Below are 72089 nucleotides of genomic sequence, written 5' to 3'. Positions count from 1 at the left end.
TGTAGATTTATGTGTTGAAAAGGGACTGGTGATTGGGAATACCTGGTTTAAAAAGAGAGATATACCGAAGTATACATATGTAAGTAGGAGTGATGGCCGGAGAGCGTTATTGGATTACGTGTTAATTAATAGGCGCGCTAAAGAGAAATTTTTGTATGTTAATGCGCTGAGAGGTGCAACTGGAGGGATGTCTGAATATTATCTTGTTGAGGCGAAGGTGAAAATTTATAGAGATTTTGAGAAAAGAAGAGAGAATGGGTTGATGAGAGTGGTAAGAGTAAGTGAGCTTGGAAAGGAGACTTGTGTGAGGAAGTACTAGGAGAGACTGAGTACAAATGGAAAATATATATATATATATATATATATATATATATATATATATATATATATATATATATATATATATATATATATATATATATATATATATATATGTATACTTATATATATATATATATATATATATATATATATATATATATATATATATATATATATATATATATATATATATATATATATATATATATATATATATATATATGTATACTTATATATATATATATATATATATATATATATATATATATATATATATATATATATATATATATATTTTTTTTTTGCTTTGTCGCTGTCTCCCGCGTTTGCGAGGTAGCGCAAGGAAACAGACGAAAGAAATGGCCCAATCCACCCCCATACACATGTATATACATACGTCCACACACGCAAATATACATACCTACACAGCTTTCAATGGTTTACCCCAGACGCTTCACATGACTTGATTCAATCCACTGACAGCACGTCAACCCCGGTATACCACATCGATCCAATTCACTCTATTCTTGCCCTCCTTTCACCCTCCTGCATGTTCAGGCCCCGATCACACGAAATCTTTTTCACTCCATCTTTCCACCTCCAATTTGGTCTCCCTCTTCTCCTTGTTCCCTCCACCTCCGACACATATATCCTCTTGGTCAATCTTTCCTCACTCATTCACTCCATGTGACCAAACCATTTCAAAATACCCTCTTCTGCTCTCTCAACCACGTTCTTTTTATTTCCACACATCTCTCTTACCCTTACGTTACTTACTCGATCAAACCACCTCACACCACACATTGTCCTCAAACATCTCATTTCCAGCACATCCATCCTCCTGCGCACAACTCTATCCATAGCCCACGCCTCGCAAACATACAACATTGTTGGAACCACTATTCCTTCAAACATGCCCATTTTTGCTTTCCGAGATAATGTTCTCGACTTCCACACATTCTTCAAGGCTCCCAGAATTTTCGCCCCCTCCCCCACCCTATGATCCACTTCCGCTTCCATGGTTCCATCCGCTGACAGATCCACTCCCAGATATCTAAAACACTTCACTTCCTCCAGTTTTTCTCCATTCAAACTGACCTCCCAATTGACTTGACCCTCAACCCTACTGTACCTAATAACCTTGCTCTTATTCACATTTACTCTTAACTTTCTTCTTTCACACACTTTACCAAACTCAGTCACCAGCTTCTGCAGTTTCTCACATGAATCAGCCACCAGCGCTGTATCATCAGCGAACAACAACTGACTCACTTCCCAAGCTCTCTCATCCCCAACAGACTTCATACTTGCCCCTCTTTCCAAAACTCTTGCATTCACCTCCCTAACAACCCCATCCATAAACAAATTAAACAACCATGGAGACATCACACACCCCTGCCGCAAACCTACATTCACTGAGAACCAATCACTTTCCTCTCTTCCTACACGTACACATGCCTTACATCCTCGATAAAAACTTTTCACTGCTTCTAACAACTTGCCTCCCACACCATATATTATTAATATCTTCCGCAGAGCATCTCTATCAATTCTATCATATGCCTTCTCCAGATCCATAAATGCTACATACAAATCCATTTGCTTTTCTAAGTATTTCTCACATACATTCTTCAAAGCAAACACCTGATCCACACATCCTCTACCACTTCTGAAACCACACTGCTCTTCCCCAATCTGATGCTCTGTACATGCCTTCACCCTCTCAATCAATACCCTCCCATATAATTTACCAGGAATACTCAACAAACTTATACCTCTGTAATTTGAGCACTCACTCTTATCCCCTTTGCCTTTGTACAATGGCACTATGCACGCATTCCGCCAATCCTCAGGCACCTCACCATGAGTCATACGTACATCAAATAACCTTACCAACCAGTCAACAATACAGTCACCCCCTTTTTAAAAAAATTCCACTGCAATACCATCCAAACCTGCTGCCTTGCCGGCTTTCATCTTCCGCAAAGCTTTTACTACCTCTTCTCTGTTTACCAAATCATTTTCCCTAACCCTCTCACTTTGCACACCACCTCGACCAAAACACCCTATATCTGCCACTCTATCATCAAACACATTCAACAAACCTTCAAAATACTCACTCCATCTCCTTCTCACATCACCACTACTTGTTATCACCTCCCCATTTGCGCCCTTCACTGAAGTTCCCATTTGCTCCCTTGTCTTACGCACTTTATTTACCTCCTTCCAGAACATCTTTTTATTCTCCCTAAAATTTAATGATACTCTCTCACTCCATCTCTCATTTGCCCTTTTTTTCACCTCTTGCACCTTTCTCTTGACCTCCTGTCTCTTTCTTTTATACATCTCCCACTCAATTGCATTTTTTCCCTGCAAAAATCGTCCAAATGCCTCTCTCTTCTCTTTCACTAATACTCTTACTTCTTCATCCCACCACTCACTACCCTTTCTAATCAACCCACCTCCCACTCTTCTTATGCCACAAGCATCTTTTGCGCAATCCATCACTGATTCCCTAAATACATCCCATTCCTCCCCCACTCCACTTACTTCCATTGTTCTCACCATTTTCCATTCTATACTCAGTCTCTCCTGGTACTTCCTCACACAAGTCTCCTTCCCAAGCTCACTTACTCTCACCACCCTCTTTACCCCAACATTCACTCTTCTTTTCTGAAAACCCATACAAATCTTCACCTTAGCCTCCACAAGATAATGATCAGACATCCCTCCAGTTGCACCTCTCAGCACATTAACATCCAAAAGTCTCTCTTTCGCGCGCCTGTCAATTAACACGTAATCCAATAACGCTCTCTGGCCATCTCTCCTATTTACATAAGTATACTTATGTATATCTCGCTTTTTAAACCAGGTATTCCCAATCGTCAGTCCTTTTTAAGCACATAAATCGATAAGCTCTTCACCATTTCCATTTACAACACTGAACACCCTATGTATACCAATTATTCCCTCAACTGCCACATTACTCACCTTTGCATTCAAATCACCCATCACTATAACCCGGTCTCGTGCATCAAAACCACTAACACACTCATTCAGCTTCTCCCAAAACACTTGCCTCTCATGATCTTTCTTCTCATGCCCAGGTGCATATGCACCAATAATCACCCATCTCTCTCCATCAGCTTTCAGTCTTACCCATATTAATCGAGAATTTACTTTCTTACATTCTATCATATACTCCCACAACTCCTGTTTCAGGAGTACTGCTACTCCTTCCCTTGCTCTTGTCCTCTCAATAACCCCTGACTTTACTCCCAAGACATTCCGAAACCACTCTTCCCCTTTACCCTTGAGCTTCGTTTCACTCAGAGCCAAAACATCCAGGTTCCTTTCCTCAAACATACTACCTATCTCAACTTTTTTCACATCTTGGTTACATCCACACACATTTATATATATATATATATATATATATATATATATATATATATATATATATATATATATATATATATATATATATATATATATATATATATATATATATATATATATATATATATATATATATATATATATATATATATATTCCTATGAGTCCACGGGGAAAATGAAACACGAAAAGTTCCCAAGTGCACTTTCGTGTAATAATCACATCATCAGGGGAGACACAAGAGAAGAATATGACAGTCAGTTGATATACATCGAAGAGACGAAGCTAGGACGCCATTTGGTAAACATGTGATTGTCCAAAACATGTTTTGGACAATCACATGTTTACCAAATATATATGAATATATATAAATTATATATATATATGTAGCATTTATGGATCTGGAGAAGGCATATGATAGAGTTGATAGAGATGCTCTGTGGAAGGTATTAAGAATATATGGTGTGGGAGGCAAGTTGTTAGAAGCAGTGAAAAGTTTTTATCGAGGATGTAAGGCATGTGTACGTGTAGGAAGAGAGGAAAGTGATTGGTTCTCAGTGAATGTAGGTTTGCGGCAGGGGTGTGTGATGTCTCCATGGTTGTTTAATTTGTTTATGGATGGGGTTGTAAGGGAGGTAAATGCAAGAGTCCTGGAAAGAGGGGCAAGTATGAAGTCTGTTGGGGATGAGAGAGCTTGGGAAGTGAGTCAGTTGTTGTTCGCTGATGATACAGCGCTGGTGGCTGATTCATGTGAGAAACTGCAGAAGCTGGTGACTGAGTTTGGTAAAGTGTGTGGAAGAAGAAAGTTGAGAGTAAATGTGAATAAGAGCAAGGTTATTAGGTACAGTAGGGGTGAGGGTCAAGTCAATTGGGAGGTGAGTTTGAATGGAGAAAAACTGGAGGAAGTGAAGTGTTTTAGATATCTGGGAGTGGATCTGTCAGCGGATGGAACCATGGAAGCGGAAGTGGATCATAGGGTGGGGGAGGGGGCGAAAATTTTGGGAGCCTTGAAAAATGTGTGGAAGTCGAGAACACTATCTCGGAAAGCAAAAATGGGTATGTTTGAGGGAATAGTGGTTCCAACAATGTTGTATGGTTGCGAGGCGTGGGCTATGGATAGAGATGTGCGCAGGAGGATGGATGTGCTGGAAATGAGATGTTTGAGGACAATGTGTGGTGTGAGGTGGTTTGATCGAGTAAGTAACGTAAGGGTAAGAGAGATGTGTGGAAATAAAAAGAGCGTGGTTGAGAGAGCAGAAGAGGGTGTTTTGAAATGGTTTGGGCACATGGAGAGAATGAGTGAGGAGAGATTGACCAAGAGGATATATGTGTCGGAGGTGGAGGGAACGAGGAGAAGAGGGAGACCAAATTGGAGGTGGAAAGATGGAGTGAAAAAGATTTTGTGTGATCGGGGCCTGAACATGCAGGAGGGTGAAAGGAGGGCAAGAAATAGAGTGAATTGGAGTCATGTGGTATACAGGGGTTGACGTGCTGTCAGTGGATTGAAGCAAGGCATGTGAAGCGTCTGGGGTAAACCATGGAAAGCTGTGTAGGTATGTATATTTGCGTGTGTGGACGTGTGTATGTACATGTGTATGGGGGGGGGGGGGGGGTTGGGCCATTTCTTTCGTCTGTTTCCTTGCGCTACCTCGCAAACGCGGGAGACAGCGACAAAGTATAAAAAAAAAAAAAAAAAAAAAAAATAAAAAAATATATATATATATATATATATATATATATATATATATATATATATATATATATATATATATATATATATATATATATATATATATATATATATATATATATATATATATATATATATATATAAGTCAAGTCAATTGGGAGGTGAGTTTGAATGGAGAAAAACTGGAGGAAGTGAAGTGTTTTAGATATCTGGGAGTGGATCTGTCAGCGGATGGAACCATGGAAGCGGAAGTGGATCATAGGGTGGGGGAGGGGGCAAAAATTTTGGGAGCCTTGAAAAATGTGTGGAAGTCGAGAACATTATCTCGGAAAGCAAAAATGGGTATGTTTGAAGGAATAGTGGTTCCAACAATGTTGTATGGTTGCGAGGCGTGGGCTATGGATAGAGATGTGCGCAGGAGGATGGATGTGCTGGAAATGAGATGTTTGAGGAAAATGTGTGGTGTGAGGTGGTTTGATCGAGTAAGTAACGTAAGGGTAAGAGAGATGTGTGGAAATAAAAAGAGCGTGGTTGAGAAAGCAGAAGAGGGTGTTTTGAAATGGTTTGGGCACATGGAGAGAATGAGTGAGGAAAGATTGACCAAGAGGATATATGTGTCGGAGGTGGAGGGAACGAGGAGAAGAGGGAGACCAAATTGGAGGTGGAAAGATGGAGTGAAAAAGATTTTGTGTGATCGGGGCCTGAACATGCAGGAGGGTGAAAGGAGGGCAAGGAATAGAGTGAATTGGAGCGATGTGGTATACAGGGGTTGACGTGCTGTCAGTGGATTGAATCAAGGCATGTGAAGCGTCTGGGGTAAACCATGGAAAGCTGTGTAGGTATGTATATTTGCGTGTGTGGACGTGTGTATGTACATGTGTATGGGGGGGGGGGGTTGGGCCATTTCTTTCGTCTGTTTCCTTGCGCTACCTCGCAAACGCGGGAGACAGCGAAAAAGTATAAAAAAAAAAAAAAAAAAATATATAAATAAAATATATATATATATATATATATATATATATATATATATATATATATATATATATATATATATATATATATATATATATATATATATATATATATATATATATATATATATATGTATATATATATATATATATATATATATATATATATATATATATATATATATATATATATATATATATATATATATATTTATATATATATATATATATATATATATATATATATATATATATATATATATATACATATATATATATATATATATATATATATATATATATATATATATATATATATATATATATATATATATATATATATATATATATATATATATATATATATATATATATATATATATATATATATATGTATATATATATATATATATATGTTTTTTTTTTTTTCTTTTAAACTATTCGCCATTTCCCGCCTTAGCGAGGTAGCGCTAAGAACAGAGAACTGGGCCTTTTTTGGGATATCTTCACCTGGCCCCACTCTGTTCCTTCTTTTGGGAAATTAAAAATATATATATATATATATATATATATATATATATATATATATATATATATATATATATATATATATATGAATAAAGTACATATGAAGGCGCACCTTCATAGAACATACAAACCTCCAACAGCCAGGATCGAACCCGGGACCCCTGTGCAAGAGGCAGGCATGCTAACCGCTAGGCTATGGGAATGTATAATAGGAAACAACTATTCGAAATACTAAGTACTCGAATACCCTTCGTTTCACAATGGTGAGCAACGGGGTCTATACCGGTTGTTTCCGAACCGACGCACATAGCCAGCTGATAGCGTTTTACCGAACCTAACTGTACAATGCGGGGGTATATGAATACGAATAAAGTGCATATGAACGCGCACCTTCATAGAACATACAAACCTCCAACAGCCAGGATCGAACCCGGGACCCCTGTGCAAGAGGCAGGGTTCGATCCTGGCTGTTGGAGGTTTGTATGTTCTATGAAGGTGCGCGTTCATATGCACTTTATTCGTATTCATATACCTCCGCGTTATACAGTTAGGTTCGGTAAAACGCTATCATCTGGCTATGTGCGTCCGTTCGGAAACAACCGGTATAGACCCCGTTGCTCACCATTGTGAGACGAAGGGTATTCGAGTACTTAGTATTTCGAATAGTTGTTTCCTATTATACATTCCCATAGCCTAGCGGTTAGCATGCCTGCCTCTTGCACAGGGGTCCCGGGTTCGATCCTGGCTGTTGGAGGTTTGTATGTTATATATATATATATATATTTAAATCACCCATCACTATAACCCGGTCTCGTGCATCAAAACCACTAATCCACTCATTCAGCTGCTCCCAAAACACTTGCCTCTCATGATCTTTCTTCTCATGCCCAGGTGCATATGTTATAATGATGGGTGATTTGAATGTAAAGGTGAGTAATGTGGCAGTTGAGGGAATAATTGGTATACATGGGGTGTTCAGTGTTGTAAATGGAAATGGTTAAGAGCTTGTAGATTTATGTGCTGAAAAAGGACTGATGATTGGGAATACCTGGTTTAAAAAGCGAGATATACATAAGTATACTTATGTAAATAGGAGAGATGGCAAGAGAGCGTTATTGGATTACCTGTTAATTGACAGGCGCGCGAAAGAGAGACTTTTGGATGTTAATGTGATGAGAGTTGCAACTGGAGGGATGTCTGATCATTATCTTGTCGAGGCTAAGGTGAAGATTTGTATGGGTTTTCAGAAAAGAAGAGTGAATGTTGGGGTGAAGAGGGTGGTGAGAGTAAGTGAGCTTGGGAAGGAGACTTGTGTGAGGAAGTACCAGGAGAGACTGAGTACAGAATGGAAAAAGGTGAGAACAATGGAAGTAAGGGGAGTGGGGGAGGAATGGCATGTATTTAGGGAATCAGTGATGGATTGCGCTAAAGATGCTTGTGGCATGAGAAGAGTGGGAGGTGGGTTGATTAGAAAGGGTAGTGAGTGGTGGGATGAAGAAGTAAGAGTATTAGTGAAAGAGAAGAGAGAGGCATTTGGACGATTTTTGCAGGGAAAAAATGCAATTGAGTAGGAGATGTATAAAAGAAAGAGACAGGAGGTCAAGAGAAAGGTGCAAGAGGTGAAAAAAAGGGCAAATGAGAGTTGGGGTGAGAGAGTATCATTAAATTTTAGGGAGAATAAAAAGTTGTTCTGGAAGGAGGTAAATAAAGTGCGTAAGACAAGGGAGCAAATGGGAACTTCAGTGAAGGGCGCAAATGGGGAGGTGATAACAAGTAGTGGTGATGTGAGAAGGAGATGGAGTGAGTATTTTGAAGGTTTGTTGAATGTGTTTGATGATAGAGTGGCAGATATAGGGTGTTTTGGTCGAGGTGGTGTGCAAAGTGAGAGGGTTAGGGAAAATGATTTGGTAAACAGAGAAGAGGTAGTGAAAGCTTTGCGGAAGATGAAAGCCGGCAAGGCAGCAGGTTTGGATGATATTGCAGTGGAATTTATTAAAAAAGGGGGTGACTGTATTGTTGACTGGTTGGTAAGGTTATTTAATGTATGTATGACTCATGGTGAGGTGCCTGAGGATTGTCGGAATGCGTGCATAGTGCCATTGTACAAAGGCAAAGGGGATAAGAGTGAGTGCTCAAATTACAGAGGTATAAGTTTGTTGAGTATTCCTGGTAAATTATATGGGAGGGTATTGATTGAGAGGGTGAAGGCATGTACAGAGCATCAGATTGGGGAAGAGCAGGGTGGTTTCAGAAGTGGTAGAGGATGTGTGGATCAGGTGTTTGCTTTGAAGAATGTATGTGAGAAATACTTAGAAAAGCAAATGGATTTGTATGTAGCATTTATGGATATGGAGAAGGCATATGATAGAGTTGATAGAGATGCTCTGTGGAAGGTATTAAGAATATATGGTGTGGGAGGCAAGTTGTTAGAAGCAGTGAAAAGTTTTTATCGAGGAAGTAAGGCATGTGTACGTGTAGGAAGAGAGGAAAGTGATTGGTTCTCAGTGAATGTAGTTTTGCGGCAGGGATGTGTGATGTCTCCATGGTTGTTTAATTTGTTTATGGATGGGGTTGTTAGGGAGGTAAATGCAAGAGTTTTGGAAAGAGGGGCAAGTATGAAGTCTGTTGGGGATGAGAGAGCTTGGGAAGTGAGTCAGTTGTTGTTCGCTGATGATACAGCGCTGGTGGCTGATTCATGTGAGAAACTGCAGAAGCTGGTGTCTGACTTTGGTAAAGTGTGTGGAAGAAGAAAGTTAAGAGTAAATGTGAATAAGAGCAAGGTTATTAGGTACAGTAGGGTTGAGGGTCAAGTCAATTGGGAGGTGAGTTTGAATGGAGAAAAACTGGAGGAAGTGAAGTGTTTTAGATATCTGGGAGTGGATCTGGCAGCGGATGGAACCATGGAAGCGGAAGTGGATCATATGGTGGGGGAGGGGGCGAAAATTATGGGGGCCTTGAAGAATGTGTGGAAGTCGAGAACATTATCTCGGAAAGCAAAAATGGGTATGTTTGAAGGAATAGTGGTTCCAACAATGTTGTATGGTTGCGAGGCGTGGGCTATGGATAGAGTTGTGCGCAGGAGGATGGATGTGCTGGAAATGAGATGTTTGAGGACAATGTGTGGTGTGAGGTGGTTTGATCGAGTGAGTAACGTAAGGGTAAGAGAGATGTGTGGAAATAATAAAGCGTGGTTGAGAGAGCAGAAGAGGGTGTTTTGAAGTGGTTTGGGCACATGGAGAGAATGAGTGAGGAAAGAATGACCAAGAGGATATACGTGTCGGAGGTGGAGGGAACGAGGAGAAGAGGGAGACCAAATTGGAGGTGGAAAGATGGAGTGAAAAAGATTTTTTGTGATCGGGGCCTGAACATGCAGGAGGGTGAAAGGAGGGCAAGGAATAGAGTGAATTTGAGCGATGTGGTATACCGGGGTTGACGTGCTGTCGGTGGATTGAATCAAGGCATGTGAAGCGTCTGGGGTAAACCATGGAAAGCTGTGTAGGTATGTATATTTGCGTGTGTGGACGTATGTATATACATGTGTATGGGGGGGGGGGGTTGGGCCATTTCTTTCGTCTGTTTCCTTGCGCTACCTCGCAAACGCGGGAGACAGCAACAAAGTATAATAAATAAAGTATAATAATATATATATATACATAAATATATATATATATATATATATATATATATATATATATATATATATATATATATATATATATATATATATATATATATATATATATATATATATATATATATATATATATATATATATACATATATATATATATATATATACATATATATATATATATATATATATATATATATATATATATATATATATATATATATATATATTTCTGATTTTCTCGTGGCACAGGAGCTATAGTTAATAACTAAGATAGCATTAATCCAGTCAATATAATGATCATGATTTTCATCATGATTGAACAAGGCATTTGATTCTTGTCCTGTTCTTATACTATATTTATGTTGCTTATGTCTATCGGAAGCATTCGTACCAGTCTGCCATGCATAAAGCTTAACACAATTTGTACATGGTACTGCATAGATGCAGCCTGCAGACCTTTTTCGGAAGTTTCTGATATCATATTCTTTATAGTATTGTTGTTGCTGAAGGCAACATTTACATTGAAGGATTTAAGCAACATGGGAAGTAAAGCTGCATAAATCTTTTAATGCAAATCTTTTGGGGCAATTTGTAACAGCTAGTTGTGACAAATTGGCATACAGTATAACTTTAGATAATTCATAACTTTTCCAAATTTTAAAACGGTCTTGCAATATCGACACGACGTTTTTGAGCAAAGAAAGCTTATCATAACCTAGAGCACACAAAGTATCCTTGCCAAATTGTTCATTAGAAAGGTGCACCACAAAGGAAGGCCTTATGCTCTTAGTCCCATCATTGTTTTCAATAATGATGACTAATTTCCGGTTCAGTTTCCTTTGAAGACTATTCCGTTCACTTCTTAACTTGTTATAGCAACAGTCCAAATTACGGTTCTTCCACTGCGTATGTATAGCCATTTGAAAAGCGCGTTTTTTCTCTTGAAATGAGGAAGGTCTACTCCATCTCAGTCTTTGTTAGGGTAAAGTGTGTCTTCGAAATGATGCTTTGGAATTCATCAAACGGCCGACCAGACATCAACAACAATCGCTGCAACAAGATGGCTCCGGGAGGCACGTTTTCATCTCTTATGGAATTCCACTCCTAACTTCAGCTTGTTGGCGTTAATTAACGAACTGGAGAGAACAGTGACGAAGGGGAAAGTACCAGGTGATCTTGTGCTAAAGTAGTGGTAGAGGCATATGGTATCCATGTTACAGCAAGTGACAGTGGTGCACGTGATCTAGTATTTGCTGGTACCCATGAGGAAAATGAAACATAAGTTCCTAAATGCACTTTCATGTAATGATCACACAGTCATAGGAGATACAAGAATGACATAGAAGACTCTGAACGGTCAGCGTATATACAAACAGAGACAGAGCTTAGACCCCATTGGTAAATAAGTGTTTCCGGTAGGTGCTCCTTGGGTCTGGCACTATGCCTGTCAATGTTTTATTAAGTGGACGAAACTGGTAACCGTTTAAAAATTTTGCCTACAACTAAGCTATCCAGTAGGTATAGACCTTCACTATTATTCGTGTTACAAGTCTTTGTGTATTTGGTAAGGAAAGAATCAATGTTATTTCTCTTTGTGAAGGAGTTACAGTTGATAACTGAATTACTGTCACCAAAACCAATACAAAGGTCATAATTTCTAAATGATTAAACAGAGAATTTGATTTTCATCCTGTTCTTATTATGGGATATCTTACACCCTAAGGCATTCTCGTTTAGGTATATAGATGATGTTCACTATGTCTGGCCAAAAAGCAAAAAATTTACAAATATTTCTTCTTTAACTTAATTTAGTACCTTCTATCAGATTTACTGTGGAAGTGGAAAATGACAGTATGTTACCATATCTACACTGCATGATCAATAGGGTTGGAAACATGTTAAAGTTTAGCATATAGAGAAAAGTCACCAATGTTTGTTCATACATTCACTATTACTCAGCTCAATATGACAGTTAAACTGTAAGACTCACACACGCATGCCATTAATTTTTCTATTTGTTATTATACTGCGAGTTGCATATACTTAGTTGCATCACATAGAATGTCCTCATGGACCTAATGTTCTCACGGGTCACTGTCAACTAGAATGTTTGAATACGTAAGAGCTGATCTGTTGTATAGAATTCATAGTGCTGACATAAGGTGTTGACAGGCTTCCCACAGACTCATTGTTTTCAAGATGTTTGAACATGTTATCTGAATACATTATGGAATGAGAGTTGACGGACTCCAATATGAACTGTACCAGCGCTACCTAAGGGAACACACGACTCAACCTCGTCACATCATTCACTAGTGGGCCTCACAGTGTCATGAGACCATAAAGCCTAGAGTACTATAGATGTGCGTACCTATTTTTCTAATAAAACGGAAAAAGGTCACCTGATCTTCATCGAGTACCACGGAACGAAGAAAGACCCCGATCTTCTTACTAACTCAGTCTGACACGTAGTGACAACCTTACAAATGGTGGCCCTATTAGAAGTGATCGCCCCCTTAGAAAACAATCATTAATCCAGTCAATGCTCCTTAAGGCACTACATATATGCAGTTCAGTTATTAACCAACTCAATGATCAAAAGAAATATCATCGAATGTTCTCTTAATGAATACACAAAGAATTGTAACAAACATTAGTAAAGGTCTATAAAATCTGGAGAGCTTTGTCGTAGACAAATTTTGTAAGCGGTTCCCTGTTTCGTCCACATAATAAGATTTAATGACTAGCATGGCGCCAGACTCAAACACCACTAACCCAAAACACTTGTGTGCCAACAGCGTCTTAGCTCCGTGTCTATCTTGTGTATAAGCTGACTGTTCCAAGTCTTCTATGTCGTTCTTGTAGCTCCCCTGACGTTGTGAACATTACACGATAGTGCACTTGGGAGATTAACGCGTTTCGTTTTCCTCGTAGTTATCAGGAATACAAAATCACGCCCACCGCTGTGATCTACTGCAACATGGATACCACATGGCTCTTCAGTATTTTGTACAAGCTCACCTGGTCTTTCCCTATTCGTCACTGCTCACTCAAAATCACTAATGAACGCCAACAAGCTGAAGTTAAAAATTGAATTCCTTTTAAGATGCTTCAATGTTCAATGAACAAGTGCTTCCCAGATCAATATTGTCGCAACGGTCGGCCGTTTGATGAATTCTAAAGCATCACTTTAAAGAAACAATTTGAACTAGCAAAGATTGTGATGGTCTAGGCCTTTCACATTTCAAAAGAAAGAACAAGCCTTTCAAGTGGGTATACCTTCACAGTGGAAGAACCGTATGGTGGACTATTGCTGTAACAGGTTAAGAAGTGAACGGAATAGTCTTCAAAGGAAACTGAACGGGAAGTTAGCCCACTTTATTGAAAACAAAGATTGGATTAAGAACACAAACCTTTCCTTTGTGGTGAACCTTTCTAATTAACAACCTGACAAGGGTTCTTTGTGAGGTAGAGCTCACAAAAGAAGTTAAGTGTGCTAATATCGCTATGTCGTTTTACATTTCGAAAAGTAATGAATTATCTAACTATGAAGTGAACATTTGTAAAGTTGTAGTTTATGCCAATTTGTCAAAACCAGCTGTTCCAAATTGTCCCCAAAAATTCATCATTGACACTAACAGTTTGAAGAAAGATGGTGAGCTACATATAACTAAAGCAGATAAGGCTAACTGTTGTAATCATGGACAAAGTTGATTATTTGTCAAAAACGAATGAACTTTTGTGATAAAGCATTTCAAAGTAGACGTTCTTAATTCTCACTTTAATAAACAACTGTAGTTGTTCTTGAAAGGTGATGATTATGAACTTGTCATCGTCATTACCATATATGAATGGAGTTCTCAAAATACGAGCCAAACTGTCCATCAAAACCCAGAGCGAGTTCAATGGGATCAATCACTTATAAGTTATTAAAATGATTAGTTTCTGTATTAAGCCCACCAATTGGTAATAAAACAAATTCCAATATAAAGAACAATGTAAATCTAGTTAAGCTTGATAATATCCAGGTTGATTTTGATTTCAAATTGATAAGTTTTGATGCGTCATCCCTGTTCACAAAAGTTTCATTTGATGACCTCTTAGAACATCTGGTTGATGCATTGGCAAGGATAACTTAGAACGAATTATACGTGAGCAAGCCAACTCACATCACGAGATGAATATGTTTAAAGAAGTAAAAACCAATTGTATGAATTGTATGAGTTCAATAATGTTGGTTGTGCAAACTTAAGGACGAGACACTATGGTGATACGGCAATGAAAAACTATAAGGCCAGAGAATGGGAAGAGACACTACGATGTGTGAATGGGAATCTTACAGATTTAGCTTGCCTTCATCCATTTCTGTCGCTACCCCGTCCCACAGGAAACAGCCTCACTACTCCCTGCTTCAGCGTGGCAGCGACAGGAAAACAAACAAAAAAGGCCACATTCGTTCACACTCAGTCTCTAGCTGTCATGTGTAATGCGCCGAAAGCACAGCTCCCTATCCACATCCAGGCCGCACAGACCATTCCATGATTTACGCAAGATATCTCACATGCCCTGGTTTAGTACATTGACAACACGTCGACCCTGGTATACCACATCGTTCCAATTCACTATTCTTTGCACGCCTCTCAACCTTCAGTATGTTCAGGCCCCGTTCGCTCAAAATCATTTTTCACTTCATCCTGCCACCTCCAATTTCGTCTCTTACATTTCCTAGTTCCCTCCACCTCAGACATGTATCCTCTTTGTCAACCTTTCCTCACTCATTCTCTCCATATCTCCAAACCATTTCAACACAACTTCTTCTGCTCTTTTTATTTCCTCACTTCTCTCTTACCGTTTCATTACTCGATCAAACCTCCTCACACCACACCAAGTCCACAGACATTTCATTTCCATCACATCCACCCTCCTCCGTACAGCCCTATCCATAGCCCATGACTCGCAACCATATAACATTGTAGGAACTACTATTCCTTTAAACATACCAATTTTTGCTCTTCTAGATAACATTCTCACCTTCCAAAACTTCTTCATTGCTCCCAAAACATTTGCCCTTTCCCCCACCCTGTGATTCTTCCACTTCCATTCTCTGCTATATCCACTCCAAGTTAACTAAAACACTTCACTTCCTCCAATTTTTCTCTGTTCAGATTTATATCCCAATTCACTTGTCCCTCAACACTACTGAACCTAATAACCTTGCTCTTATTCACATTCAATATCAACTTTCTCCTTTTCCAAGCTCAGTCACAAACTTCTGCAGTTTCTTCCTCGAATCATTCCATCAGCGCTGTATCATCAGCGAACAACTAGTGTCTCTTCCTAAGTCCCCCTTTCCCCAGAACTCTTGCATTTACCTCCTTAGTCACTCTTTAATCACCCCAAAAACAAAGTAGACAACTATGGGGACATCACACACCCCTGCAGTAGACCGACCTTCACTGGGAACTGTCCTCTCTTCCTACTTCTACACATGCCTTGCAACCTTGAATAAAGAATTGCATTGCTCTAGCAGCTTACCTCCCACACCATATACTCTTAAGACCTTCTACAGAGCATCGTTATAAACCCTAACTTATGCCTTCTCCAGATCCATAAATGCTACATACAAATCCATCTGTTTTTCTAAGTATTTCTCAAACACATTCCTCGAAGGAAACAGCTGATCCACACATCCTCTACTACTTCTTAAACCATATTGCTCCTCCGCAATCTGATGCTCTGTACATGCCTTCACCCTATTAATCAATACCCTCCCATACAATTTCCATGGAATTCTCAATAAACTTATGTCTCTGTTGTTTGAACACACCTTTATCCCCTTTTTCTTTAGTACAGTGGCACTATGCAGGCATTCAGCCGGGCACTTCACCATGATCCAGACATACATTAGATATCCTTACCAACCAATCAACAACACAGTCATCCCCTTTCTTACGAAATTCAACTGCAATACCATCCAAACCTTCCGCCTTCCTGGATTTCATCTTCCGCAAAGCTTTCGATTATTACACGAAAGTGCACTTGGGAATTTTCGTGTTTCATTTTCCCCGTGGACTCATAGGAATATCTTGATCACGCGCAAAATTGTGATCCTTTCCAATATATATATGTATATATATATATATATATATATATATATATATATATATATATATATATATATATATATATATATATATATATATATATATATATATATATACATATATTTCTTTTTCTTTTTTTTTCCAAAAGAAGGAACAGAGGGGGCCAGGTGACGATATTCCAAAAAAGGCCCAGTCCTCTGTTCTTAACGCTACCTTATATATATATATATATATATATATATATATATATATATATATATATATATATATATATATATATATATATATATATATATATATATATATATATATATATATATGTATATATATATATATATATATATATATATATATATATATATATATATATATATATATATATATATATATATATATATATATATATATATATATATATATATATATATATATATATGTATATATATATATATATATATATATATATATATTTTTTTTTTTTTTTTTTTTTTTTTTTAGTTTGTCGCTGTCTCCCGCGTTTGCGAGGTAGCGCAAGGAAACAGACGAAAGAAATGGCCCAACCCCCCCCCATACACATGTACATACACACGTCCACACACGCAAATATACATACCTACACAGCTTTCCATGGTTTAACCCAGACGCTTCACATGCCTTGATTCAATCCACTGACAGCACGTCAACCCCTGTATACCACATGGCTCCAATTCACTCTATTCCTTGCCCTCCTTTCACCCTCCTGCATGTTCAGGCCCCGATCACACAAAATCTTTTTCACTCCATCTTTCCACCTCCAATTTGGTCTCCCTCTTCTCCTCGTTCCCTCCACCTCCGACACATATATCCTCTTGGTCAATCTTTCCTCACTCATTCTCTCCATGTGCCCCAAACCATTTCAAAACACCCTCTTCTGCTCTCTCAACCACGCTCTTTTTATTTCCACACATCTCTCTTACCCTTACGTTACTTACTCGATCAAACCACCTCACACCACACATTTTCCTCAAACATCTCATTTCCAGCACGTCCATCCTCCTGCGCACAACTCTATCCATAGCCCACGCCTCGCAACCATACAACATTGTTGGAACCACTATTCCTTCAAACATACCCATTTTTGCTTTCCGAGATAATGTTCTCGACTTCCACACATTTTTCAAGGCTCCCAAAATTTTCGCCCCCTCCCCACCCTATGATCCACTTCCGCTTCCATGGTTCCATCCGCTGACAAATCCACTCGCAGATATCTAAAACACTTCACTTCCTCCAGTTTTTCTCCATTCAAACTCACCTCCCAATTGACTTGACCCTCAACCCTACTGTACGTAATAACCTTGCTCTTATTCACATTTACTCTTAACTTTCTTCTTCCACACACTTTACCAAACTAAGTCACCAGCTTCTGCAGTTTCTCACATGAATCAGCCACCAGCGCTGTATCATCAGCGAACAACAACTGACTCACTTCCCAAGCTCTCTCATCCCCAACAGACTTCATACTTGCCCCTCTTTCCAGGACTCTTGCATTTACCTCCCTAACAACCCCATCCATAAACAAATTAAACAACCATGGAGACATCACACACCCCTGCCGCAAGCCTACATTCACTGAGAACCATATATATATATATATATATATATATATATATATATATATATATATATATATATATATATATATATATATATATATATATATATATATATATATATATATATATATATGTATATATATATATGGGAGTATGTGAGAGAATGTAAGAAAGTAAATTCTCGATTAATATGGGTAAAACTGAAAGTTGATGGAGAGAGGTGGGTGATTATTGGTGCATATGCACCTGGGCATGAGAAGAAAGATCATGAGAGGCAAGTGTTTTGGGAGCAGCTGAATGAGTGTGTTAGTGGTTTTGATGCACGAGAACGGGTTATAGTGATGGGTGATTTGAATGCAAAGGTGAGTAATGTGGCAGTTGAGGGAATAATTGGTATACATGGGGTGTTCAGTGTTGTAAATGGAAATGGTGAAGAGCTTGTAGATTTATGTGCTGAAAAAGGACTGATGATTGGGAATACCTGGTTTAAAAAGCGAGATATACATAAGTATACTTATGTAAGTAGGAGAGATTGCCAGAGAGCGTTATTGGATTACGTGTTAATTGACAGGCGTGCGAAAGAGAGACTTTTGGATGTTAATGTGCTGAGAGGTGCAACTGGAGGGATGTCTGATCATTATCTTGTGGAGGCTAAGGTGAAGATTTGTATGGGTTTTCAGAAAAGAAGAGTGAATGTTGGGGTGAAGAGGGTGGTGAGAGTAAGTGAGCTTGGGAAGGAGACCTGTGTGAGGAAGTACCAGGAGAGAGTGAGTACAGAATGGAAAAAGATGAGAACAATGGAAGTAAGAGGAGTGGGGGAGGAATGGGATGTATTTAGGGAATCAGTGATGGATTGCGCAAAAGATGCTTGTGGCATGAGAAGAGTGGGAGGTGGGTTGATTAGAAAGGGTAGTGAGTGGTGGGATGAAGAAGTAAGATTATTAGTGAAAGAGAAGAGAGAGGAATTTGGACGATTTTTGCAGGGAAAAAATGCAATTGAGTGGGAGATGTATAAAAAAAAAGAGACAGGAGGTCAAGAGAAAGGTGCAAGAGGTGAAAAAGAGGGCAAATGAGAGTTGGGGTGAGAGAGTATCATTAAATTTTAGGGAGAATAAAAAGATGTTCTGGAAGGAGGTAAATAAAGTGCGTAAGACAAGGGAGCAAATGGGAACTTCAGTGAAGGGCGCAAATGGGGAGGTGATAAAAAGTAGTGGTGATGTGAGAAGGAGATGGAGTGAGTATTTTGAAGGTTTGTTGAATGTGTTTGATGATAGAGTGGCAGATATAGGATGTTTTGGTCGAGGTTGTGTGCAAAGGGAGAGGGTTAGGGAAAATGATTTGGTAAACAGAGAAGAGGTAGTAAAAGCTTTGCGGAAGATGAAAGCCGGCAAGGCAGCAGGTTTGGATGGTATTGCAGTGGAATTTATTAAAAAAGGGGGTGACTGTATTATTGACTTGTTGGTAAGGTTATTCAATGTATGTATGACTCATGGTGAGGTGCCTGAGAATTGGCGGAATGCGTGCATAGTGCCATTGTACAAAGGCAAAGGGGATAAGAGTGAGTGCTCAAATTACAGAGGTATAAGTTTGTTGGGTATTCTTGGTAAATTATATGGGAGGGTATTGATTGAGAGGGTGAAGGCATGTACAGAGCATCAGATTGGGGAAGATCAGTGTGGTTTCAGAAGTGGTAGAGGATGTGTGGATCAGGTGTTTGCTTTGAAGAATGTATGTGAGAAATACTTAGAAAAGCAAATGGATTTGTATGTAGCATTTATGGATCTGGAGAAGGCATATGATAGAGTTGATAGAGATGCTCTGTGGAAGGTATTAAGAATATATAGTGTGGGAGGCAAGTTGTTAGAAGCAGTGAAAAGTTTTTATGGAAGATGTAAGGCATGTGTACGTGTAGGAAGAGAGGAAAGTGATTGGTTCTCAGTGAATGTAGGTTTACGGCAGGGGTGTGTGATGTCTCCATGGTTGTTTAATTTGTTTATCGATGGGGTTGTTAGGGAGGTGAATGCAAGAGTTTTGGAAAGAGGGGCAAGTATGAAGTCTGTTGGGGATGAGAGAGCTTGGGAAGTGAGTCAGTTGTTGTTCGCTGATGATACAGCGCTGGTGGCTGATTCATATGAGAAACTGCAGAAGCTGGTGACTGAGTTTGGTAAAGTGTGTGAAAGAAGAAAGTTAAGAGTACATGTGAATAAGAGCAAGGTTCTTAGGTACAGTAGGGTTGAGGATCAAGTCAATTGGGAGGTAAGTTTGAATGGAGAAAAACTGGAGGAAATAAAGTGTTTTAGATATCTGGGAGTGGATCTGGCAGCGGAATGGAACCATGGAGGCGGAAGTGAATCATAGGGTAGGGGAGGGGGCGAAAACTCTGGGAGCCTTGAAGAATGTGTCGAAGTCGAGAACATTATCTCGTAAATCAAAAATGGGTATGTTTGAAGGAATAGTGGTTCCAACAATGTTGTATGGTTGCGAGGCGTGGGCTATGGATAGAGTTGTGCGCAGGAGGATGGATGTGCTGGAAATGAGATGTTTGAGGACAATGTATGGTGTGAGGTGGTTTGATCGAGTAAGTAACGTAAGGGTAAGAGAGATGTGTGGAAATAAAAAGAGCGTGGTTGAGAGAGCAGAAGAGGGTGTTCTGAAACGCTTTGGGCACATGGAGAGAATGAGTGAGGAAAGATTGACCAAGAGGATATATGTGTCGGAGGTGGAGGGAACGAGGAGAAGTGGGAGACCAAATTGGAGGTGGAAAGATGGAGTGAAAAAGATTTTGTGTGATCGGGCCCTGAACATGCAGGAGGGTGAAAGGAGGGCAAGGAATAGAGTGAATTGGATCGATGTGGTATACCGGGGTTGACGTGCTGTCAGTGGATTGAATCAGGGCATGTGAAGCGTCTGGGGTAAACCATGGAAAGCTGTGTAGGTATGTATATTTGCGTGTGTGGACGTATGTATATACATGTGTATGGGTGTGAGTTGGGCCATTTCTTTCGTCTGTTTCCTTGCGCTACCTCGCAAACGCGCGAGACAGCGACAAAGCAAAAAAGAAAAAATATATATATATATATATATATATATTTATACATATATGTATATATATATATATATATATATATATATATATATATATATATATATATATATATATATATATATATATATATATATATATATATATATATACACAAGTATATATGTGCGAATCGTAAGATAAACCCTGACACAAGAACTTATATCGCACAATTCAGATTATCTGACGAATGATGAAAATATGTATGAAATTAGATTCTGTCCATGCTAAATGAAAGTAATGAATTCATGATGAAATGCAAAATTCAGCATGGAATTGAAATTCATATTAATAGTTTCTAAAGCTGTCACTTCAGTGAGAAACGAACTAGCACGGGGCTTAACATGGTAGAGGCATTCTTCAATAAATCTCAAATCTTATAGAACCATATTATTCCTTCTTTGCTGCGGACCTTTCCTTTTTGGTTTCTTTCTTGCCTTATGAATTTCTTTCCTTCCTTGGAATAGACGTGATGGATGTCAACGTCTATGGCTGTTGTTTTACCAAGTGTGCAGATGCACCACCTCTCCTCACGGAACAGTCCCGTCATAGCTCTTCTTAACTCAGATTTAAGCTGGAAGGTTTTCCTTTATTTCCTGATCAGAGGAAAGGTTTCTGAATGTATCTTTTACTCTTTGTGCGATGTGCATCCTGACCTCTAAACATATGATCCAGCTGCACTGCTTATACTAGATATGCATATAATCCTTTACACACCTTAAATGTAACATTTGTATCTATTTTCCATTTGGTGTTTATTCAACATAATATTTGCTGATATTTCATTTGTATTTCGTTGTGTCATTATTCCTTTGGCATGTGGTAGACGCCTATCATCAGACTGTAATCTGTCTCCGCCAGTCAGTGAATTCTGACTGGTTTACATTTCCTCCTTCCTGAGACAATTCTGCACCACAAAATATACACTTTTGTAATTGTTCGGTCCTTTCCTGAATCAACGATGTAGCTGCTTTCGGTTTGAATCAAGCAAATTTTCCATAACACGGTGATACAAGACACCGATTTTCCATACATTTCCCACACTCACTACACATCTTACCACAGTCTCCAAAAACAACCATGCACAGTTTCCACATATCCTCTTCTAAAGTAAGTTGTTCTTGAGACGCACTAGCATTGCTTTCTGACTCATGCATTGTCGTCATGATGTAGCCCATAGCAAGTCGCTCAGATTATCCAGTGCAGTCGCCCTGGCTATGGCGGGGGCGAAGCAACTCTAATGGGGGTCTGGGGACTTAAGTGTCGACGAGATGGTGCCTCTTGGCTGCAGCTAACAGTAGCCCACGCCGCACTGGGATAAGGGAAGAACAGGGTCCCAGCCGTCGTTTGACTTATGTGAAGGGATGTGTGAATACCATGGTATTCATGATGTCCTCTTCATTTCCATAGTCGTGCGGATGGATGGCAGACAGTGGCTGTTGGGTCGCGACAACTGTCGTTCGATTATTAACTCACTGATGCTGTCTATCTGGTGCGAACTGATACTTTTTATAGTCTGGTCCTATGAGTTGCGGTAGGAAACACTGGACTCTATGAAGCCATGATAAGATGGGCTGGAGAAGCAGAATACCACTTCCTCCCGCGTTCCTCTCCCAAATCCCACGAACCCGGCCTTTGAACCTCATATCTTCCTGATGAGGAACATCGTATATCTTTGGGTAGGCTGTAGATGCCAATACTCCGTCAAAGACTTCACCTTCAGGAGACGGGTGAGAGCGCGCCAGACGGTATGCTGGGATAGCGTGTTTTCTTGTTGCTGGTCTTTCTTTGACATTCAATGAATACGAAATATGGGACCTTGTTCATAGAGCATCAAATACTTTACATATTCCAGTTAAACCCTACCTAGATATTATAATATGTCATAGTGAAATAAACGGAAATCAGCGCTACAAAACTTTTCTTCATTGCTCAATTCGCGGATCTAGTCCCATTAATGGTTTGCACCATATGTGCTCACCTCGCTTGATTTATATTTGATAGAAAAAATCTACTATATCGAGCATTAGAAGGGCTTAGCCCAGATACAAGTGCATTCCTACTGCCTTACAACCTTTGTTTTGATAAAAAAACAGACTTTTTAAATAACCGAAGTATGATATCCAGCACACATGCGACTGAAAGTGAATTATCACGCTTTTAATAAGGTATATGTAAGACTGAAGAAAATGTTGCTGGATGAATTGTACAAAAATTTTAGGGGTATATAAATGTTGCTCTCATACTAAAACATCAAAACAAGAGATGTAAAGGGGAGGACTCATGTGTGGCTGCTGTGCTGGTGAGGAGTCTGCTCGGTCTAAGAGCTGTAGGCTATGAGTTGTGCGAGCTGGACCACTGCTGTGGCCCGTATGCTGCTCACACACCGATCACGACTTCCTTCACCAAGGCTGAATTGAGAGATGTCACCACCTGATAAAAAATTGTCGAGATTTACGCGGTTGCATAATTTTAGGGCTGGTGGTGTCTATAGGAACGTTGGTGAATAGGCTTTAGGCATGGGAAAATGCTACTAATTCATCTATTGGAGTAGAGCGAAGTATCTGGAAGAACTCACCTGTGGAGTTGACGCATTTTCTTAGAAGGTGCTTCATAGTGATCAGTTCTTTGGCCATGTTGTATGCTGGAGAGGTGATCCGAGAAATGATGGAGCGTAGGAACTTGTTTAGCTTGTGTGTCTTCACGTTGGGATATACGTCCTGCTATCATGGGTGTAAGTAGGTGCTCGGTCTTGACTGCGCTGACGGTCCTGGTAAGTTTGTTAAGCTTTGCACTGAATTGCTCAGTGAGATCGTGTGCTTTTCTTGAATTCTGCATCGTCGTCGAGAATGTTGTCCAGCTTGTGTTTAGTGGTTTTCTTCGTTGTGATGACGTAGATGGTTTATCTATCTGCCTTTCGTTTTACGATAAGTTTATAATACTTCACTTTCTTGGCTCCGGCACGCAGAATGTGGGGTCAAGATAGAACTCTTGTTATCACTACATTGCTTTGTTCTTTCTGCACACAGTTGCTTATAGTGTGTGCGGAAGGAACCGTGACGTAGTCTGCCGGTGATAATGATACAGAATGGTGATAAGTGATGTGATCTTGTGCTAACAGCAGTGATGCAGACTACCAGTTGCAACAGTTGCAACAGTTGCTGGTGTAAAAAGTACCAGGAATCAGAAACAACACTGGCGCACTATTGAGGTTCACGGCAGACTTTTAACCACCCACACTCCAGAGAAAACAAACTTGGGGGTTACGTTACTGAATTATCTAAAGCTTTATTTTTCTAACCCCCCCCCCACATACACACGCACACACACACACACACACACACACACACACACACACACACGGTAACTTCAGCGAACTAGCTATGATAAGATCAGGCGATTGTCGTTGATCATTGTGATCAGTTGGTACACTCTCCCCAAAAAAGTATCGGGCGTCTTTTCTCATCAAAACAATGTATCGCAATGGACAGAACTTTCTGAGCATTAAATGTGTAGCCTGCAGTATGCTGGTATTGTGAGTCACCGTGCTCCATCTTTAGTGGTACAATATATGTAGATGTAACGAAAATATATCAATGGCAATCAATTTTTCTTCTTGTTGGAAATACATGACCAACGCTAGTACCCGAAATTCATTGGAAAACACAGATTCCTATGTCATCCAGTGATGATAACTTGAATAATGATAGACACTGGCAATGCCTTTCAGGAAATGAAACCAATACTCAAGAGATATTTATTACTTGTTAGAGTATAGATTTTAGCTATTGATATTTAGTACACAACTCCCTGCATCTATGATACTATTCAGCCTGTGTTGACCACGGCTTTTCTGATATCCTGGATAACGTTGTGATGGGCGTATCTCTATGGGGTTGAAATCAGGTGACTTTTGGGGATTTGGCACCAGCGGAATCTCCAGATCGTCCTGGAACCAGAGTTTGACATTTGCTGTGTGTATGGGGTGTTGCTCTGCACAAGGTAAACCAGCATTGCATCAGGGAACGCCTGCACCCAGACCGAAGGGAGAAGCGCCTATTCCAATATCTCCACACACTTCACTCCTGTGATCCTTCCCACACCAACATCGTTTGGTTTCCCGATATCACCTGAGTAGATCCAACCAAATGATCCAGCAGGTATTCTGCTATTTCTGATATTAGCTCTCACATGCTCCATGTTATGTCTGTCGAGACACATTGAATGTCAACGTGATCAGCAAATGAAGCAAATTTTGCAATAAGAATAAATGTTTCTAAACACTACATAGCAACACCGGAGCAAATTGCGACATGTGGCACACTATGCTGAATGTAGAATTGCCAGTTACCTCAACCCGTATTGCACAAAAAACATTCTCATTTACTAATCAGATTACATCGATTCATATAAATGATAATACTTTGGAATGTACGGCGAACCTATACTTTAAACCGTTAATAGATATAGGAGTGTTTGTGTTGTATGGCACAGAAATAATGTAATGCGAAAAATGATAAACAGTAAAGTTTTAGTTTTTACGATGTTAGGGCAACATGGAATTACTTGATGTGTAAATATTCTCCGCACTGAATACATATTACGAACATACATAACGCCAAACCAGATGGGGATGGGGGAGGGGGGGGTGGAGATGGTGGAGGAGAAGGTGGAGGAAACGAGACAGAGGGAAGGAAAAAGATGTTTCCCTTGCGTTTATTCAGCGCCACAACCACGACACCCGAGCATCGTCTCTCGAAAAAGTCTTCCTGTCGCAGAGTATAAGACTATCCAAAGAGATAAAAGGTACATTGGTACCATCTACAACATACTTCATACGTCGGTTAATAAGGAGTTTCGTCCATTCTGGTTTGCATGCCGGTATACAGCCATGCAGGCCACTGGTGTGTCATCTGCTTCCGACTGTCCTCTACATCTGAAATCTTGCTGTGCACCTATGGTGGTTGTAGAGGTAAGAGGATCATGAGTGAGGGCAGGTTGTCTTGCTCAATCGTTGTGGCTAGTGCTCGGTAATGTCAGTACCAGCAGGCTTCCTAATGCACCGGGTACTGTGTGATGGGATATATAAAGCCGTCGTGCTGCCTCCTAGTTGCTTATATGTATGTCGGGCTGGTCGATGATACTGCCTCGTGTTGCTCCTTCTGACGTCTCATTAGGGATCATCAACCCCCCCTGACGACATCGTTTCCAAGTTTGTAACAGAGAGTGTTCCGTTTCCAGCATGAATCATGAGATGATAAGATACATTCATATTCTGTTACCTCATGAATTGAGGTAGAATCAACATCTCATTACAGTAAACCAAAATGTCATTGGATATGGCATTATATCACACCTACTTATTTGCAAATGAATGTAATACTGGATTATTGTGATTCATTTTGCGTTCGAAGCGATTCGACTGTAACCTTGGGTCATGCAAACATAATAACGTTATACTGTTATTTGCTAATCCGTCCTGTGGGGCTGATATATTACCTAAGGTGCATTGAATCAGTGGGGTTCAGTACATCCTAGTTCAGTACATTATGTGATAGTAGGTGGTACAATGCAAATATGGTGATTATCAGGTACAAGGAGAAAGAAGAAAATGTGTAACTGACAGACTGAAATATTAACCCAACAGAGACTGTTGTCTATATAGCATTGTGCTCATTTCCAGAAACGTCAACCCCAGGGTTGCCAATATTTTCTTGGGAAAGTACTTTTAACTATCTACTGTATCTCCAAAAAATATCTTATTGAAACCAAACTCGTCAATTAAGCCAGTTTAACAGAGCTTTAAGTTTGATCAAGGTTTGTGGTTAAAGACTTATTCCCCTGAGGGGTTTGAACACAGATTAAACTCACTAACCAGGGTTTGCAACACCAGTGCCCTACCGCAGTGCCAAGGAGACGTATGTGTAAGTGTGAATCAATACGTTGATAATACAGAATTCGGATAAGTGTTGTTGTTAATGTTACAAGAGTTGCTTAGAATATATATATATATCCCGGGGGATAGGGGAGAAAGAATACTTCCCACGCATTCCTCACGTGTCGTAGAAGGCGACTAAAGGGGACGGGACCGGGGGGCCAGAAACCCTCCCCTCCTTGTATTTTAACTTTGTAAAAGGAGAAACAGAAGGAGTCACGCGAGTAGTGCTCATCCTCCTCGAAGGCTCAGATTGGGGTGTCTAAATGTGTGTGGATGTAACAAAGATGAGAAAAAAGCAGAGATAGGTAGTATGTTTGAAGAAAGGAACCTGGATGTTTTGGCTCTGAGTGAAACGAAGCTCAAGGGTAAAGGGGAAGAGTGGTTTGGGAATGTCTTGGGAGTAAAGTCAGGGGTTAGTTAGAGGACAAGAGCAAGGGAAGGAGTAGCACTACTCCTGAATCAGGAGTTGTGGGAGTATGTGATAGAGTGTAAGAAAGTAAATTCTAGATTAATATGGGTAAAACCGAAAGTTGATGGAGAGAGATGGGTGATTATTGGTGCATATGCACCTGGGCATGAGTAGAAAGATCATGAGAGGCAAGATCATGAGAGGCAAGTTTTGGGAGCAGCTGAATGAGTGTTTTAGTGGTTTTGATGCACAAGACCGGGTTATAGTGATGAGTGATTTGAATGCAAAGGTGAGTAATGTGGCAGTTGAGGGAATAATTGGTATACATGGAGTGTTCAGTGTTGTAAATGGAAATGGTGAAGATCTTGTAGATTTATGTGCTGAAAAAAGACTGGTAATTGGGAATACCTGGTTTAAAAAGCGAGATATACATAATTATACGTATGTAAGTAGGAGAGATGGCCAGAGAACGTTATTGGATTACGTGTTAATTGATAGACGCACGAAAGAGAGACTTTTGGATGTTAATGTGCTGAGAGGTGCAATTGGAGGGATATCTGATCATTATCTTGTGGAGGCGAAGGTGAAGATTTGTGAGTGTTTTCAGAAAACAAGAGAGAATGCTGGGGTGAAGAGAGTGGTGAGAGAAAGTGAGCTTGGGAAGGAGACTTATGTGAGGAAGTACCAGGAGAAACTGAGTACAGAATGAAAAAAGGTGAGAACAAAGGAGGTAAGGGGAGTGGGGGAGGAATGGGATGTATTTAGGGAATCAGTGATGGCTTGTGCAAAAGATGCTTGTGGCATGAGAAGCGTGCGAGGTGGGTTGATTAGAAAGGGTAGTGAGTGATGGGATGAAGAAGTAAGATTATTAGTGAAAGAGAAGAGAGAATCATTTGGACGATTTTTTCAGGGAAAAAATGCAAATGAGTGGTAGAGGTATAAAAGAAAGAGACAGGAGGTCAAGAGAAAGGTGCAAAGGTGAAAAAGAGGGCAAATGAGAGTTGGAGTGAGAGAGTATCATTAAATTTTAGGGAGAATAAAAAGATGTTTTGGAAGGAGGTAAATAAAGTGCGTAAGACAAGGGAGCAAATGGGAACTTCAGTGAAGGGCGCAAATGGGGAGGTGATAACAAGTAGTGGTGATGTGAGAAGGAGATGGAGTGAGTATTTTGAAGGTTTGTTGAATGTGTTTGATGATAGAGTGGCAGATATAGGGTGTTTTGTCGAGATGGTTTGCAAAGTGAGAGGGTTAGGAAAAATGATTTGGTAAATAGAGAAGAGGTAGTAAAAGCTTTACGGAAGATGAAAGCCAGCAAGGCAGCAGGTTTGGATGGTATTGCAGTGGAACTTATTAAAAAAGGGGGTGACTGTATTGTTGACTGGTTGGTAAGGTTATTTAATGTATGTATGACTCATGGTGAGGTGCCTGAGGATTGGCGGAATGCTTGCATAGTGCCATTGTACAAAGGCAAAGGGGATAAGAGTGAGTGCTCAAATTACAGAGGTATAAGTTTGTTGAGTATTCCTGGTAAATTATATTGGAGGGTATTGATTGAGAGGGTGAAGGCATGTACAGAGCATCAGATTGGGGAAGAGCAGTGTGGTTTCAGAAGTGGTAGAGGATGTGTGGATCAGGTGTTTGCTTTGAAGAATGTATGTGAGAAATACTTAGAAAAACAAATGGATTTGTATGTAGCATTTATGGATCTGGAGAAGGCATATGATAGAGTTGATAGAGATGCTCTGTGGAAGGTTTTAAGAATATATGGTGTGGGAGGCAAGTTGTTAGAAGCAGTGAAAAGTTTTTATCGAGGATGTAAGGCATGTGTACGTGTAGGAAGAGAGGAAAGTGAATGGTTCTCAGTGAATGTGGGTTTGCGGCAGGGGTGTGTGATGTCTCCATGGTTGTTTAATTTGTTTATGGATGGGGTTGTTAGGGAGGTGAATGCAAGAGTTTTGGAAAGAGGGGCAAGTATGAAGTCTGTTGTGGATGAGAGAGCTTGGGAAGTGAGTCAGTTGTTCTTCGCTGATGATACAGCGCTGGTGGCTGATTCATGTAAGAAACTGCAGAAGCTGGTGACTGAGTTTGGTAAAGTGTGTGAAACAAGAAAGTTAAGAGTAAATGTGAATAAGAGCAAGGTTATTAGGTACAGTAGGGTTGAGGGTCAAGTCAATTGGGAGGTAAGTTTGAATGGAGAAAAACTGGAGGAAGTAAAGTGTTTTAGATATCTGGGAGTGGATCTGGCAGCGGATGGAACCATGGAAGCGGAAGTGAACCATAGGGTGGGGGAGGGAGCGAAAATTCTAGGGGCCTTGAAGAATATTTGGAAGTCGAGAACATTATCTCGTAAAGCAAAAATGGGTATGTTTGAAGGAATAGTGGTTCCAACGACGTTGTATGGTTGAGAGGCGTGGGCTATGGATAGAGTTGTGCGCAGGAGGGTGGATGTGCTGGAAATGAGATGTTTGAGGACAATATGTGGTGTGAGGTGGTTTGATCGAGTAAGTAATGTAAGAGTGAGAGAGATGTGTGGAAATAAAAAGAGTGTGGTTGAGAGAGCAGAAGAGGGTGTTTTGAAATGGTTTGGTCACATGGAGAGAATGAGTGAGGAAAGATTGACCAAGAGGATATATGTGTCAGAGGTGGAGGGAACGAGGAGAAGTGGGAGACCAAATTGGAGGTGGAAAGATGCAGTGAAAAAGATTTTGAATGATCGGGGCCTGAACATGCAGGAGGGTGAAAGGCGTGCAAGGAATAGAGTGAATTGGAACGATGTGGTATACCGGGGTCGACGTGCTGTCAATGGATTGAACCAGGGCATGTGAAGCGTCTGGGGTAAATCATGGAAAGTTGTGTGGGGCCTGGATATGGAAAGGGAGCTGTGGTTTCGGTGCATTATTACATGACAGCTAGAGACTGAGTGTGAACGAATGGGGCCTTTGATGTCTTTTCCTCGCGCTACCTCGCACACATGAGGGGGGAGGGGGTTATTATTCCATGTGTGGCGCGGTGGCGATGGGAACAAATAAAGGCAGACAGTATGAATTATGTACATGTTTATATATGTATATGTCTGTGTGTGTGTATATATGTGTACATTGAGATGTATAGGTATGTATATTTGCGTGTGTGGACGTGTATGTATATACATGTGTATGTGGGCGTGTTGGGCCATTCTTTCGTCTGTTTCCTTGCGCTACCTCGCTAACGCGGGAGACAGCGACAAAGCAAAATAGATGAAATAAAGATATATATATATATATATATATATATATATATATATATATATATATATATATATATATATATATACATTTTTTTTTTATTTTTTTCATACTATTTGCCATTTCCTGCGTTTGCGAATTAGCGTTAAGAACAGAGGACTGAGCCTTAGAGGGAATATCCTCACCTGGCCGCCTTCTATGATGGGGTTGTTAGGGAGGTGAATGCAAGAGTTTTGGAGAGAAGGTCAAGTATGCAATGTTTTTTGGATGAGAGAGCTTGCGAAGTGGGTTAGTTGTTGTTCGCTAATGATACAGCGCTGGTGGCGAGTCAGGTGAGAAACTGCAGAAGCTGGTGACTGAGTTTGGTAAAGTGTGAGAAAGGAGAAAGCTGAGAGTAAATATGAATAAGTGCAAGGTTATTAGATACTGTAGGGTTGAGGGACAAGTCAATTGGGAGTTAAGTTTTATTGGAGAAAAACTGGAGGAAGTGAAGTGTTTCTTGGAGTGGATTTGGCAGCGGATGGAACCATGGAAGTAGAAATGAGTCATAGGGTTAGGGAGGGGGCGAAAGTTCTGGGAGCGTTGGGAAATGTGTGGAAGGTGAGAACGTTATCTTGGAGAGCAAAAACGGGTACGTTTGAAGGAATAGTGGCTCCAACAATGTTATATGGTTGCGAGACGTGGGCTACAGATAGAGTTGTGCGGAGGAGGGTGGACGTACTTGAGATGAGATGTTTGAAGACAATATGTGGTGTAAGGTGGTTTGATCGAGTAAGTAAGGAAAGGGCAAGAGAGATTTGTGGTAATAAAAGGAGTGTGATTGAGAGAGCAGAAGAGGGTGTTTTGAAATGGTTTGGTCACATGGAGAGAATGAGTGAGGAAAGATTGACTAAGAGGATATATGTGTCAGGGGTGGAGAGAACGAGAAGTGAGAGACCTTATTGGGGGGTGGAAAGATGGAGTGAAAAAGATTTTGAGTGATCGGGGCCTGAACATGCAGGAGGGTGAAATGCTTTCAATGAATAGAGTGAAATGGAACGATGTGGTATACCGGGGTCGACGTTCTGTCAATGGATTTAACCAGAGCATTTGAAGCGTCAGGCCCCATAGACCTTTCCATGGTTTACCCCGGCCGCTTAACATGCCTTGATTCAGTCCATCGACGAAACGTCGACCTCGGTATACCACATCGTTCCAATTCACTCTTTTTCTTGCACTCCTCTCTCCCTCTTCCATGATCGTTCCCGACCGCTCAAAATCATTTTCACTCCATCCTTCCACCTCAAATTATTGTTCCCTTCTCCTCTCAAACATATATCCTCTCTGTCAATCTTTCATCACTCATTCTCTCCATATTTCCAAACCATTTAACACACCCTTCTCTATCACCCACATTCTTTATTTCTACGCATCTCTCTTAAACTTTCATTATTTACTCGATCAAACCACCTCACACCACATATTATCCTGAAGCATTTCATTTCCAACACATCCACTCTCCTTAGCACAACCCTACCTGTAGCCAATGCCTCGCAACTATATAATATTGTTAGAACTACTAATTTTTCCATTTTGACATAACGTTCTCTTTCAACGCATTCTTTGCCGCTCCCTGAATTTTCGCCCCCATACCCTACCCTGTGATTCACTTCCCCTTCCATGGTTTCACGCGCCGCTAAGTGTACTAGATATCTAAAACACTACCATTCTCTCCAATTTTTCTCCATTGACTCTCACATCCCATTCAACTTGTCCCTCAACCCTACTGATCCTAATAACCTCACTCTTATTCACATTTTCTCTCAAGTCTCTCCTTCCGCACACTTTTCCAAACTCATTCACCAACTTCAATTTCCTACACGAATCGTCCACTAGCGCTGTTTCGTCAGCGAACACAACTGACTCACTTCCCATGCCCTCTCATCCACAACGGACTGCATACTCGCCCCTCTTTCCAAAACTCTTGCATTCACATCCGTAATCACCCCATCTATAAACAAATTAAACAACAATTTGGATATTACGCACCCCTGTCACAAACCGACATTCACTGGGAACCAATCACTCTCCTCTCTTCCAACTCATACACATGCCTTACATCCTTGGTAAAAACTTTTCACTGTTTCTAGCGACTTACCTCCCACACCAAGTACTCTTAAAGCCTACCACAAAGCAACTCTATCAACCCTATCATATGCCATCTCCAGATCCATTAATGCTACATACAAATCAATCTGTTTTTCTAAGTATTTCTCAAATACCCTCTTCTAAGGGAACACCTGATCCACACATCCTCTATCACTTCTGAAACCACAGTGATCTTCCCAATCTGATGCTATGTACATACCTTTCCTCTCTCAATCAATATCGTCTCATGTAATTTCCCAGGAATACTCATCAAACTTATGCCTCTGTAGTTTAAACGCTCAACTTTATCCCCTTTGCCTTTTTACAATGGCACTATGCATGCACTCCGCCAATCCTCAGGCACTTCATCGTGGTCCATACATACACAACTCAGTCATCCCTTTTTGATAAACTCCACTGCAATACCATCCAAAACCGCCGCCTTGCCGGATTTCATTGTCCACAAAGCTTTCACTATATCTTCTCCCTTTACCAAATCATTTTCTCTGACCCTCCCACTTCGCACAGCACCCTGACCAAAACACCGTATATCTGCCACTCAATCATGAAACACATTCAACAAACCTTCAAAATACTCACTCCATCTTCTCACTTCAACATTATCTGTTATATCCTCCCGCTTGGCTCCTTCACCGACATTTCCACTTGTTCTCTTGTCTTACAAGCGTTATTTACCTCCTTTCAAAACATGTGTATATTTTCTCGGAAATTTAACGATACTCTCTTACCCCAACTCTCATTTGCCATCTTTTTCAACCCCTGCATCTTTCTCTTGACCTCTTGCCTTTTTCTTTTATACACTTCCAAATCATTTGCACTACTTTTCTGCAAGCATCGTCAGAACGCCTTTCTGTTCTCTTTCATTGTCATTTGCCCTCTTTTTTAATCCTTGCACCTTTCTCTTGACTTTCTGCCGCTTTCTTTTATACATTTCCCAGTCATTTGCACTACTTCCCTGCATGTGTCTTCCAAACGCCTTTAATTTTCTCTTCATCCCACCACCCAGTACCTTTTCTAATCTGCCCACCTCCCACCTTTCTCATGCCACATGCATCATTTGCGCAAGCCATCACTGCTTCCCCAAAATCATCCTATTCCTCACCCACACCCCTTGCGTCATTTGCTCTTACCTTTTGCCGGTCTACACTCAATCTTTCTTGATACTTCCTCACACGAGTCTTCTTTCTGAGCTCACTTACTCTCAACACTCCCTTCTCCCTAACACTCTCTTCTTTTTTGAAAAACCTTCATAAATCTTCAAGTCAGCCTCCACAAAATAGTGATTAGACCCCTCCAGCTACCCCTTTTCAAAATATCAACATCCAAAAGTCTCTCCTTTACACGTCTATCTATTAACAGTGATTCGCGTAATCTATTATATGCATAAAACCATGGGAGAAATGAAACACGATAAGTTCTCAAGTGGACTTTCGTGTAATGATCACAACGTCAGGGGAGATATAAGAATGAGATATGAGACGTAGGTCAGCTGATATACAGGAAGAGATATAGCTAATTGGTGAACAAGTGCTACCGAATGATGGTGTCCTGGTTGGTGGCGTTCGGGTTGGTGGTGTTCGGGTCTGGCATCATGCCTGTCATATAATTTTTATTATGTGGACAGAAAAGGAAATTTTTAAGAATTTTGCCTACGAAAATGCTATCCAGTTTGTAAAGACTTTCCCTGATACTTTTGTTACAATTCTTTGGGTATTTGATAATAAAAGGTTCATTGATATTTTTCGTTGTAAAGGGGTATTAATTAATTTCTTAATCACGAGAAATGATCGTCTATCATCTAATACTGGTAACTATAGTATTAACCATATTCTGTCACTCTAGATAATCATGATACCTAGGGTGTTCACTCTCACATATCCGCCTCCTTAGCTCAGTGGTAGAGCACTGGTCTCGTAAACCAGGGGTCGTGAGTTCAAACCTCACAGGAGGCACAAGTCTTTAACCATACAATACTTGGGCTCAGGTAAACTGGCTTAAACGACGGCCAGTTTGGCTACAATAATCAAGAAAAAAACATTACCATTCAAAGCAAAAGGTATTTGAAGACAATAATCAACTGATTACATTTTGCTAAGTTGTTTGTCGTTATTGTGTGTGTGTGTGTGTTCCTGTGTGTTCATGAGGAAGACAAATCATCATTCATAACGGCTGTGCAAGATCCTCATGGCTGCTCTCCTCCTGAGTTCGTGTGTTTAAGAACCCATGTCAAGAAAATCAACGGTGCATCAAGACTGTTGTCATCACCAGCTGAATACCTTCCCGCTCTCATCAGCAGACTACATCACTGCAATCCGCCAGAGGACCTGTTTGAATATATATATATATATATATATATATATATATATATATATATATATATATATATATATAAGAATAAAGTATATATGAACGCGCACCTTCATAGAACATACAAACCTCCAACAGCCAGGATCGAACCTGGACCCCTTGTGCAAGGGGTCCCAGGTTCGATCCTGGCTGTTGGAGGTTTGTATGATATATATATATATATATATATATATATATATATATATATATATATATATATATATATATATATATATATATATATATTTTTTTTTTTTTTTTTTTTTTTTTTTTTTTTTATACTTTGTCGCTGTCTCCCGCGTTTGCGAGGTAGCGCAAGGAAACAGACGAAAGAAATGGCCCAACCCCCCCCCCCATACACATGTACATACACACATCCACACACGCAAATATACATACCTACACAGCTTTCCATTGGTTTACCCCAGACGCTTCACATGCCCTTGATTCAATCCACTGACAGCACGTCAACCCCGGTATACCACATCGCTCCAATTCACTCTATTCCTTGCCCTCCTTTCACCCTCCTGCATGTTCAGGCCCCGATCACACAAAATCTTTTTCACTCCATCTTTCCACCTCCAATTTGGTCTCCCTCTTCTCCTCGTTCCCTCCACCTCCGACACATATATCCTCTTGGTCAATCTTTCCTCACTCATTCTCTCCATGTGCCCAAACCATTTCAAAACACCCTCTTCTGCTCTCTCAACAACGCTCTTTTTATTTCCACACATCTCTCTTACCCTTACGTTACTTACTCGATCAAACCACCTCACTCCACACATTGTCCTCAAACATCTCATTTCCAGCACATCCATCCTCCTGCGCACAACTCTATCCATAGCCCACGCCTCGCAACCATACAGCATTGTTGGAACCACTATTCCTTCAAACATACCCATTTTTGCTTTCCGAGATAATGTTCTCGACTTCCACACATTCTTCAAGGCTCCCAGAATTTTCGCCCCCTCCCCACCCTATGATTCACTTCCGCTTCCATGGTTCCATCCGCTGCCAGATCCACTCCCAGATATCTAAAACACTTACTTCCTCCAGTTTTTCTCCATTCAAACTTACCTCCCAATTGACTTGACCCTCAACCCTACTGTACCTAATAACCTTGCTCTTATTCACATTTACTCTTAACTTTCTTCTTTCACACACTTTACCAAACTCAGTCACCAGCTTCTGCAGTTTCTCACATGAATCAGCCACCAGCGCTGTATCATCAGCGAACAACAACTGACTCACTTCCCAAGCTCTCTCATCCCCAACAGACTTCATACTTGCCCCTCTTTCCAAAACTCTTGCATTCACCTCCCTAACAACCCCATCCATAAACAAATTAAACAACCATGGAGACATCACACACCCCTGCCGCAAACCTACATTCACTGAGAACCAATCACTTTCCTCTCTTCCTACACGTACACATGCCTTACATCCTCGATAAAAACTTTTCACTGCTTCTAACAACTTGCCTCCCACACCATATATTCTTAATACCTTCCACAGAGCATCTCTATCAACTCTATCATATGCCTTCTCCAGATCCATAAATGCTACATACAAATCCATTTGCTTTTTCTAAGTATTTCTCACATACATTCTTCAAAGCAAACACCTGATCCACACATCCTCTACCACTTCTGAAACCACACTGCTCTTCCCCAATCTGATGCTCTGTACATGCCTTCACCCTCTCAATCAATACCCTCCCATATAATTTACCAGGAATACTCAACAAACTTATACCTCTGTAATTTGAGCACTCACTCTTATCCCCTTTGCCTTTGTACAATGGCACTATGCACGCATTCCGCCAATCCTCAGGCACCTCACCATGAGTCATACATACATTAAATAACCTTACCAACCAGTCAACAATACAGTCACCCCCTTTTTTAATAAATTCCACTGCAATACCATCCAAACCTGCTGCCTTGCCGGCTTTCATCTTCCGCAAAGCTTTTACTACCTCTTCTCTGTTTACCAAATCATTTTCCCTAACCCTCTCACTTTGCACACCACCTCGACCAAAACACCCTATATCTGCCACTCTATCATCAAACACATTCAACAAACCTTCAAAATACTCACTCCATCTCCTTCTCACATCACCACTACTTGTTATCACCTCCCCATTTGCGCCCTTCACTACAGTTCCCATTTGCTCCCTTGTCTTACGCACTTTATTTACCTCCTTCCAGAACATCTTTTTATTCTCCCTAAAATTTAATGATACTCTCTCACCCCAACTCTCATTTGCCCTCTTTTTCACCTCTTGCACCTTTCTCTTGACCTCCTGTCTCTTTCTTTTATACATCTCCCACTCAATTGCATTTTTTCCCTGCAAAAATCGTCCAAATGCCTCTCTCTTCTCTTTCACTAGTAATCTTACTTCTTCATCCCACCACTCACTACCCTTTCTAATCAACCCACCTCCCACTCTTCTCATGCCACAAGCATCTTTTGCGCAATCCATCACTGATTCCCTAAATACATCCCATTCCTCCCCCACTCCCCTTACTTCCATTGTTCTCACCTTTTTCCATTCTGTACTCAGTCTCTCCTGGTACTTCCTCACACAAGTCTCCTTCCCAAGCTCACTTACTCTCACCACCCTCTTCACCCCAACATTCACTCTCTTTTCTGAAAACCCATACAAATCTTCACCTTAGCCTCCACAAGATAATGATCAGACATCCCTCCAGTTGCACCTCTCAGCACATTAACATCCAAAAGTCTCTCTTTCGCGCGCCTGTCAATTAACACGTAATCCAATAACGCTCTCTGGCCATCTCTCCTACTTACATACGTATACTTTTGTATATCTCGCTTTTTAAACCAGGTATTCCCAATCACCAGTCCTTTTTCAGCACATAAATCTACAAGCTCTTCACCATTTCCATTTACAACACTGAACACCCCATGTATACCAATTATTCCCTCAACTGCCACATTACTCACCTTTGCATTCAAATCACCCATCACTATAACCCGGTCTCGTGCATCAAAACCACTAACACACTCATTCAGCTGCTCCCAAAACACTTGCCTCTCATGATCTTTCTTCTCATGCCCAGGTGCATAAGCACCAATAATCACCCATCTCTCTCCATCAACTTTCAGTTTTACCCATATTGATCGAGAATTTACTTTCTTACATTCTATCACATACTCCCACAACTCCTGTTTCAGGAGTACTGCTACTCCTTCCCTTGCTCTTGTCCTCTCACTAACCCCTGACTTTACTCCCAAGACATTCCCAAACCACTCTTCCCCTTTACCCTTGAGCTTCGTTTCACTCAGAGCCAAAACATCCAGGTTCCTTTCCTCAAACATACTACCTATCTCTCCTTTTTTTCACATCTTGGTTACATCCACGCGCATATATATATATATATATATATATATATATATATATATATATATATATATATATATATATATATATATATATATATATATATATATATATATGTATATATATATATATATATATATATATATATATATATATATATATATATATATATATATATATATATATATATATATATATATATATATATGCTGGTGATAAAGCGATATAGTCTACTGATGATGGCAAAGTAATACTACGGTGGTGTAATCAGGTTATGACCATAAGAATGTAGTCTGATGATGTTGGAGACAGTGATATAGTCTGCTTGAGATTACAACACTGATGACGTCTGCTGGTGATGTTAGCAATTCAGTCTACTGCTTAGTGATGCAGACTGCTGGCGACAACAGTGATGTAGACTGCTGGTGACGACAGTGATGTAGACTGCTGGCGACAACAGTGATGTAGACTGCTGGTGACGACAGTGATGCAGACTGCTGATGGCAACAGTGATATAGACTGCTGGCGACAACAGTAATGTAGACTGCTGGCGACAACAGTGATGTAGACTGCTGGTGACAACAGCGATGTAGACTGCTGGTGACAACAGTGATGCAGACTGCTGGTGACAACAGTGATGTAGACTGCTGGTGACAACAGTGATGTAGACTGCCGGTGACGACAGTGATGTAGACTGCTGGCGACAACAGTGATGTAGACTGCTGGTGACAACAGTGATGCAGACTGCTGGTGACAACAGTGATGTAGACTGCCGGTGACGACAGTGATGTAGACTGCTGACGACAGCAGTGATGCAGACTGCTGGCAACAACAGTGATGCAGACTGCTGGCGTAAGAGGACTGATAATACCAGGCAACAGAAATAATATTCCTGGTGCACGTGTATTCTCAACAGCCCACACTTATATAACCAACATAAAGGCTTTTGCACACTCGCTAAAACACAAAGACGCACGGAAGTATCGGGTACCTAGCTAAATTGTGATCATTTGATTATTACATTTAGATGGCATTTAGTAACCGTTGTACTTCCAGCCCTTCGTTTATTGTAATCAAATGTGCCAACTCGTAACTGATTAAGCCAGTTTACCAGAGCCCGAGTATTGCTCATCAAGTTTTATGGTTAAAGACTTGTGCCTCCTGTGAGGTTTGAACTCACGACCCCTGGTTTACGAGACCAGTGCTCTACCACTGAGCTAAGGAGGCGGATGTGTAAGAATGAACACCTTAAGTATCAACAGTATTTGGGATTACAGAATATGGTCAATAGTACAGTCGCTGATATTACTAAAGATGTTTGTTTTTGAGTTAAAGTGAATACCCTTGGCGTTATTAGTATCAAGAATAAGAAAATATGATTAATAGTGTATTTACTATTATTATCAAAGATATTTCATTTTTCGATATATATATATATATATATATATATATATATATATATATATATATATATATATATATATATATATATATATATATATATATATATATATATATATGCCAAAAGATTATACAAAAGTAATACTAACAACTACACTGTCAACAATATGCTATTATATACTAGATCATTATGATACCTAAGGTATTCAATCATTCACGTTACACATCCGCCTCCTTAGCTCAGTGGTAGAGCACTGGTCTCGTAAACCAGGGGTCGTGAGTTCAAACCTCACAGGAGGCACAAGTCTTTAAAAATAAAGCTTGATCAATAGTCGTCTGCTGGTGAGTAATTGTGATTGCATTACTCCACCACACCCGAAAATGCATGACTATACAATCTCACTTGTGACCGATGTCCATACCAGAAACGTTCCTGCTTCACATTGTAAAAAATTATGTCTGCATTATATGCGCCTGCATGACTCGTTCAATGTGTATAAGACAATGATACATGTACCTTTAAAGAAAAACATTCCAACTCATTCCTACTTGATATTGCATACAGGACATCACGGATATGCAGCATGATAGATCATATGTTCATTTGCACGAGTCTTCATAACTGTAAACAACTCAATATTACCACAACTGTTCTTACTGCTTAGTCTTGATGCGTGTGGCTCACACACAACAAACAACGCTGCGCCGGGATATCATCCTGACATCCCTGGTGATACGAGTTTCTCTCCGCATATCACTGGGAATGAAAGACAATATCACATATACCTACATGATGAATTTCAGTACATTTCAATCCTTACATCGTCACTGAAATTAATGAATATACATCATTCGAAACCTTTGAAGACATGACATATTTGCATATACACGTGTATGACTCTGAAATATGTTTTCGTGACATCATTGCCCGCCAATAATCGATCAACTGGGCCTGCACAATAACTGTACACTCGCAACCCGTAGAACCAAACTTGAGACCTAAAGCACCTGTTAACTTCTGTGCATTTATGCCTTCTCAATTAAGACACTCTCACGCCTGCTCTTCATGATAACCCGTGCCACCATGCAGTTTACTTCTGCACTGATCTTTTCCATCGCTGCCAGCATGAGAATAACTTTAAAAGCATGAAGACTTTGTTGCTACTCTAAGCAAAAATATCTTTACAATAATGGAGTTTAAGTTGTCTTAAAGACCAATGCTAACCATGGTGGGTTGATCAGCGTCGCTGACCGAGACGCATTCGCAGCCCACCGGGGCCGAGCGCATAGGCTCGAATCCTGGTTGAAGCGGTCGGTTCACAATCAACCCACCTGTTCACCCTTTCTTAAGAAAATCTCACTAGAACAGGTACTTGGCTTGAGCTAGGGGAAGTGTCAGTTGTTGTTCGCCTATATATATATATATATATCATTATTTTGCTTTGTCGCTGTCTCCCGCGTTAGCGAGGTAGCGCAAGGAAACAGACGAGAGAATGGCCCAACCCACCCACATACACATGTATATACATACACGTCCACACACGCAAATATACGTACCTATACATCTCAACGTATAAATATATATACACACACAGACATATACATATATACACATGTACATAATTCATACTGTCTGCCTTTATCAATTCCCATCGCTACCCCGCCACACATGAATGAACAACCCCCTCCCCCCTCATGTGTGCGAGGTAGCGCTAGGAAAAGACAACATACGCCACATTCGTTCACACTCAGTCTCTGGCTGTCACGTGTGATGCACCGAAACCACAGCCACCTTTCCACATCTAGGCCCTCACAGACGTTTCCTAGACGCTTCACATCCCCTACCTCAATACATTGACAGCACGTCGACCCCGGTATACCACATCGTTCCAATTCATCCTATTCCTTGCATGCCTTTCACCCTCCCATATATTCAGGCCCCGATCGCTCAAAATCTTTTTCACTCCATCCCTCCAGCTCCAATTTGGTCTCCCGCTTCTCTTTGTTCCCTCCACCTCTGAAACATACATGCTCTTTGTCAATCTTTCCTCACTCTTTCTCTCCATGTGTCCGAACCATTTCAACACACCCTCTTCTGCGCTCTCAACCACACTCTATATATTACCACCCATCTCTCTTACCCTTTCATTACTTACTCGATCAAACCACCTCACACCACATATTGTACTGAGACATTTCATTTCCAGCACATCAACACCTCCGCACAACCCTGTTTATAGCCCATGCCCCACAGCCATATAACATTGTTGGAACCACTATTCCTTCAAAGATACCCATTTTTGCTCTCCGAGATAACGTTCTTGCCTTCCACACATTCTTTAACGCTCCCAGAACCTTCGCCCCCTCCCCCACCCTGAGACTCACTTCCGCTTCATGGTTCCATCTGCTGCTAAGTCCACACCCAGATATCTAGAACACTTCACCTTCCTCCAGTTTTTCTTTATTCAGACTTAACTTCCAATTAAGTTGTCCTTCAACCCTACTGAACCTAACAACCTTGCCTTTATTCACATTTACTCTCAACTTTCTTCTTTTTCACACTTTTCCAAACTCAGTCACCAAATTCTGCAGATTCTCACCGAATGAGCCACCAGCGTTGTATCATCAGCGAACAATAACTGACTCACTTCCCAAGCTCTATCATCCACAACAGACTGCATACTTGGCCAACTCTCCAAAACTCTTGCATTCACATCCGTAACTACCCCATCCATAAACAGATTAAACAACCATGGAGACATCACGCACCCCTGCCGCAAACTGACATTTACTTGGAACCAAGCACTTTCCTTTCTTCCTACTCGTACATATGCCTTACAGCCTTGGTAAAAACTTTTCACTGCTTCTAGCAACTTACCTGCCTATCCATAAACTCTTAAAACCTTCCACAAAGCATTTCTTTCCACCCTATCATATGCATTTTCCAGATCCATAAATGCTAAATAAAAATTCATCTGTTATTCTAAATATTTTTCAAATACATTCTTCAAAGCAAACACCTGATCTACACATCCTCTACCACTTCTGATACCACACTACTCTTCCCCAATCTGATGCTCTGTAAATGCCTCGACCTTCTCAATCAATACCGTTCCACGTATTTTCGCAGAGGTACTTATGAAATTTATGCCTCTGTAATATGAACACTCACCTTTATCCCCTTGGCCTTACTACAATGGCACTATGCATGCATTCCGCCAATCCTTAGACACTTCACCATGAACCAAGCATACATTAAATATCCTTCCAAACCAATCATCAACACAGTCACCCCCTTTCTTAATAAATTCCACTGCAATGCTGTCCAAACCCGCCGCCTTGCCAGCTTTCATCTTCCGCAAACCTTTCCCTACATCTTCTCTGTTCAGCGAACCATTCTTCCTGACCCTCTCATTTCGCACACCACTTCGACCAAAACACCCTATATCTGCCACTCTATCATCAAACAAATTCATTAAACTTTCAAAATATTAACTCCAATTCTTTCTCACTCCTTCACCAATCATTGTTATCACCCCATTTGCTCCTTCAACGATGTTCCAATTTGTTCTCATGTCTTAGGCACTTTAGTTACCTCCTTCCAAAACATCATTTATTCTCCTTGAAATCTAATGATACTCTCTCACACCAACTCTCATTTGCCCTGTTTTTCACTTTTTCACCTCTTGCACGTTTCTTTGACTTCCCGTCTCTTTCTTTTATACATTTTCCAGTCATTTGCAATACTTCCCTGCAAAAATCGTGCAAATGCATTTCTCTTCTCTTACACTAACAATCTTACCTCTTCATTCCACAATTCGCTACCCTTTCTAATTTGCCCAACTCTTACCTTTCTCACGCCACATACATCATTTGTACAAGCCATCACTGCTTCCCTAAATACATCCCATTCCTCCTCCACTCCCCTCACGTCATTGCTCGCACCTTTTATCATTTTGTACTCAATCTCTTCATCAGGAAAGTCTCTTTTCCAAGTTCACTTACTCCCACCACTCTCGTCTCGACAACATTCTCTCTTGTTTTCTGTAACCTCTGCAAATTTTCACCTTCGCCTGCACAACATGGTGATCAGACATCTCTCAGCACATTAATATCGAAAAGTCTCTCTTTTAAACGCCTATCAATACACACTTAATCCAGCTACACCCTCTGCCCATTTCTCCTACTCATATACTCATGTAAGTCTCTATTTTTAAACTAATCCTCCCCTCCTTGTATTTTTTTAACTTTCTAAAATAGGAAACAGAAGAAGGAGTCACGCGGGGAGTGCTCATCCTCCTCGAAAACTCAGATTGGGGTGCCTAAATGTGTGTGGATGTAACCAAGATGTGAAAAAAGGAGAGATAGGTAGTATGTTTGAGGAAAGGAACCAGAATGTTTTGGCTCTGAGTGAAACGAAGCTAAAGGGTAAAGGGGAAGAGTGGTTTGGGAATGTCTTGGGAGTAAAGTTAGGGGTTAGTGAGAAGACAAGAGCAAGGGAAGGAGGAGCAATACTCCTGAAACAGGAGTTGTGGGAGTATGTGATAGAATGTAAGAAAGTAAATTCTCGATTAATATGGGTAAAACTGAAAGTTGATGGATAGAGATGGGTGATTATTGGTGCATATGCACCTGGGCATGAGAAGAAAGATCATGAGAGGCAAGTGTTTTGGGAGCAGCTGAATGAGTGTGTTAGTGGTTTTGATGCACGAGACCGGGTTATAGTGATGGGTGATTTGAATGCAAAGGTGAGTAATGTGGCAGTTGAGGGAATAATTGGTATACATGGGGTGTTCAGTGTTGTAAATGGAAATGGTGAAGAGCTTGTAGATTTATGTGCTGAAAAAGGACTGATGATTGGGAATACATGGTTTAAAAAGCGAGATATACATAAGTATACTTATGTAAATAGGAGAGATGGCCAGAGAGCGTTATTGGATTACGTGTTAATTGACAGGCGCGCGAAAGAGAGACTTTTGGATGTTAATGTGCTGAGAGTTGCAACTGGTGGGATGTCTGATCATTATCTTGTCGAGGCTAAGGTGAAGATTTGTATGGGTTTTCAGAAAAGAAGAGTGAATGTTGGGGTGAAGAGGGTGGTGAGAGTAAGTGAGCTTGGGAAGGAGACTTGTGTGAGGAAGTACCAGGAGAGACTGAGTACAGAATGGAAAAAGGTGAGAACAATGGAAGTAAGGGGAGTGGGGGAGGAATGGGATGTATTTAGGGAATCAGTGATGATTGCGCAAAAGATGCTTGTGGCATGAGAAGAGTGGGAGGTGGGTTGATTAGAAAGGGTAGTGAGTGGTGGGATGAAGAAGTAAGAGTATTAGTGAAAGAGAAGAGAGAGGCATTTGGACGATTTTTGCAGGGAAAAAATGCAAATGAGTGGGAGATGTATAAAAGAAAGAGACAGGAGGTCAAGAGAAAGGTGCAAGAGGTGAAAAAAAGGGCAAATGAGAGTTGGGGTGAGAGAGTATCATTAAATTTTAGGGAGAATAAAAAGATGTTCTGGAAGGAGGTAAATAAAGTGCGTAAGACAAGGGAGCAAATGGGAACTTCAGTGAAGGGCGCAAATGGGGAGGTGATAACAAGTAGTGGTGATGTGAGAAGGAGATGGAATGAGTATTTTGAAGGTTTGTTGAATGTGTTTGATGATAGAGTGGCAGATATAGGGTGTTTTGGTCGAGGTGGTGTGCAAAGTGAGAGGGTTAGGGAAAATGATTTGGTAAACAGAGAAGAGGTAGTAAAAGCTTTGCGGAAGATGAAAGCCGGCAAGGCAGCAGGTTTGGATGGTATTGCAGTGGAATTTATTAAAAAAGGGGGTGACTGTATTGTTGACTGGTTGCTAAGGTTATTTAATGTATGTATGACTCATGGTGAGGTGCCTGAGGATTGGCGGAATGCGTGCATAGTGCCATTGTACAAAGGCAAAGGGGATAAGAGTGAGTGCTCAAATTACAGAGGTTTAAGTTTGTTGAGTATTCCTGGTAAATTATATGGGAGGATATTGATTGAGAGGGTGAAGGCATGTACAGAGCATCAGATTGGGGAAGAGCAGTGTGGTTTCAGAAGTGTTAGAGGATGTGTGGATCAGGTGTTTGCTTTGAAGAATGTATGTGAGAAATACTTAGAAAAGCAAATGGATTTGTATGTAGCATTTATGGATCTGGAGAAGGCATATGATAGAGTTGATAGAGATGCTCTGTGGAAGGTATTAAGAATATATGGTGTAGGAGGAAAGTTGTTAGAAGCAGTGAAAAGTTTTTATCGAGGATGTAAGGCATGTGTACGTGTAGGAAGAGAGGAAAGTGATTGGTTCTCAGTGAATGTAGGTTTGCGGCAGGGGTGTGTGATGTCTCCATGGTTGTTTAATTTGTTTATGGATGGGGTTGTTAGGGAGGTGAATGCAAGAGTTTTGGAAAGAGGGGCAAGTATGAAGTCTGTTGGGGATGAGAGAGCTTGGGAAGTGAGTCAGTTGTTGTTCGCTGATGATACAGCGTTGGTGGCTGATTCATGTGAGAAACTGCAGAAGCTGGTGACTGAGTTTGGTAAAGTGTGTGAAAGAAGAAAGTTAAGAGTAAATGTGAATAAGAGCAAGGTTATTAGGTACAGTAGGGTTGAGGGTCAAGTCAATTGGGAGGTGAGTTTGAATGGAGAATAACTGGAGGAAGTGAAGTGTTTTAGATATCTGGGAGTGGATCTGGCAGCGGATGGAACCATGGAAGCGGAAGTGGATCATAGGGTGGGGGAGGGGGCGAAAATTCTGGGAGCCTTGAAGAATGTGTGGAAGTCGAGAACATTATCTCGGAAAGCAAAAATGGGTATGTTTGAAGGAATAGTGGTTCCAACAATGTTGTATGGTTGCGAGGCGTGGGCTATGGATAGAGTTATGCGCAGGAGGATGGATGTGCTGGAAATGAGATGTTTGAGGACAATGTGTCGTGTGAGGTGGTTTGATCGAGTGAGTAACGTAAGGGTAAGAGAGATGTGTGGAAATAAAAAGTGCGTGGTTGAGAGAGCAGAAGAGGGTATTTTGAAGTGGTTTGGGCACATGGAGAGAATGAGTGAGGAAAGATTGACCAAGAGGATATATGTGTCGGAGGTGGAGGGAACGAGGAGAAGAGGGAGACCAAATTGGAGGTGGAAAGATGGAGTGAAAAAGATTTTGTGTGATCGGGGCCTGAACATGCAGGAGGGTGAAAGGAGGGCGAGGAATAGAGTGAATTGGAGCGATGTGGTATACCGGGGTTGACGTGCTGTCAGTGGATTGAATCAAGTCATGTGAAGCGTCTGGGGTAAACCATGGAAAGCTGTGTAGGTATGTATATTTGCGTGTGTGGACGTATGTATATACATGTGTATGGGGGGGGTTGGGCCATTTCTTTCGTCTGTTTCCTTGCGCTACCTCGCAAACGCGGGAGACAGCGACAAAGTATAATATAAATAATAATATATATATATATATATATATATATATATATATATATATATATATATATATATATATATATATATATATATATATATATATATGTATATATATATATATATATATATATATATATATATATATATATATATATATATATATATATATATATATATATGTATATATATATATATATATATATATATATATATATATATATATATATATATATATATATACATATATATATATATATATATATATATATATATACATATATATATATATATATACATATATACATATATACATATATACATATATACATATATACATATAAGAAAGTAAATTCTCGATTAATATGGGTAAAATTGAAAGTTGATGGAGAGAGGTGGGTGATTATTGGTGCATATGCACCTGGGCATGAGAAGAAAGATCATGAGAGGCAAGTGTTTTGGGAGCAGCTAAATGAGTGTGTTAGCGGTTTTGATGCACGAGACCGGGTTATAGTGATGGGTGATTTGAATGCAAAGGTGAGTAATGTGGCAGTTGAGGGAATAATTGGTATGCATGGGGTGTTCAGTGTTGTAAATGGAAATGGTGAAGAGCTTGTAGATTTATGTGCTGAAAAAGGACTGATGATTGGGAATACCTGGTTTAAAAAGCGAGATATACATAAGTATACTTATGTAAGTAGGAGAGATGGCCAGAGAGCGTTATTGGATTACGTGTTAATTGACAGGCGTGCGAAAGAGAGACTTTTGGATGTTAATGTGCTGAGAGGTGCAACTGGAGGGATGTCTGATCATTATCTTGTGGAGGCTAAGGTGAAGATTAGTATGGGTTTTCAGAAAAGAGGAGTGAATGTTGGGGTGAAGAAGGTGGTGAGAGTAAGTGAGCTTGGGAAGGAGACCTGTGTGGGGAAGTACCAGGAGAGACTGTGTACAGAATGGAAAAAGGTGAGAACAATGGAAGTAAGGGGAGTGGGGGAGGAATGGGATGTTTTTAGGGAATCAGTGATGGATTGCGCAAAAGATGCTTGTGGCATGAGAAGAGTGGGAGGTGGGCTGTTTAGAAAGGGTAGTGAGTGGTGGGATGAAGAAGTAAGAGTATTAGTGAAAGAGAAGAGAGAGGCATTTGGACGATTTTTGCAGGGAAAAAATGCAATTGAGTGGGAGAAGTATAAAAGAAAGAGACAGGAGGTCAAGAGAAAGGTGCAAGAGGTGAAAAAAAGGGCAAATGAGAGTTGGGGTGAGAGACTATCAGTAAATTTTAGGGAGAATAAAAAGATGTTCTGGAAGGAGGTAAATAGGGTGCGTAAGACAAGGGAGCAAATGGGAACTTCAGTGAAGGGCGTAAATGGGGAGGTGATAACAAGTAGTGGTGATGTGAGAAGGAGATGGAATGAGTATTTTGAAGGTTTGTTGAATGTGTCTGATGACAGAGTGGCAGATATAGGGTGTTTTGGACGAGGTGGTGTGCAAAGTGAGAGGGTTAGGGAAAATGATTTGGTAAACAGAGAAGAGGTAGTAAAAGCTTTGCGGAAGATGAAAGCCGGCAAGGCAGCAGGTTTGGATGGTATTGCAGTGGAATTTATTAAAAAAGGGGGTGACTGTATTGTTGACTGGTTGGTAAGGTTATTTAATGTATGTATGACTCATGGTGAGGTGCCTGAGGATTGGCGGAATGCGTGCATAGTGCCATTGTACAAAGGCAAAGGGGATAAGAGTGAGTGCTCAAATTACAGAGGTATAAGTTTGTTGAGTATTCCTGGTAAATTATATGGGAGGGTATTGATTGAGAGGGTGAAGGCATGTACAGAGCATCAGATTGGGGAAGAGCAGTGCGGTTTCAGAAGTGGTAGAGGATGTGTGGATCAGGTGTTTGCTTTGAAGAATGTATGTGAGAAATACTTAGAAAAGCAAATGGATTTGTATGTAGCATTTATGGATCTGGAGAAGGCATATGATAGAGTTGATAGAGATGCTCTGTGGAAGGTATTAAGAATATATGGTGTGGGAGGCAAGTTGTTAGAAGCAGTGAAAAGTTTTTATCGAGGATGTAAGGCATGTGTACGTGTAGGAAGAGAGGAAAGTGATTGGTTCTCAGTGAATGTAGGTTTGCGGCAGGGGTGTGTGATGTCTCCATGGTTGTTTAATTTGTTTATGGATGGGGTTGTTAGGGAGGTAAATGCAAGAGTCCTGGAAAGAGGGGCAAGTATGAAGTCTGTTGGGGATGAGAGAGCTTGGGAAGTGAGTCAGTTGTTGTTCGCTGATGATACAGCGCTGGTGGCTGATTCATGTGAGAAACTGCAGAAGCTGGTGACTGAGTTTGGTAAAGTGTGTGGAAGAAGAAAGTTAAGAGTAAATGTGAATAAGAGCAAGGTTATTAGGTACAGTAGGGTTGAGGGTCAAGTCAATTGGGAGGTGAGTTTGAATGGAGAAAAACTGGAGGAAGTGAAGTGTTTTAGATATCTGGGAGTGGATCTGTCAGCGGATGGAACCATGGAAGCGGAAGTGGATCATAGGGTGGGGGAGGGGGCGAAAATTTTGGGAGCCTTGAAAAATGTGTGGAAGTCGAAACATTATCTCGGAAAGCAAAAATGGGTATGTTTGAAGGAATAGTGGTTCCAACAATGTTGTATGGTTGCGAGGCGTGGGCTATGGATAGAGTTGTGCGCAGGAGGATGGATGTGCTGGAAATGAGATGTTTGAGGACAATGTGTGGTGTGAGGTGGTTTGATCGAGTAAGTAACGTAAGGGTAAGAGAGATGTGTGGAAATAAAAAGAGCGTGGTTGAGAGAGCAGAAGAGGGTGTTTTGAAATGGTTTGGGCACATGGAGAGAATGAGTGAGGAAAGATTGACCAAGAGGATATATGTGTCGGAGGTGGAGGGAACGAGGAGAAGAGGGAGACCAAATTGGAGGTGGAAAGATGGAGTGAAAAAGATTTTGTGTGATCGGGGCCTGAACATGCAGGAGGGTGAAAGGAGGGCAAGGAATAGAGTGAATTGGAGCGATGTGGTATACCGGGGTTGACGTGCTGTCAGTGGATTGAATCAAGGCATGTGAAGCGTCTGGGGTAAACCATGGAAAGCTGTGTAGGTATGTGTATTTGCGTGTGTGGACGTGTGTATGTACATGTGTATGGGGGGGGGGGTTGGGCCATTTCTTTCGTCTGTTTCCTTGCGCTACCTCGCAAACGCGGGAGACAGCGACAAAGTATAAAAATAAAAAAAAAAAAAAAAAAAAAAAAAAAAAAAAAAAATGTATATATATATATATATATATATATATATATATATATATATATATATATATATATATATATATCTTTTTTCATATATATTAGCTATTTCCGGCGTTAGCTAGGAAGCGTTAAGAACAGAGGAATGAGCTTAAGAGAGAAAATCCTCACTTGGCCCCCTTCTCTGTTCCTTCTTTTGGAAAAGTATAAACGGGAGGGGAGAATTTCCAGCCCTCTGCTCCCTCCCTTTTAAGTTGCCTTCTACTACACGCAGTAAGCACATTGGAAGTATTCTTTCTCCTGCATATATAGAGTTAATGAGGTGGTCTTGATAAGGATATTCAGTTGCCCGTGCAGCCTAGGATAACATGAAATTAAGGTTCGATTGCGAAAAAGCGGTCAATTAGTTTTTCCTTCTCTTCAACTCAAAGCGGCTTTGCCCAACAGAAGGCCTGCCATCATGGAGGCAGTAGGGACATATGTCAATAGTGTGAAAGCATACATTATGAAGGTACTTTGAAACATAAGGCGATTGTGGAGCACGTCAACTTGATCAAAGAGAAACAGCAAGAGATAACTAAATTTTGCGTTTTATAATCTTGGTCATTAAACAGTCATAAGGGCAAGAGTAGGGTTGATAACTATCCTTGAGGAACACAACAGATGTGGGCCACTTCATTAACGCAAACTCAAGTCCAGCCTCATCAAAGTCTACAATTTTCACGTTTCATTTGTGTAAATTTTCCAAGTATAAACCTGATTAGAAAATAATGTACTGAATATCAGTACTAATCAGTGTTGCCGAAGAGATTATCAATTCATCTCTGTGAACGCCATATACACGTTAATTAATACATAAACATGTGTATCTTCGAAAGTTAGAGGGCAAATAAGGCGAGCAACAGTAGCCTTACTAAACATTTGTTTACACATATAAAATTCAGGATCTCTCAGACACACTTGTAGCCCAGCAATAATCCAACGATCACACAATCATATTTTCATTATTCATATCCTCATCACGCTGTTCACTCACCACCTAATATTCTCATTTTCTCAGTATTAAACGTCATTTCGTCTTTTGAAATTGTTTTCTTACCCTCCGTAGAGAAGCGGCCTCAGAGAGGATAAAAATTGCATTACGTTGTTGAGGGAGCCGTTGAGGGAGTCGACGTTAGAGATTGCTAATGTTTTCTCTCCAAGTTTGAAGCCTGGAGTGCGCGCTGCAGGTTAATGGGATAGTGGAAAGTGTAGAACGTGACAGTATAACCTTACCGATGAATTAGATTACCAGGACTGGGAACATCTGATATTACCCTGATGACGGAAAGATTGTGATATATCGATTGAAAGCGTCAGTGAAAACGAGCGTTAGCAGCGTAATTAGATTTATCAGAATTAATCTCCAAATTATTTTCTTTTTCTGTGTTGATGGTTTTTGGTTGGGCTGGAAAGTGTTAAATCCTTAAGGTAACCATAGACAATATGAAAAAGTGAATAGATTGAAGGTAATGAATATATGAAACAAATACGAAATGACAGACGTAGTACAATTTCGAGAGATGCGAGCGTTTTGAAAGTTCACTATATAATACTGTATTTGAATAAAGAAGGTTCAGAAACAGGTACGTATAGGATGTCATGATATATAATTATATCTGAGCATAAATGACAAAAAAGCAAAGAACAACGAGAAAGTTAACAAGTGAAAGAGCCAATTGAAAGAACTTGTAGCAACAGCAAAGTCGATGAGATTGCTAGGAAAAGTATGTTGTGAATTCCAGAAAAAATTTATTTTTAGACAAGAGTTTTAATGGTTCTGGTTGTCCTGCATTTTTTCTTTTTCTTTTACGTTGGGTTTGCTCTCTCGGCTGTATTTAGCTTAGGTGCAGTTATGTTTAATCATTGCAGTTCTGTATTGCTTTTTTGTTTAACGAAATGTCAGCCAATAAAGGGAACGTCACGGTTTCTCATAGGATCTTTTACTGAACATTTTTGCAGGGGTGACGTTAGGAATGGGAGCAACGAGGAGGCATTAGAAGGATGGAGGGAAAGATGTTCGAGTAGCCGGGGCCTGAATATGCAGGAGGGTGTGAGTGGTATACGGCTTTGAACGAAAAAAAGTGATATACGGGCGAGGTGGGGCCTAAACCATAGGGATATGAAACTCTTAGGGGAAATCAATGACAGGCCTTTAGGTCTTGGCTGTGGATAGAAGAGTCGTTCCAGCTAGAGAAAGGAAAAATGAATCGAACTTTCCTATATTTTTGACGCTACCTACCAACGCGGGAAATTGCGAGTTACGAAATATATGATAAAGGTGAGTGTTCAAATTACAGAGATATAAGTTTGTTGAGTATTCCCGGGAAATTATATGGGAGGGTATTGATTGAGCGGGTCATGGCATGTACAGAGCATCAGATTGGGGAAGAGCAGTGTGGTTTCAGAAGTGGTAAAGGATGTGTGGATAAGGTGTTTGCTTTGAAAAATGTATGTGAGAAATACTTAGAAAAACAAATGGATTGGTATGAAGCATTTATGGATCTGGAGAAGGCATATGATAAAGTTGATAGAGATGCGCTGTGGAAGGTAGTGAGAGTATATGGTGTGAGAGACAAGTTGCTAAAAGCAATAACTTTTATTTTGTTTATCGAAGATTTAAGACATGTGTACGAGTAGAAAGAAGGGAAAGTGATTAGTTCTTAGTGAATGTCGGATTGCATCAGCGGTACGTGATGCATCCATGGTTCTTTAATTTGTTTATGAATGGGGTTGTTAGGGAGGCAAATGCAGGAGTTTTGGAGAGAGGCAAGTATGCAATCTGTTGTAGATAAGAGGGCTTGGGAAGTGAGTCAGTTGTTCGCTGATGATACAGCGCCAGTGGATGATTCGGGTGGGAAACTGCAGAAGCTGGTGACTGAGTTTGGTAAAGTGTGTAAAAGAAGAAAGCTGAGAGTGTATGTGAATAAGAGGAAGGTTATTATGTACAGTAGGGTTCAGGGACAAGTTAATTGGGAGGTAAGTTTGAATGGAGAAAAACTGGAGAAAGAAAAGAGTTTTAGATATCTGGGAGTGGATTTAGCAGTAGATGGAGCCATGGAAGCGGAGGTGGGGGAGGGGGCGAAGGTTCTGGGAGCATTGAAGAATGTATAGAAGGGGAGAACATTATCTCGGAAAGCAAAAATGGGTATGTTTGAAAGAATAGTGGTTCCAACAATGTTATATGGTTGCGAGGCTTGGGCTACAGATAGGGTTGTGCAGAAGAGGGTATATGAGTTGGAAATGAGATGTCTGAGGACAGTATGTGGTGTTAGGCGGTTTGATCGAGTAAGTAATGAAAGGGTAAGAGAGATGTGTGGTAATATAAAGAATGTGGTTGCGAGAGCAGAAGAGGGTGTATTGAAATGGTTTGGTCACATGAAGAAAATGAGTGAGGAAAGATTGATTAAGAGGATATATGTGTCAGAGGTGAAGGGAACGACGAGAAGTGGGAGACCAAATTGGAGGTGGAAAGATGGAGCGAAAAAGATTTTAAGCGATCGGGTCCTGAACATGCAGGATAGTGAAAGGCGTGCAAGGAACAGAGTGAATTATATGATGTGGTATACCAGGGTCAACGTGCCGTCAATGGATTGAACTAGGGCATATAAAGCGTCTGGGGTAAAACATGGAAAGTTTTGTGGGGCCTGGATGTGGAAAGGGAGCTGTGGTTTCGGTGCTTTATATTTGACAGCTAAAGAATGAGTACGAACGAATGTGGCCTTTGTTGTCTTTTCCTGGCGCTACCTCGTACGCATGCGCGGGGAGGGGGTTGTCATTTCATGAATGGCGGGGTGGCGACGTGAATGAATAAACGTAGCAAGTATGAATTATATACATTTGTATATGTGTATATGTCTTTTTATGTATACGTTGAAATGTATAGGTATGTATATATATGCGTGTGTGTGGGTGTATGTGGGTGGGTTGGGCCTTTTTTTCGTCTGTTTCCTTGCGCTACCTCGCTAGCGCGGGAGACGGCGACAAAGTAAAATAAAATAAACAATAGTTTATAAATCGATATATATCTAATGTTAATGTGCTGAGAGGTACAACTGGAGGGATGTTTGATCATTATCTTGTGGAAGCGAAGGTGAAGATTTGTAGAGGTTTTCAGAAAAGAAGAGAGAATATTGGAGTGAAGAGTGGTGAGGGTAAGTGAGCTTGGGAAGGAAACTTGTGTGAAAAAGTACTAAGAGAGACTGAGTGCAGAATGGAAAAATGTGAGAGTAAAGAGCGTTAGGGGAGTAGGGGAGGAATGAGATGTATTTAGGGAAGCAGTGATGGATTCCGCAAAAGGTGGTTGAGGCATGAGAAGCGTGGGAGGTGGGTAGATTACAAATGGTAACGACTGGTGGGATGAAGTAAGATTATTAGTGAAAGAGAAGAGAGAGGCATCTGGACGATATTTGCAGGGAAATAATGCAGATGACTGGGAGATGTATAAAAGAAAGAGGCAGAATTTCAAGAGAAAAGTGCAAGAAGTGAAAAAAAGAGGGCAAATGAGATTTGGAAGAGAGAGAGAGAGAGAGAGAGAGAGAGAGAGAGAGAGAGAGAGAGAGAGAGAGAGAGAGAGAGAGAGAGAGAGAGAGAGAGAGAGAGAGAGAGAGAGAGAGAGAGAGAGAGAGAACATCATAAAATTTTCGGGAGGATGAAAAGATGTTTTGGAAGGAGGTAAATAAAGTGCGTAAGAGAAGTGAACAGATGGGAACATCGGTGAAGGGGACTAATAGAGAGGTAATAACGAGTAGTGGTGATGTGAGAAGGAGGAGTGAGTATTTTGAAGGTTTGTTGACGGTGTTAGATGATAGAGTGGCAGATATAGGGTGTGTTGATCAAGGTGGTGTGCGAGGTGAGGTGAGAGGGTTAGGAGAATGATTTGATAAACACAGAAGAGGTAGCATAAGCTTTGCGGAAGATGAAAGCCAGCAAGGCAGAGGGTTTGGACTCTATAGAAGTGGAATCTGCTAAGAAAGGGGGTGACTGTGCTGTTGACTGGTTGGTAAGGATATTTAATGTATGTATGACTCATGGTGAGGTGCCTAAGAGGAATTGGAGGAATGCATGCATAGTGCTATTGTGCAAAGGCAAAGGGGATAAAGGTGAGTGCTTACATTACAGAGGTATAAGTTTGTTGAGTATCCCTGGGAAATTAAATGGGAGGGTATTAACTGAGAGGGTGAAAGCATGTACAGAGCATCAGATTGAGGAAGAGCACTGTGGTTTCAGAAGTGTTAGAGGATGTGTGGATCAGGTGTTTGCTTTGAAGAATGTATGTGAGAAATACTTAGAAAAGCAAATGGATGTGTGGATCTGGAGAAGGCATATAATAGAGTTGATGGAGATGCTCTATGGAAGGTATTAAGAATATATGGTGTGGGAGGCAATTTGTTAGAAGCAGTGAAAAGTTTTTATCGAGGATGTAAGGTATGTGCACGAGTAGGAAGAGAGGAATGTGACTGGTTTTCAGTAAATGTCTGTTTGCATTTGGGGTGCGTGATGTCTCTAAGGTTGTTTGATTTGTTTATGGATGGGGTTGTTAGGGAGGTGAATGCAAGAGTTTTGGAGAGAGGGGCAAGTATGCAGTGTGTTGTGGATGAGAGAGCTTGGGAAGTGAGTCAGTTGTTGTTCGGTGATGATACAGTGCTGGTGGCTGATGCGGGTGAGAAACCGCAGAACCTGGCGACTGAGTTTGATAAAGTCTGTGAAAGAAGAAAGCTGAGAGTAGATATATATATATAAGAGCAACATTATTAGGTACAGTAGGGTTGATGGAAAAGTCAATTGAGTGGTAAGTTTGAATGGAGAAAAACTGGATGAAGTGAAAGGTTTAAGATATCTGGGAGTGGATTGGTAGCGGATGGAACCATGGAAACGGAAGTGAATCATAGGGTAGGGGAGGGGGAAAGGCGCTGGGAGCGTTGAGAAATATGTGGAAGGCGAGAACATTATCACGGAGAGCAAAGACGGGTATGTTTGAAGGAATAGTGGTTCCAACAATGTTTTATGGTTGCGAAGCATGGTCTATAGATAGGGTTGAGCGGAGGAGGGTGAATGTGTTGGAAATGAGATGTTTGAGGACAATATGTGTTGTGAGGTGGTTTGATCGAGTAAGTAATGAAAGGGTAAGAGAGATGGGTGGTAATATAAAGAGTCTGGTTGAGAGAGCAGAAGAGGGTGTTTTGAAATGGTTTGGTCACTTGCAGAGAAAGAGTGAGGAAAGATTGATTAAGAGGATGTATGTGTCAGAGGTGGAGGGAACGAGGGGAAGTTGTAGACCAAATTGGAGGTGGAAGGATGGAGTGAAAAAGATTTTGAGGGGTCGGGGCCTGAACATGCACAAGGGTGAGAGGCTTGCAAGGAATAGAGTCAATTGGTACGATGTGGCATACCGAAGTCGACCTGCTGTCAATGCATTGAACCAGGGCATGTGAAGCATCTCGGGTAAACCATGGAAAGTTTTGTGGGGCCTGGATGTGGAAAAGGAGCTGTGGTTTCGGTACACTAAAAATGACATTTAGAGACTGAGAGTGAAACGAATGTGGCCTTTGTTGTCTTTTCACAGCGCTACCTCGCGCACATGAGGGGGGTGGGGGTTGTCATGTCATGGGTGGCAGGTTGGTGACGGGAAGTAATAAGGGCAGTAAGTATGACTTATATACATCTGTGTACATGTATATGTCTTTGTATATATATATATGTATACGTTGAAATGTATAAGTATGTATATTTGTGTGTGTGGAGTGTATGTACATACATTTATATGTGGGTGGATTGGGCCATTCTTTCGTCTGTTTCCTTGCGCTTCCTTGCTAACACGGGAGACAGCGACAAAGTATAATAAATATAAATAAATATATTTTTTTCACACTGTTCTCCATTTCCTCCATTACTGAGGTAGCGTTTAGAACAGAGGATTGAGCCCTTCAGGGAATATCCTCACTAGGTCCCCTTCTCTGTTTTTCTTTTGGAAAGTTAAAAATGAGTGGGGAGGGTTTCCAGCCCTAACTCCCTCCCTTTAAAGTCGCCTTCTACGACACGCAGGGAACACCTGGGAAGTATTCTTTCTCCCCTATCCCTAGGGAAAAAAGAAAAGAAAAAGAAACAAATAATATATATATATATATATATATATATATATATATATATATATATATATATATATATATATATATATATATATATATATATATATATTCATATATATATATATATATATATATATATATATATATATATATATATATATATATATATATATATATATATATATATATATATATTCATATATATATATATATATATATATATATATATATATATATATATATATATATATTTATATGTATTTATTTATTTTGCTTTGTCGCTGTCTCCCGCGTTAGCGAGGTAGCGCAAGGAAACAGACGAAAGAATGACCCAACCCATCCGCATACACATGTATATACATACACGTCCGCACACGCAAATATATATACCTATACATCAGAATGTATACATATATATACACACACAGACATATACATATATACACATGTACATGATTCATACTGTCTGCTTTTATTCATTCCATCGCTCCCTCGACACACATGGAATAACCAACCCCTTCCCCCTCATGTGTGCGAGGTACCGCTAGGAAAGACAACAAAGTCCCCATTCGTTTACACTCAGTCTTTAGCTGTCACGTAATAATGCACCGAAACCACACCTCCCTTTCCACATCCAGGCCCAACAGAACTTTCCATGGTTTACCCCAAACGCTTCACATGCCTTGGTTCAATCCACTGACAGCACGTCAACCCCGGTATACCACATCGTTCCAATTCACTCTATTTCTTGCACGCCTTTTACACTCCAGCATGTTCAGGCCCCGATCACTCAAAATCTTTTTCACTCCATCTTTCCACCTCCAATTTGGTCTCACACTTCTCGTTCCCTCCACCTCTGGCACATATATCTTCTTGGTCAATCTTTCCTCACTCATTCTCTCCATGTGACCAAACCATTTCAAAACACCCTCTTCTATTCTCTCAACCAAACTCTTTTTATTACCACACATCTCTCTTACCCGTACATTACTTACTCAATCAAACCACCTCACACTACATATAGTCCTCAAACATCTCATTTCCAGCACATCTACCCTCCTGCGCACAACTCTATCCATAGCCCACGCCTCGAAACTATACAACATTATTGGAACTACTATTCCTTCAAACATACCCATTTTTGCTTTCCGAGATAATGTTCTCGACTTCCATGGTTCCATCCTCTGCCAGATCCACTCCCAGATATCTAAAACACTTTACTTCCTCCAGTTTCTCTCCATTCAAACTTACCTCCCAATTGACTTGACCCTCAACCCTACTGTACCTAATAACCTTCATCTTATTTACATTTACTCTCAACTTTCTTCTTTCACAGACTTTACCAAACTCAGTCACCAGCTTCTGCAGTTTCTCACATGAATCAGCCACCAGCGCTGTATCATTACCACACCTCTCTCTGACCCTTTCATTACTCATTCGATCAAACTACCTCACACCATATATTGTCCTCAAACATTTCATTTCCAACACATCCACCCTCCTCTGTGCCACTCTATCTATAGCCCACGCCTCGCAACCATATAACATTGTTGGAGCCACTATTCCTTGAAACACACCCATTTTTTCTTTCCGAGATAATGTTCTCGTCTTCCACACATTTTTCAACGCTCCCAGAACTTTCGCCCTCTCCCCCACCCTGTGACTCACTTCCGCTTCCATGGTTCCATCCGCTGTCAAATCCACTCCCAGATATCTAAAACACTTCAATTCCTCCAGTTTTTCTCAATTCAAACTTACCTCCCAGTTGACTTTTCCCCCTACCCTTTTACTCTCAGCTTTTTCCTTTTACACGCTACCAAAGTCAGTCACCATCTTCTGTAGTTTTTCACCCGAATCATCCACCAGCGCGCTATCATCAGCGAACAACAACTGACTCACTTCCCAGGCCCTCTCATAAACAACAGACTGCATACTTCCTCCTCTCTCCAAAACTCTTGCATTCACCTCCCTAACAATACCATCCATAAACAAATTAAACAACCAATGAGACATTACGTACCCCTGCCGCAAACCGACATTCACTGTGTACCAATCACTTTCCTCTCTTTCTACTGGTAAACATGCCTTACATCCCCTATAATTCTAACTGATTCTAACAACTTGCCTCCCACACCATATATCCTTAATACCTTCAACAAAGCATCTTTATTAACTCTATTATAAGCCTTCTCCAGATCCATGAATGCTACATGGAAATCCATTTGCTTTTGTAAGTATTTCTCACATACATTCTTCAAAGGAAAAACATGATCGACATATCCTCTACCACTTCTGAAACCACACTGCGCTTCCCTAATCTGATGCTCTGAGCATGCCTTCACCCTCTCTATCAATACCCTCCTATATAATTTCACAGTGATGCTTATACCTCTGTAATTTACCACTTTCCTTTATCCCCTTTGCCTTTGTACAATGGCACTATGCATGCATTCCGACAATCCTCATTCACCTCACCATGAGTCATACGTACATTAGATATCCTTACCAACCAGTCAACAGCACAGTCACCCTCTTTTTTAATAGATTTCACTTCAATACTTCATCTTCTGCAAAACTTTAACTTCCTCTTCTCTGTTTACCAAATCATTCTCCCTAACCCTCTCACCTCGCACACCACCTTGACAAAACACCCTATATGAGCCACTATCACCCAACACATTCAACAAACCTTCAAAATACTTACTCTATTTCCTTCTAACAGCACCATTACTTGTTATCACCTCCCCATTAGCCCCCTTCACCGATTTTCCTATTTGTTCCCCTGTCTTACGCACTTTATTGACATCCGTCGAAAACATCTTTTTATTCTAAGTAAGATTTAATGATACTGTCTCACCCCAACTTTCATTTGCCCTCTTTTTCACCTCTTGTACCTTTCTCTTGACCTCCTGCACCCTTATTTTATACATTTGCCAGTCTTTTGCACTATTTCCCTTCAAAACTCGTCCAATTGCCTCTCTCTTCTCTTTCACTAATAATCTTACTTCTTTATCCCACCACTCACTACCCTTTCTAATTTGCCCACCTCCTACGCTTCTCATGCCACAAGCATCTTTTGCTCAAGCCATCATTGCTTCCCTAAATGCATCCCATTCCTCCCCCACTCCCCTTATGTCCTTTGCTCTCACATTTTCCATTTTGCTCTCAGTCTCTCTCGGTACTTCTTTACACAAGTCTCCTTCCCATGCTCATTTACTCTCACCACTCTCTTTACCCTAACATTCTCTCTCCTTTTCTGAAATCCTCTACAAATCTTCACCTTCGCCTCCACAAGATAATGGTCAGATATCTCTGCAGTTGCACCTCTCAGCACATCAATATCCAAAAGTCTCTCTTTCTCACACCTATCAATTAACACGTAATCCAATAACGCTCTCTGGCCATCTCTCCCAGTTACATATGTATACTTATGCATAATCTCTTTTTAAACCAGATATTTCCAATCACCAGTCCTTTTTCAGCAAACAAATCTACAAGCTCTTTACCATTTCCGTTTACAACACTGAACACCCCATGTGCACCAATTCTTCCCTCAACTACCGCATTACTTACGTTTTCATTCAAATAGCCAATCACTGTAACCCTTTTTCACTCAGTTGCTCCCAAAACACTTGCCTCTCGTGATCTTTTTTCTCATGCCCAGTTGCATATGCACCAATAATCACCCATCTCTCTCAATTCACTTTCAGTTTTACCCTTATCAATCTAGAGTTTACTTTCTTACACTCTATCACATACTACCACAACTCCTGTTTCAGGAGTATTGCTACTCCTTCCCTTGCTCTTGTTCTCTCACCAACCCCTGACTTTACTCCCAAAACATTTCCAAACCACTCCTCCCCTTTAACCTTGAGCTTCGTTTCACTTAGAGCCAAAACATCCAGTTTCCTTTCTTCAAACATACTACCTATCTCTCCTTTTTCTCATCTTTGTTACATCCACATACATTTAAACACCCCAATCTGAGCCTTCGAGGAGGATGAGAACTCCCTGCGTGACTCCTTCTTCTGTTTCCCCCTTTCGAAAGTTAAAATATAAAGAGGGGAGGGTTTCTAGCCTCCCGCTCCCGTCTCCTTTAGTCGCCTTGTACGACACTTGAGGAAAGGTAGGGAAGTATTCTTTTTCCCCTATCGCTAGGGATATATATATATATATATATATATATATATATATATATATATATATATATATATATATATATATATATATATATGTATATATATATATATATATATATATATATATATATATATATATATATATATATATATATATGTATATATATATATATATATATATATATATATATATATATATATATATATATATATATATATATATATATATATATATATATATATATATATATATATATATACATATATAAACAATCGATAGTTGGGCTTTGACCATCGTTTTTTGGGAGGGGGAGCGACACACTTCCCTTAAGCAAGTGAAGTACAGGTTGATAAGAAAGATACAATAAAGAAGTACGTAAATTAAGGAACAAATGTTACATTTCGTGTGACAAAAGGTGCACTTGATAAAATAACCATCAACTCAAATATACTAGTTTGGTACTCAGTTGGGTTCATGTTCCAAATGCGCAACTTTGAGCCGAATACAGACTTGCACACGACATGCAAAGTTGTTAATTAGGCGTTGGCATTTGGCAGATGGGGATGGACCTAACTTTCCCTGCGATTGCTTGTTTCAACTTGGGAATGCTTCTGGGCACACTGTCTTTGATTATGTGGAGACCGCTCGACATTGAAGCATCAGCCAATTGCTCTCTCACGAAAGTGGCTTGTCACCCAGTTACGAAGGGCATTTCCTGTGTAATGGAATCACTCCATAGACGGAAATCAGTTCAGAGATCATTTCGAAAGACGTTGCAATGCTTAGTGATGATAGCCACTGCATTCTCGTCTTCATTCTCGAGCCAGAATGGTCCAATAATGCCATACTTGTTCCATGCATACTAGGAAGTGCACTTAACTAAATGTAAGGGTATCCGGCGAGATTTATCGTGCATTACTTTACCAATGAGCAGAAAAGTGAACTTCTTCGTAGAACCAAACGCCGTTGAAGATGTGACATTCCGCAAATTCCTCAACAAACAACTGATCCGTTCCAAGACGCTTCACTCTGCCTTGGACAGTAAATGTGTGTGACGTATATTCTACATGGATAGAAAAAAGTTATCAAGGGAGAACCCTACCGAGACATTACACCGTCAGTCTAATTCTTGATTGGATCGGCGAAGCGGCATTATTTTGGACGGTTTCAGATCAACTGTCAGATCCGCTCAACAACCGATGGAGTTCCCATCAAAGGCCGTCCAATTTGAGTTGGCCTGTCTGTTGATTTCGAGTTTAGCCTCAGCTCAGTACCTTTCCCTCCACATTTCTTTTTTCATTTGAACATTCTCTATATGCATGGGGCATCTCTGCAGTTTAATCCTTTCAAACATTCTTGGAGTCTGGACGAAAGATTGCGATCATATATAGTATTCGACAATAATGGCCCTTTGTTCGTTTGGTCAGGACACTGTTTCGCTTTTTTCCACAGGACCTTAGCAATTAATAAAGAATCAAAAAACAAAAAAATTGTAAGGTAGCAATAGAACAAGAGCTGCAAATCAAGATCAAATTCAGAGCGTCTCGGCAATTTGACTTCATGCGAAGAATGACAAATGTCTCACACGAGGTTATATACAATGCTGTTGGAGTAAATTTGCAGTTGCTGTGGCGTAGCGTTCCATGATTGGTCAGTCTTTCTCGCCTGCCTGTTAGACTGGCGAGCGAGGTTCAGTGGAAGGAGAGTGGGTAAGCGTGAGGAATTCATCAATCATGGAGTGCCGTGACACAGCGACCGGGAACTTGGTCCAGTAACATAGTATATAACCCCGTGTGTAGCACAAGTGTGTCATTTACCTGAGCAAGGCAAATGTTGAAATGTTGAAAATTAGATTGGTAACTCGTGCCTCATTGCTTGTTGCTACCTATATGTCAGACTGAACAACATTCAAGGAACAAAAAATGGGAAATTAAGGTTTTAGTTGATAATGAAACCAGCCTATTCAGCGATATTAGTAAAATATCCTTCGTTTTGAAAGGTATCGCGTGTCTACATTGGCTAGTCCCCACGTCCACTAACCCAGGAGTAACACTTTATGAAGACCATCGAGGTGTGAAGGACATGTGATGATAAACTAACTTCACGCACCTATGGTTTGAACCCCAATTATCTTGGCGAAAGGTAGTTTAGTGGCTCTGGGATAACGTATCTACTTCTCGCCCAGTGGACGTGGGTTGGAGCATCCTCCCCCCGCCCTCTCTCTCTTGATATAAATATATATATATATATATATATATATATATATATATATATATATATATATATATATATATATATATATATATATATATATATATATATATATATATATACGTATACAATGTTACAGTTATCCCCACTGTTTACCAATAAATGTTATAGGTACTCATCATATCTTATTCAGTTTTCTTTGAGGAATATGTCCAGTGTACATTATATTGTTTTGAGGGTGATATTACTTTCTTTCTTTTCTTTCTTTCAAACTATTCGCCATTTCCCGCATTAGCGAGGTAGCGTTAAGAACAGAGGACTGGGCCTTTGAGGGAATACCCTCACCTGGCCCAATTCTCTGTTCCTTCTTTTGGAAAAAAAAAAAAAAAAAAAAAAAAAAAAAAAAATTTAAATTGTAAATTGTACACATCTTAGTTATTTCAAATACTTATGTTAAATGAATGAGGCTATTATATTTGCTAAAGAGAAGCTAAGTAAATTAAGATAGAGAGAGAACAATGTATTAAGTATATTTCTTAATACCTGTGGAAGGTATTAAGAATATATGGTGTGGGACGCAAGTTGTTAGAAGCAGTGAAAAGTTTTTATCGAGAATTTAAGGCATGTTTACGTGTAGGATGAGAGGAAAGTGATTGGTTCTCAGTGAATGTAGGTTTGCGGCAGGGGTGTGTGATGTCTCCATGGTTGTTTAATTTGTTTATGGATGGGGTTGTTAGGGAGATGAATGCAAGAGTTTTGGAAAGAGGGGCAAGTATGAAGTCTGCTGTGAATGAGAGATTGGGTAGTGAGTCAGTTGTTGTTCGGTGATGATACAGCGCTGGTGGCTGATTCATGTGAGAAACTGCAGAAGCTGGTGACTGAGTTTGGTAAAGTGTGTGAAAGAAGAAAGTTAAGAGTAAATGTGAATAAGAGCAAGGTTATTAGGTACAGTAGGGTTGAGGGTCAAGTCAATTGGGAGGTAAGTTTGAATGGAGAAGAACTGGAGGAAGTAAAGTGTTTTAGATATCTGGGAGTGGATCTGGCAGCGGATGGAGCCATGGAAGAGGAAGTGAATCATATCATAGGGTGGGGGAGGGGGCGAAAATCCTGGGAGCCTTGAAGAATATGTGGAAGTCGAGAACATTATCTCGGAAAGCAAAAATGGGTATGTTTGAAGGAATAGTGGTTCCAATAATGTTGTATGGTTGCAAGGCGTGGGCTATGGATAGAGTTGTGCGCAGGAGGGTGGATGTGCTGGAAATGAGATGTGTGGTGTGAGGTGGTTTGATCGAGTAAGTAATGTAAGGGTGAGAGAGATGTGTGGAAATAAAAAGAGCGTGGTTGAGAGAGCAGAAGAGGGTGTTTTGAAATGGTTTGGGCACATGGAGAGAATGAGTGAGGAAAGATTGACCAAGAGGATATATGTGTCGGAGGTGGAGGGAACGAGGAGAAGTGGGAGACCAAATTGGAGGTGGAAAGATGGAGTGAAAAAGATTTTGTGTGATCGGGGCCTGAACATGCAGGAGGGTGAAAGGCGTGCAAGGAATAGAGTGAATTGGATCGATGTGGTATACCAGGGTTGACGTGCTGTCAATGGATTGAATCAGGGCATGTGAAGCGTCTGGGGTAAACCATGGAAAGTAGTGTGGGGCCTGGATGTGGAAAGGGAGCTGTGGTTTCGGGCATTATTGCATGACAGCTAGAGACAGAGTGTGAACGAATGGGGCCTTTGTTGTCTTTTCCTAGAGCTACCTAGCACACATGAGGGGGGAGGGGGATGTTATTCCATGTGTGGCGAGGCGGCGATGGAAATGAATAAAGGCAGACAGTGTGAATTGTGTGCATGGGTATATATGTATGTGTCTGTGTGTGTATATATATGTGTACATTGAGGTGTATAGGTATATATATTTGCGTGTTTGGATGTGTATGTATATACATGTGTTTGGGGGTGGGTTGGGCCATTTCTTTCGTCTGTTTCCTTGCGCTACCTCGCAAACGCGGAAGACAGCGACAAAGCAAAATAAATAAATAAATATATATATATATATATATATATATATATATATATATATATATATATATATATATATATATATATATATATATATGTATTTTCTTTTCTTTCATACTATTCGCCATTTCCCGCGATAGCGAGCTAGCGTTAAGAACAGAGGACTGGGTCTTTGAGGAATATCCTCACCTGGCCCTCTTCTCTGTTCCTTCTTTTGGAAAAAAAAGAAAAGAAAAAAAAAAAAAAACGAGAGGGAAGGATTTCCAGCCTCCCGCTCCCTTCCCTTTTAGTCGCCTTCTACGACACGCAGGGAATACGTGGGAAGTATTCTTTCTCCCCTATCCCCAGGGATAATATATATATATATCTATATATATATATATATACCCCTATATATATATAAATATATATATATATATATATATATATATATATATATATATATATATATATATATATATATATATATATATATATATATATATATATATATACCCCTGAATCTTCTATTATTAAATAAAAAGAAAATTATAACTTTGATATAAGTGAAGGTCTATACAAATTGGATAACTTTATTGTTGACTAGATTTGAAAGCAATTCGCTTTCTTGTCCACATAATAAGCTTGTGATACGTTCGATGTTTGTCTTGGACAATTATTTGTTTACCAAATAGCGTACTAGCTACGTCTCTTCGTTGTATATCAACTGCCTGTTATATTTCTTTCTTCTATCTCCCCTGATGACGTGATTATTACACGAAAGTGCGATTGGGAAGTTATCGTATCTCATTTTACACATGGACTCATACGAATAAACTTGGTCACGCGCAAAATTGTGATATTTTCAATATGTATATTGGTGACTGAGTTTGGTAAAGTGTGTGAAAGAAGAAAGTTAAGAGTAAATGTGAATAAGAGCAAGGTAATTAGGTACAGTAGGGGTGAGGGTCAAGTCAATTGGGAGGTAAGTTTGAATGGAGAAAAACTGGAGGAAGTAAAGTGTTTTAGATATCTGGGAGTGGATCTGGAAGGCGGATGGAACCATGGAAGCGGAAGTGGATCATAGGGTGGGGGAGGGGGCGAAAATCCTGGGAGCCTTGAAGAATGTGTGGAAGTCGAGAACATTATCTCGGAAAGCAAAAATGGGTATGTTTGAAGGAATAGTGGTTCCAACAATGTTGTATGGTTGCGAGGCTTGGGCTATGGATAGAGTTGTGCGCAGGAGGATGGATGTGCTGGAAATGAGATGTTTAAGGACAATGTGTGGTGTGAGGTGGTTTGATCGAGTAAGTAACGTAAGGGTAAGAGAGATGTGTGGAAATAAAAAGAGCGTGGTTGAGAGGGCAGAAGAGGGTGTTTTGAAATGGTTTGGGCACATGAAGAGAATGAGTTATAAAAGATTGACCAAGAGGATATATGTGTCGGAGGTGGAGGGAACGAGGAGAAGTGGGAGACCAAATTGGAGGTGGAAAGATGGAGTGAAAAAGATTTTGTGTGATCGGGGCCTGAACATGCAGGAGGGTGAAAGGAGGGCAAGGAATAGAGTGAATTGGATCGCTGTGGTATACCGGGGTTGACGTGCTGTCAAATGGATTTGTATGTAGCATTTATGGCTCTGGAGAAGGCATATGATAGAGTTGATAGAGATGCTCTGTGGAAGGTATTAAGAATATATGGTGTGGGAGGCAAGTTGTTAGAAGCAGTGAAAAGTTTTTATCGAGGATCTAAGGCATGTGTACGTGTAGGAAGAGAGGAGAGTGATTGGTTCTCAGTGAATATAGGTTTGCGGCAGGGGTGTGTGATGTCTCCATAGTTGTTTAATTTGTTTATGGATGGGGTTGTTAGGGAGGTGAATGCAAGAGTTTTGGAAAGAGGGGCAAGTATGAAGTCTGTTGTGGATGAAAGAGCTTGGGAAGTGAGTCAGTTGTTGTTCGCTGATGATACAGCGCTGGTGGCTGTTTCACGTGAGATACTGCAGAAGCTGGTGACTGAGTTTGGTAAAGTGTGTGAAAGAAGAAAGTAAATGTGAATAAGAGCAAGGTTATTAGGTACAGTAGGGTTGAGGGTCAAGTCAATTGGGAGGTAAGTTTGAACGGAGGAAAACTGGAGAAAGTAAAGTGTTTTAGATATCTGGGAGTGGATCTGGCAGCGGATGGAACCATGGAAGCGGAAGTGAATCATAGGGTGGGGGAGGGGGCGAAAATCCTGGGAGCCTTGAAGAATGTGTGGAAGTCGAGAACATTATCTCGGAAAGCAAAAATGGGTATGTTTGAAGGAATATTGTTTCCAACAATGCTATATGGTTGCGAGGCGTGGGCTATGGATAGAGTTGTGCGCAGGAGGGTGGATGTGCTGGAAATGAGATGTTTGAGGACAACGTGTGGTGTGAGGTGGTTTGATCGAGTAAGTAATGTAAGGGTAAGAGAGATGTGTGAAAATAAAAAGAGCGCTGTTGAGAGAGCAGAAGAGGGTGTTTTGAAATGGTTTGGGCACATGGAGAGAATGAGTGAGGAAAGATTGACCAAGAGGATATATGTGTCGGAGGTGGAGGGAACGCGGAGAAGTGAGAGACCAAATTGGAGGTGGAAAGATGGAGTAAAAAAGATTTTGTTTGATCGGGGCCTGAACATTCAGGAGGGTGAAAGGAGGGCAAGGAATAGAGTGAATTGGATCGATGTGGTATACCGGGGTTGACGTGCTGTCATTGGATTGAATCAGGGCATGTGAAGCGTCTGGGGTGAACAATGGAAAGTTGTGTGGGGCCTGGATGTGGAAAGGGAGCTGTGGTTTTGGGCATTATTGCATGACAGCAGGAGACTGTTGTCTTTTCCTAGTGCTACCTCGCACACATGAGGTGGGAGGGGGATGGTATTCCATGTGTGGCGAGGTTGCGATGGGAATGAATAAAGGCAGACAGTGTGAATTGTGTGCATGGGTATATATGTATGTGTCTGTGTGTGTATATATATGTGTACATTGAGATGTATAGGTATGTATATTTGCGTGTGTGGACGTGTATGTATATACATTGTGTATGGGGGTGGGTTGGACCATTTCTTTCATCTGTTTCCTTGCGCTACCTCGCAAACGCGGAAGACAGCGACAAAGCAAATAAAGAGATAAATATATATATATATATATATATATATATATATATATATATATATATATATATATATATATATATATATATATATATATATATATATATATATATATACACATATATATATATATATATATATATATATATATATATATATATATATATATATATATATATATTTATTATCCCTGGGGATAGGGGAGAAAGAATACTTCCCACGTTTTCCCTGCGTGTCGTAGAAGGCGATTAAAAGGGAAGGGAGCGGGGGGCTGGAAATCCTCCCCTCTCGTTCTTTTTTTCTTTCTTTTTTAATCTCCCAAAAGAAGGAACAGAGAAGGGGGCCAGGTGAGGATATTCCCTCAAAGGCCCAGTCCTCTGTTCTTAACGCTACCTCGCTATCGCGGGAAATGGCGAATAGTATGAAAAAAAAAAATATATATATATATATATATATATATATATATCCTCCTCGAAGGCTCAGAGTGGGGTGCCTAAATGTGTGTGGATGTAACCAAGATGTGAAAAAAGGAGAGATATGTAGTATGTTTGAGGAAAGGAACCTAGATGTTTTGGCTCTGAGTGAAACGAAGCTCAAGGGTATAAAGGGGAAGAGTGGTTTGGGAATGTCTGGGGAGTAAAGTCAGGGGTTAGTGAGAGGACAAGAGCAAGGGAAGGAGTAGCAATACTCCTGAAACAGGAGTTGTGGGAGTATGTGATAGAGTGTAAGAAAGTAAATTTTCGATTAATATGGGTAAAACTGAAAGTTGATGGAGAGAGGTGGGTGATTATTGGTGCATATGCACCTGGGAATGAGAAGAAAGATCATGAGAGGCAAGTGTTTTGGGAGCAGCTGAATGAGTGTGTTAGTGGTTTTGATGCACGAGACCGGGTTATAGTGATGGTTGATTTGAATGCAAAGGTGAGTAATGTGGCAGTTGAGGGAATAACTGGTATACATGGGGTGTTCAGTGTTGTAAATGGAAATGGTGAAGAGCTTGTAGATTTATGTGCTGAAAAAGGACTGATGATTGGGAATACCTGGTTTAAAAAGCGAGATATACATATGTATACTTATGTAAGTAGGAGAGATGGCCAGAGAGCGTTATTGGATTACGTGTTAATTGACAGGCGTGCGAAAGAGAGACTTTTGGATGTTAATGTGCTGAGAGGTGCAACTGGAGGGATGTCTGATCATTATTTTGTGGAGGCTAAGGTGAAGATTTCTATGGGTTTTCAGAAAAGAAGAGTGAATGTTGGGGTGAAGAGGGTGGTGAGAGTAAGTGAGCTTGGGAAGGAGACCTGTGTGAGGAAGTACCAGGAGAGACTGAGTACAGAATGGAAAAAGGTGAGAACAATGGAATAAGGGGATTGGGGGAGTAATGGGATGTATTTAGGGAATCAGTGATGGATTGCGCAAAAGATGCTTGTAGCATGAGAAGAGTGGGAGGTGGGTTGATTAGGAAGGGTAGTGAGTGGTGGGATGAAGAAATAAGAGTATTAGTGAAAGAGAAGAGAGAGGCATTTGGACGATTTTTGCAGGGAAAAAATGCAATTGAGTGGGAGATGTATAAAAGAAAGAGACAGGAGGTCAAGAGAAAGGTGCAAGAGGTGAAAAAAAGGGGAAATGAGAGTTGGGGTGAGAGAGTATCATTAAATTTTAGGGAGAATAAAAAGATGTTCTGAAAGGAGGTAAATAAAGTGCGTAAGACAAGGGAGCAAATGGGAACTTCAGTGAAGGGCGCAAATGGGGAGGTGATAACAAGTAGTGGTGATGTGAGAAGGAGATGGAGTGAGTATTTTGAAGGTTTGTTGAATGTGTTTGATGATAGAGTGGCAGATATAGGGTGTTTTGGTCGAGGTGGTGTGCAAAGTGAGAGGGTTAGGGAAAATGATTTGGTAAACAGAGAAGAGGTAGTGAAAGCTTTGCGGAAGATGAAAGCCGGCAAGGCAGCAGGTTTGGATGGTATTGCAGTGGAGTTTATTAAAAAAGGGGGTGACTGTATTGTTGACTGGTTGGTAAGGTTATTTAATGTATGTATGACTCATGGTGAGGTGCCTGAGGATTGGCGGAATGCGTGCATAGTGCCATTGTACAAAGGCAAAGGGGATAAGAGTGAGTGCTCAAATTACAGAGGTATAAGTTTGTTGAGTATTCCTGTTAAATTATATGGGAGGGTATTGATTGAGAGGGTGAAGGCATGTACAGAGCATCAGATTGGGGAAGAGCAGTGTGGTTTCAGAAGTGGTAGAGGATGTGTGGATCAGGTGTTTGCTTTGAAGAATGTATGTGAGAAATACTTAGAAAAGCAAATGGATTTGTATGTAGCATTTATGGATCTGGAGAAGGCATATGATAGAGTTGATAGAGATGCTCTGTGGAAGGTATTAAGAATATATGGTGTGGGAGGAAAGTTGTTAGAAGCAGTGAAAAGTTTTTATCGAGGATGTAAGGCATGTGTACGTGTAGGAAGAGAGGAAAGTGATTGGTTCTCAGTGAATGTAGGTTTGCGGCAGGGGTGTGTGATGTCTCCATGGTTGTTTAATTTGTTTATGGATGGGGTTGTTAGGGAGGTAAATGCAAGAGTTTTGGAAAGAGGGGCAAGTATGAAGTCTGTTGGGGATGAGAGAGCCTGGGAAGTGAGTCAGTTGTTGTTCGCTGATGATA

At 40.4% G+C, this 72089-nt stretch overlaps 3 non-coding genes across 3 annotated transcripts; 2 read left to right on the top strand and 1 right to left on the bottom strand.

Annotated features, from left to right (window-relative positions):
- Nucleotides 1-34918: 34918 nt before the first annotated feature.
- Nucleotides 34919-34990, top strand: TRNAT-CGU (transfer RNA threonine (anticodon CGU)). Its single transcript has one exon. It is a non-coding gene; the product is annotated as a tRNA-Thr (tRNA).
- A 4916-nt stretch (nucleotides 34991-39906) lies between these two features.
- TRNAT-CGU (transfer RNA threonine (anticodon CGU)) lies at nucleotides 39907-39978 on the bottom strand. Its single transcript has one exon. It is a non-coding gene; the product is annotated as a tRNA-Thr (tRNA).
- A 403-nt stretch (nucleotides 39979-40381) lies between these two features.
- TRNAT-CGU (transfer RNA threonine (anticodon CGU)) lies at nucleotides 40382-40453 on the top strand. The gene has a single exon. It is a non-coding gene; the product is annotated as a tRNA-Thr (tRNA).
- Nucleotides 40454-72089: the final 31636 nt, after the last annotated feature.

Source organism: Panulirus ornatus, chromosome 27 (assembly GCF_036320965.1).
Source record: "Panulirus ornatus isolate Po-2019 chromosome 27, ASM3632096v1, whole genome shotgun sequence".
Lineage (NCBI taxonomy): Eukaryota > Metazoa > Arthropoda > Malacostraca > Decapoda > Palinuridae > Panulirus > Panulirus ornatus.
This window is presented reverse-complemented; position numbering and strand designations above follow the sequence as displayed.